Here is a 60,948-nt window from a genome sequence, read left to right on the forward strand (position 1 = left end):
TAACTGTACGAACCGCTACATTCGTTATATATTACAGTTTTGGTGGAGAATGCGGGCACGTTTTAAACTTGGTTTTTGTGTATGAGCAATCCAGAATAATTTTGTGTGATTTTTAATGTGTTTATGCGCGCTTTATTCAGTGAGACGACGCAGACGCACGCGTCCTCACTCTACACACCGTTAACAAGCTGCTGTTTGTGTCTAAAAACACTGCAGGCCTAGTCTTGGTTGACCGTGAAATAAACTGCAGTCCATTAATATTCAGACTTGTATGCGAAAAGGCGACAAATTTTCTGCAATACAGCTAATATTAATTTCCGCTTGAATAAACGAGTTGAGTCGTATTCAGCGTGTTTTGAGATCGTGCGGCAAGATTCCCACTAAATCTCTTGAAAGGCCTTTATATTTACCCGCTATTAAATCTGAATTTCTTGTGTCGTCCAAAAATTCACAATAGCCGGTTTGCTCCTGGGTTACGTCGTTTGGACTAGCTACCCAAACCACGTGATCCCCGTTACAGATCTAATCGGAAAAGCAGTCCGTCTGATTTAACGATTGATGTGTGAGAGTTTGGAGCTATATCAGCATCCTGATCCAATGTTGATTTGTAACCCGCGGCGAAGGAATCCCGCAAAAGCGTTACATATTCGCGTGCATTAAAGTTTGCACCAAAGGGACTGATTCCCAGAGTTGTGTACCCGTGAGTAAAACGGTACACATATATTTATGAAAGAATCCGCTGAGGTTCTATAGTTGTAATCGTGACCGTGCAGTTAAAACAGCGTAAGGGTCAGAACCCCACAAAGCGCTCGTTTTTATATCACGAATTAAAGAAAGGGGATGCAGTAACTCTGACCAGACGCCAGAGGGCAGTCTGCTCAGGTGTGCCACCCCTCCCTACTTATTGGTTGTGTGGACTCATTGACGCCACCGCGTGGACGTTCTGAGTTAAAGCCGCTCCATACTTTGAACTGAAATTATCTCCAAATTATCTTTGCTTCTCTATACTGCGGGGAGTTGTAAAAGTAATTTGCTTTTGGTGGTTATGCTTTCCAATCATTGTTGGAATGTGGTTTACTGATTTAAATTTAATTTAAACACGTTTAAATTTCTAATTTAAATTGTTTCCCTTCCAACAAGGAATTCACTTTCTGAGAGTGCGCCCCCTGGTGGACACTGCCAGATAAGTCAATTCTCTTTTCCTTGCATTCTTTTCCTGTATTCACAGATCTACTCTATTTTATTTTATTTTATTTATTTTATTTTTATTCTACTTTGTTTTATTTCATCTATTCCCTTTTTGTCTTTTCTCTCTCTTTCTCTCAAGTTACTTCTTTAGTTTTACTTTGGAAATTCATTCCCTTTTATTACTTAATGTTTTATTTTATTCACCCTTAGCCCTGTGTCCTGTTTGTTATTGCTTAAGTAATAACATTCACGCACACCCAAGCCTCCCTTATTTCATACACTTATTTTAAATTTAATTAAATAACATTTAATTGAATTTTAAAATTAAGTAGTGTCAATCAGTTGGCATTTTGCTCATAAAAGAAGCAATTCTCTTCAAGGAAACTTACAAATAGGGAAGGCTTTCTCCTTTCTTTTTCCCGTTCTGTTATTCTATGCACTCATTTAAATTTGACTGAAAAAGATTTCATTCAAATTTGAATCAAATGCATCTGAATTATCCTCGTTACTTTCTCTTTTCCCATTCTGCTATTCGGCGCACTCGTTTAATGCAAATTTGAATCAAGTGCATCTGAACTATTTTGTTTTTGTTTTATCCCCTCTGCTCATTTCAGTTCTAGTTTAACTAGTTCATTCTGACTGTCATTGTAGGCTCATTTTCTTTTGTCATACACACTTAATTATTTAAATTTGGTTTAAACAAGAGTTAAACTGAGATTTAAATTTACAATTAAGCTGTGTTTGTGTGACCACTTGTGTATTTGCAGATAAGGCCCTTTGCCGCCTGGTGGTGAGCTGACGGTTGCTCCAGTGAGTTCCAGTGAGTGGAACTGCCTAGCCTAGCGTGTCTTACACTAACCGTGTGTGAATCGTGGACATTCTGACCTCGTATCACGGGCAACACGCAAGGACATCGGCGAGTTGTGTATCAGGTACAGGGAGGCAACGAGACCCAAAGTGACAACAAACGGCAATTTTGTTTAATTTCCCTGCTCAGGCTTCTGCACGACAGAACCGCCCGTTTGGAGTAACTGCCCGTAAAGGGGACAGACTCTGGGTTCAGGGAAAACTCAATTTTGACTGGTCACTCGGGCCGTTGGCGCAAATACCTTGCCGAAGTGCGCAATTGTGCTGATGTTCCCTGTTTGAGAGGTTGCACCGTGTTACAAAGGGGACAGGTGACCACGGACACCGCAGTGGAGTGTTTGAACGTCGAGGAAAGGTTGCCTGCCATTGAGTTCTTGTCTGAGCACCCACAATTCACCCAGGCCTAAATTAGTGACATACAGTCACTTCACCTAATTGAAAGCCACAGAATATTACATATTCTTTGATTATTCAGGTGCGGGCCAACCCTTATACTCTTGAGCCATACCATCCCTCTAGGTTTTATGACACAACAGTGCACTCGCCTGACACTGTCATAAACCCAGCTGGAATAGGAAGTTTAAGTTTCACTTCTCCCCTCTAGCCCTTCTGTTTTAGTTTATTGCTATTCTATTTTTATTCCTATCTATTTGTCTACTGCTCTATTTCTCATTTAATTGCATCCTGTTCTATTCTGTTCTGTTTTGCTTTTCCACTGTGTTTGTTTCTTTCAGTTCATGTAAAAGCAGAGCCTGTGAGAGCCATCACGGAAAACTGAGGAATAGATAGACGACCGAGCAGCGAGAGTCATCAAAGGACTCTTAGGGCCACCGCCTGTCAAATTCTTTGTTTAAATCCGGCACTCACCCACACAAATTGACCCGCGTGGTCCTTTTGGCTATTGACAATTAAGTGTCTAGCCTACATTCCACTAACTGTCTGCACCAGTTAACTGGAACCAAACCAAAGAATTATATAATCATGCATTATTATAAGTCGTTAGTTCTGCGCGTGCTTGCATTGGTTCTGTTTGTGCTGTCTTTCTCTCGCCAACAGCAAGCTAACGTGTTCAGAGCAGCCAGCCCCAGCACCCACGGGGACCGACTCAAGACCTGGTTGGACTCCCTGACCAGCATGTTCCTGCCCAACGCCGCTGTGGATCCCCAGCACCCAAGCAACGAGCAGCTGGACGACAACCTGAAACGACTGATGGCCCACGATCCGACGCCGAGCTACAAAGAATGGGCGAAAGTCATCCGAGCCATCGCCCACAACCTCAAGCTCCAGGCGGAGGATGCCCGGAGGAATCAGGCCCAGATTCATCGTCACCACGATCAGCGACTCGTCGAGACCCAGGACCAGCGTTGGACAGCGGATGAATCCAAACCCGAGCTGCAGGAGGAGCTGCAAAGACTTCAAAAAGCCCTTGCAGAGCTCCACCTGGAGGTGGAGCGTAGAGAACTGACTGAAAAACTACAACACAGCGAAGCTCCCCTAGCCAAAGCAGAGACTAAGCCGAAAGACAGACACACTAAAGCCCTGACCTGTGAAAATCATCTTAAACAGGCCCAGAAAGGGGTTATGGCTCCGAAACAACAAAGAGACTATGTGAATGAACTTGACAATGGTTACAGAGAGCTGAAAAGTGGCATGGGAGGGGAAACACACATCACAGAGTTTCCCCTAACCAGTCAAGAAGCCCTAATTCCAAATGGGGTTAAAAGTCCACTGCCCAAAATGTCCAGCGGCCAGGAAACTGTGCCAGCAGCTGTCACGTCCAACTGCCAGCACCTGCGACAGGCTCTGATCCAAAAGCTTCCTGACCCTGCATCAGATCAAGGGCTCCCTGCTGCCATGGACCTTAAAACGGGGCAGACTGAAAAACCCATACACTTGCTACAGCCAACTGCAAATGGCCTACTTCAGAGCACGTGGTCAGCCAGCAATGGAGGAAGATTTCATCTTCAAAACTCTGTTTCTCCCAGAACTGCACCCTGCGGTGAGTGATCATCTGGCAGCCTTGGCCTGCTCATGCAGTATGTCTACTCAGCAGCTGCAAAACTTGGTCGATGAAGCTCACTCCAAGCAGAACACTGCTCCTGAAAAGACTGTAGAAAATCAAACCAGTTACACAGTCTCTGATCACTGCCCAGAAACCTGTCCTTGCCTTTTTGAAAGACTGAGAAATGAAGCTGAAAGACAAAATCAGACTCTCAAGTCACAAAGATGTGAGCTGAATGTGCAGTCGCACAGTCCAAATGAGGTCCACCCTGAACACACAGCTCCCACGCACCACCCATTGGTCGAGTGAGCCTGGTACCTCCTGTGTGCGTAGCGCAAATGGACACGTTTCTCTGTTTCACCCACAAAGACCCGCTAGACTGTTTTGAGCCCTTATTGAACGCCAGACCGCTGAAAATCTGGGCTCAAGTGTGTGAACTTCTGCCTTCCCAGTCACCCAGACCACCTGAGCCAGACGGTCAGGTCACAGAGGTCGCGGGAAATCTCCCAGCTAACCGCGGGAACCCCGTCTCAGAGCACGGTTCAAGTTCGCTACCCAGTGTACTTCAACTCACCATAGACTGTAACCCCCTCTGCTCCAAGGTCACGACAGACTCACAGCTGAATGATGTAACTACAACAGACATTATTCTCACGCTGTGGGCAGACAACTCAGCCTTCAGCCACCCGCTGTTAAGTGCTCTCAGTGAAGGGACACCGGACCTCCCATCTGTCAACATGCAAACACGCTTCCCATTGGACTCTCGTCTGTCAACCACGATGACCGTCAAGGCCACCTGTGTTGTGAACTTCAAATGGAACAACCGGCATTTAACCCATCACTTCCTGGTCCGTCCAGACCTCCTGATGCACTCTAATGCTCATACGGACAATGCAAATGAGTTGTTGTGGGCCCCAATGACTGTACAGCTTCCTGCTGTTCCTGTCAACACTGCCAACTTCCTGTCAGGCCAGACCACCCAACAGGTCTGCATCCTGATCAACATACAGGAACCTGTAGTACCACCTTACACCAAAGGGGGTGCTATTTGGATCAACATACAGGAAATTGTAGTACCACCTTACACCAAAGGGGGTGCTGTTTGGCTCCACACACAGGAAACTGTAGTACCACTTTACACCAAAGGGGGTGCTGTTTGGCTCAACAGGCAATGTGGTCAAACCCTAAGCCACATGCTGGGCTCCTTCACACTTTCACCTGAAGGCGTGGAACTTGGACTCACTCTAAAAGCCACACTGCTAACTGAAGTGTCACCCTACGTAGTTCACAGTTGGCTCAACGAATGCATGGTCACAGACAGCGGCATTCCCAAAGCCTACCATCTAGACTGGATAGTGGACCACGGCCTCTATGACTTTAAACTCAGGTTAACAGTCATTAACTTAATACCAGCTGCCATGGTCCCAGAAGGAAGCTTAAGCAACACAAGTTTCACAGCATCCTTCAAGAGCATCTCCATCACTTCCATCAAACTGGTACCCACAGAACAGGTGCGCAGAACGGAGCTGATGGAGGACAAACACCTTGCAGTACCCACAGTCTCTAAACCAGCCTGCCTGGGAAACTCAAAAAGGCGCTGCACCTCTGACAGCCAACCTGACAGCTAACACCACAACAACAGAGCCATTCCCAAGGTTTGAGCCTAAAGGCCAACAGATCCAGAAAGATGCAAGTGCCCTAAAGAATGACGCAGACTGTCAAAGACTCAGAAACATCTTGAACAAATTCAAAGTGACATTTGACAAAGACTTTTTAGGCTGTGGTCCCACTAAACTTCACACAGTGCATAGTGCAACACACCCAAATGCTCCTCCCACCTTCATCAGGCAGTACGAAGGTCACATCGCCCCACATGTACCAGTGCAGGAAACTATTCGTTTCATGGAAGGAAAAGGTGTTAGCTGCCCATGCAACAGCACCTATTCAGTCCCCATCTGGTCCATTGTCAAACCAGACAGCAAGTGGCGACCCACCATCGACTTCAGGATGTCAAACCAGCAAGTGCCACTGCCACGACGTGCCAGAAAGCACAAGTCTGCACAGAGCGGAGATTCAGCTGCCTGCCAAAACTGCTATAACAGCACACCAGCGTTGACACTTGTGATACTGGTACCCCAACAACAGCGACCAGCCTGTCACAGATACCTCAAAGAGAATGCGTGCCAAGGAATGCCCACGGCCTACGTCAATGGACGTTTCTACACCCATAAGGGCATCCCACAGGCAAATGCAGGGGTACGATGGTTAAGAAACCAACCCTGCCAACCACAGAACAGCAGGTGGGGTCCCCAGTCATGTCAGTATGGTGAAGCAGCAGCTACCCTCAAAACCCTTCACATCTCCTCAGCTCATAACATCAGGGAACTCATGTGCACAGACTCACACTTTGCCAGACCTTGTTTCACATGCCATCTTCTGGGCTGGAAACAAACTGGTTTCAAGACTGAATGCAACAAGCAGGTGAAACATCAACACATGTTCCAGACACGTGATCACCTCACCCAAGCACACGACATGATCGTTTACTGGGAAAAGGTGAAAAGATGCTTGAAGCAACCAGGGTGTGACAAAGGTGGGAACGACCAAACTAATGCCCTTGCCAAGACTGGCACACTGCATAACAAGCTATGGTCACACCCACCCCATTCACCCACCCTTAGTGTGGCAACAACAACCCGCAGCCAGCGGACTGTTCCTGCAACATTTCCCACCTTACTGCCACTGCCACTGACAACCAAACTTGCCAACACTTCCATGCGAAATGCTTTGTACCACCACTCATACCCCTCCAACCTCCCGTTCACGGCATCTGGTCCCACGACGGCCCCTGGCCACAAACAACTACATGAGACCAACCACATGCTGCGTGTGGGAGTGAACTTTCTAAAATATGTCCCTGATGCCCTCACAGCGCCAAAGCTTGTACTGCCACAGGGCCAAAAGGGGGGTGAACTGATATACACCCACGACACACCATGTGCCAAAAACCATGGTACCAGAACCACGGACGAGACATTAAAACAAGTGGCGCACTGGCCCAACATGCAGCAAGATGTGGCAGAGCGCGCCAGAGGATGTCAAGTTTGCCGTCACGTCCAGACTGCAAACGCAAAGCACCGAGCTCCACTGCAAAACCGAGGAGTCACGTTTCCACGGTCAGTCGACCAGAAAGACTGGACTGTAAAACCTCCTCTGATGCTCATGGCCATCACAGACACCATACAGGAGTCAACTCAGGTGTTCCCCACAGAACTACTGATGGCACGGCAGGTGCCACTGCCGCTGCACCTGTACCAACCAGGAGGCTCGGGTGTCATCCCAGCCTACCCCACTCATCAGCATCGCAACAAGCTCCGCCTACAGCTGAGAGAACCACTCGCAACACAGAGCCAAACCCTGCAAATCACCTGCAAATCCCGGAAAGGTATTGTGATGGTTCTCTGTAATCACAGTTTCCTGCTGATCCAAACGGCGAACTCAAGGAAGCAACTGTTTACAGTCCTCCAGAATGACTTTGCCCAAAATCAGCTGGTTATAGCTCTGTTGACAGACCTGCTGCGAGAAATTAGCTTCTCTATGGACAGAGTGGCTATGAATAGGATCCCTCAGTATCCTACACAAAGTGTGCTGGACTTTGCTACTGGCAGACCCACCAAGACTGTTCCAGCCCACCTCACTGACTCCCTGGGTGCTGCCATCCTACTGCACGTCGACCCTGAGCAGAATGAGTTGGCTGTCCTTCTCAATCTACCCAGCGGTGAACGAGATAACCTCTCCAGACCCAAAGACAAGGTCAATATCAGGTGGTGGCAATGTAACACCCATGCCAAGAAACACACCTCAGATGTGGTAGCCCACCACAACAGCAACCCACGGCTGTGCCTGGCTCCCCACTTTCGCAGGTGTGGTTTCACCAAAGACTTGCAGTACTTCTGCCCAAACCAGCTCTTCCTCAGAAACCACACTGAAGGAATGGGCCGGTTGCAGCTTATGACCAGCAACACACGCTGCCCTGCCGAGGCCAAGCCTCGCACCCCAGTCAGCAGAGCACAAGCCGAGATTGTGGGTGATCGACTGCTCGTCCACACCCCCACTCATGCTGCCATCCTAATCTACAAGCAGCACAACACCGCCACTCGTGTCGGCCTGCCCATTCCAAGTAAGAGGATCCAGGTACCCCTGAGTCCCATCCTTCATCGCAGCCATCTGGCAGTGCACTGTCTCTCAAGCAAAGAGGACCAGTCAGAACTGGAAATCCCAGCTTCCTCCAGGGATCACCATCACACCTTAGATCCAGGAATGGAACTGAGGATTGACAAAGGGGGGTCCCAGCTAAGTGACAGTACTCCTATTGATGCAGCCCTCCAAGCACTCTCACGACTGCCTGTCCTGCCCAGCTCACCTAAAGCCCAAGCTTGGACTGCTGTCAGCACAGTCCGTCGCTTCTCCATGGCAATCAAGTACACACTCGCCCTGGGCTTGGCCTTCATCCTATCCCAAGGGATCAAAGGGATGCAAGAGTCCATGAACAAGTGCTTATCGGCCCTCCCTCAAGGACCAGTAGGAACCACCTGCTGCGTGACCATCCGGATCCATGTGCCGTCGAACTTGGTTACCGTCCAACGAAGTCCGCACGGGGACTTCGTTGGCCGAAGGGGGGTCTGTAGCATATGCACACGTATCAGGATAATCAATAAACTTGGGAATGTTCAGAACGCTTTTAGCATGCTGGACTGGGTTGTAAAACCATCTCGACTCTGAATAGTCTGCCATAAGATGAGCCCACTTGACACTTTTGTGGACAAGCGATGGTAAACAGTAAAGTCCAACTTCCTCTCTTTGGTGACTTCAAAAGGAGCACCCCCCCCAGAGACTGACCAGATCCACATTCCAACACCCCACACGCACAGGGACACACAAAAACACACACACAGACACACACAGAAACACACAATCATACATTTTGAACTGTATTTGTAAACTACCACTATGCTGAAATATATATTTCATATATTTTAGGGCCTATGCATGTTTCCTAGTGTTTAAATGAGTGTATTTGTGCTAGTGTGCATTTTAATAGTGGAATTCTGTCTGTAAACCATAACTTCTTGTCTATGCCTTTATGATCTGTCGAGTTTGGTCTCTCCGTAAAGCTCCGGACACGAGCTATTTACTGAGATATGTCACACCGCTGACAAATGCATTTTTCTATGTGTTTAATGATACTGTGAAGAACACACTCCATTTGGAGATCTGAACTGATAGTCATAAATCATGCAGATTAAGTCGTGAGGCCAAGCAAAGGAAAAGCTTTCCCGCCAACTTTGCACCCATGTTATTGGCTACCCCACCTCAAGGAGGTGTGTCGGCTTATCTGTCATAAAAGCAAAGACGCACAATTCCGGCTCTCTCTCCCGGCTCTCCCCGATTGTCTCACGAGCCTCTCGTGCACGTTTTTCCCGGACATCTCCGGTGACCACGCGCTGCCATCGCGCTCAGCTTCGGGACCGCCATCTTCCAGCGAAACTCACTCTCAAGTCCTCAGTTCGAACCTTCCCGCGGAACGGAGGAAGCCAACGAACTGCACCAGCGCTAACCTGAAATTCGACACACGCAACCAATGCAAGTATACTGCCGTTTCTCAATCTTAGATGATGAAACTGATTTCCGTGCTGGCCTAGGACTGGTTGTGAGTTTGCTACTTGCCTTCTCTCTTTCCTTCTCTACTTCCACTCTTGTACATAGGTGTGTATTCTTGTATATATATTTAGATGTATAACCTCTGTATTCGTAGTTTGCATTTATTAAAACGTTATTCACGCTCGATTGTTCTGTTTGTTCTTTCAGCTGAAAACCAAGTCACTTTAACGTTTTTCGATCGCTTTATGCTTTAGTTATTTTCATGGCCAGAAAATAACTCTGTTTATAATATTCTGTGAGGGACTTAGTTTGCTGGACAAACGAACAGTTTCTCTAAATAATTACTAAACCAGAACTAATCATATACGTAATTGATTATAATTCGTTGTAATTGATTCACAATATATGTTTAATTCCCCGTTGGGTCGATATATGAATCATAATTTATTCATAACCTTATGAATTATTATATTCATATTTCATCCATAAATTGATTAATAACTGTACGAACCGCTACATTCGTTACACCAGAAACATTCGAGTTTGGTCCTATTAAGATCAGCATGGCCAATAAACTAACTTTTGAAGTATATGATGCAGATAGTTACTGGAACAACAATCTCCTTGGTTCATGCTCTTTTGATCTTAGAAGTGGAGTTGTACATGACACTTGTGTTTTTAAATATGGTACCTTCTTTTTTACCTATTAAGTGAAATGTGCTCCCAGTCTACAAGGCCCAGAGTGTAATGAACACAAACCTTCTCCAATGGCTGCTCATCTGGCTGACATTTTCAGCTCAAGAAATGGGGTTCTGGTTAAAGACCTGCCCAGACTTGAATCAGCTCACAATTTCTCAATTAAATTCAAGAGTACTTATGGAAAATGGATAAAGCTGTAAGATTTTAGTAGGATCTTAAAGGTGCCCTAGAACTTTTTTTTTTAAAGATGTAATATAAGTCTAAGGTGTCCCCTGAAAGTGTCTGTGAAGTTTCAGCTCAAAATACCCCATAGATTTTTTTTAATTCATTTTTTAACTGCCTATTTTGGGGCATAATTAGAAATGAGCCGATTCAGGGTGTGTGGCCCTTTAAATCTGGTGCTCCAAGCCCCAAGAGCTCGCGCTTGCCTTAAACAACATAAAAAAACTTCAAACAGCTAATATAATCCTCAAAATGGATCTTTACAAAGTGTTCGTCATGCAGCATGTCTAATCGCGTAAGTACAGTGTTTATTTTGATGTTTACATTGATTCTGAATGAGTTTGAGGCTATGCTCCGTGGCTAACGGCTAATGCTACACTGTTGGAGAGATTTATAAAGAATGACGTTGTGTTTATGCAATATACAGACTGCAATTGTTTAAAAATGAAAATAGCGACGGCTCTTGTCTCCGTGAATACAGTAAGAAACGATGGGAACTTTAACCACATTTAACAGTACGTTAGCAACATGCTAACGAAACATTTAGAAAGACAATTTACAAATATCACTAAAAATATCATGTTATCATGAATCATGTTAGTTATTATTGCTCCATCTGCCGTTTTTTGCTATTGTCCTTGCTTGCTTACCTAGTCTGTTGATTCAGCTGTGCACAGATCCAGACGTTCTGCCCGTGTCTAATGCCCAACAACATAATGTTGGGAACATGGGCTGGCATATGTAAATATTGGGGGCGTACACCCCGACTGTTACGTAACAGTCGGTGTTATGTTGAGATTCGCCTGTTCTTCGGAGGTCTTTTAAACAAATGAGATTTATATAAGAAGGAGGAAACAATGGAGTTTGAGACTCAGTGTATGTCATTTCCATGTACTGAACTCTTGTTATTTAACTATGCCGAGGTAAATTCAATTTTTGAATCTAGGGCACCTTTAAATCAGGCCTTGTGCATTAAAGCCATATTCTTGCAAAGCTTTCTAATAATTTTAAATGCTTAAAATGCTTAAGTATAAACTTTTCTCAATTAATTTTATTTCAGTTACTTGTCTTTGCATTTTGTTTTATTAAAGCATTCACAAAACCTGATCTGTGTGATTTATTTTTTGGTAAGAAATATTCTTAAAACTAAGGCTGCTCGATTATGGCAAACTCATAATAAGATTATTTTGCTCAATATTGAAATCAAAATTATTTAACATTATAGGTGGGTGATATGATCAATGTTTTATTTCATGATATGAGTTATTTTAAATGTCACTGAAATTTCACAATTATCAATACTTAAGAAAAAAATGTAATACTAGGTTAATTAATGTAAGTAACAGTCCTCAAAACAGTTACAGAGGACAAATAAACAGTCAGTAATACAATAAGAACAAAGAAACTAAATTACAAACAAAAGACAAAAAAATACAACAGAACAAAAATAGATATTAAATAATTTTCAGGAAGATGAACTTACAGTGGTATTCAGATAATAGCCTAAAACAGACATTGAATAAAATGTAAAATAACACTGCTGATGCATTAAAATAGACTAATCCTTATTAAAACTAATCCTTATTAAAACTTTATTCATTCAAGAGGAGTGAGTGATTTTATCTTTGTCTTTTGTTGTTAGATTAACATTACTGACTGCAGCAGATTTATTAGTCTGCTGCTTCTTTAAGAGCTAACCCATGGACCCAATATACTGTTACACACGCACTCATTCTCAGCGTTTACATTTACTTAAGACATAACCGTACTGTGTTTAAAGGGTCATGAAACCCCAAAACACTTTTTTTGAGATGTAAACAGATATGTATAGGCTGCACATCATTGAAAACACTAAAGGTACTCATGTTATTCACAAGTGAAAAATAGTTATTTTTGCATTTTTCAGAGCGATTTCTGTCAGAACAACGTCACAAAATCTGACGTCATCGTGTACTTTCGGCCCAAGTATGGGCATGGTCGAACATGCTGACGTAGACCGTTTCGAGCGATTCTCGACATATATTCATGACATAAAGCTCATTTAATCCAATCACTCCGCTGTAGTATGCATAAGATTATAATTGCGGTATTATGCGTGAGGAAGTATCACTTCCCTCGCCTCGGTCTCTTGTCATTCAGAGATATATCGCTGGTGTTCATTTCCTTAGTGCTACAACACAATGCGTTTTCCTGCGACCAGAGCAGAGGTTTGTGTGCATGTGGATTGTTTTGCTGTAATCTACCAGCACAAATGGAAAATATGTTTGCGTGAGATCGCATTACAGCGGAGAATTCAAATGTCACAAAAGTGCGGCTCATTCACCTCTGCCTGCTCTAGCTGCGTTCAAACACGCGAGCCTTAGGCTGTTTCCTTCAGCACAGCAGCACAGTGTTATTTGTATTTTGCTTGCGATGCGGTCAGAACTGGAGTTTGAATACGAACACATGAAAAATACGACTGTTATGCTATACACACGGAGCGCGCATATGATCGGTTTCAGCGCAGAGCTTCGCGATGAGTTTAATAACACTAGCCACGTGGCACATAGCTCATACAGAATAAAGTATCGTGTTTAAAGTTTTTATTTCACACATTCTCCCGCACCAAACATTAACCAGCACGGTGCACACGTTTCATCAAGTCTTCTTCAAATGAATTATATGTGCAAACTGGATACTGATACAGTGGTGTAGCCTATCTGAATGCGACGACACGATTATTCTAATAGACAAAAGATTGATTTTGAGACTGCAGTGCTCTTAAACGTAAGTAGCCTATTAAATATTCTTTCGCATTTCTCCCTTGTGCTTGTGAGTTTGTTGTCATATTCTCCGTGCTCATATATTAATATTCATTATTCTGTATAATGAGTCTGTCTTATGTCTGTGCTTCATTGGTTGTTCTCTCCCCTCTTCTCCCCCTCTATACTCCCACTTTTCCAGAGCTTTACACGCCCATTTTTACTGATTTTTTGCAGCTCAGAGGTGTGAATGACCAGGCTAAAACAGGAGGGGTTCATGACCCTTTAAGAGGTAACTTACCAAAACACCATTTAAACATATTTGTGTGTAAGCTATTTGACCATTTAGGTGCGTATCTGAAGCCCAGAGTATACTTCGCTTATGCGCGTCCTGCCCCATCTCAGAGTGCGTGCACAGGAGGCCACCTAACAATATCTCTTTCATGGCTTATGCTTTTAATAACACTGTTAAATATCAAGCATCCTGAGCAATTCCACCGAATGGGTGACATTTCTGTCCCCAGGACATTGTATGTATAAATACGCATGAAAATTAACTCTAAAATACATTTTATTATTAGGCAAAGAATCCTGAACATTCATCTGACTGCAAATTTAAAATATATAATTTAAAACATTATTAAAAACTACTGAGAACACTAAAAAAATAGCATTTGTTACAAATCCCCGCTATCTAAACTTTAACTTTATCATGAAATATAATCTTTAAAATCTTTCTGAAATCTTTTTTTTTTTTTGACTCCATATACCATCTATGCTAAACAAAAAGAAATTTCATAAGAAATCCATAACATGTTATATAAAATACACATTTTAGTCGTGTCCCCAGGTTTTCACATTGCCCCCTCTAAAAAACTTGGAACATGCCACAAGACACATTTTCAACAGGAAGTTGCATCATCTGGATCTTATGCAGGCCATGAGAAGACCAAAAGTAAGTCCTCTCATTTTAATGTTTGTATATTTGATGAAATTGGAACTATGACTGAGAAGGTCAATCTCAACGTACTTTCCTGTTACCTAAATTATTTCTTAGATGTTATTTATCTATTTTAAAAAATATGAACTTTAGGTAAGTCACTAGAATTTGCTTATCCTCATGCTATTAGCATGTATGTCATGTGGCCCTGTCATGTATTTGATCATTTTTTGCTTAAAAACTCAATCCAGTTACTTGCAGTCCTGTTACTGAAAAATAACAAGAGTGAGTAAAAGTAACAGAAGTGAGTAGAATCATCTGTTTTGTTGATTTAATAGTGTGAATTTTAGTTGATATAATACTATTCACCTGTACCATGAGTTTTACAGTTGAAATTACTTAAATTGTAAATTTTTAGGATTAGTTTTACAATGTGAATACCATATTTACAGGAAGCCAGTCCACCACGAAGTGACTTTTTGTCTTTGTCTGTCTTATCTTTTGTAGAAGATGGAGAGAAACCATCCTATGCAGGTGCCAGAAAGACCCACCCATGGCAAGCTGCAAGGGAAGGAGTGAAACACACCCGCAACCCTCTCTTTTTCCCACTTTTTGTCTTTCCTTCCCTTTCTCTCCCTCCCTCTCTATTTTCCTAGCTCTCCTTCATTCTCTTTCCACTTCCTTCGCTGTGATGTACTACTAGCACATAGTACATCCCTTCAACCCAGAAATCTCACTCACACACATGCATACATGGCCATGTACACTCTCTTTCTCACACACACGCACACACATATGGATTCTCATTCCTGTTACCCAATGTTCATTCCTGTTACAAAGTGCTCATTCCTGTTACTGAATTGTATTTTTTTTTTCTCTAAAAATCTAAAGTTAAACTACTGTTTTTATCAGTTTTGTTTGGTCCATCATTTATACAATTGTTAAATAAATTAAATTATTTAAAAAATGATAAACTTGAGGCTTGCGTCTTCTTTTAAATGAAAAAAAAAGGTTTCGCATTTATTAAAATATACCTTGCCTTAATATAAAGTGATTTTTTTAGTCACAAATATCAATTATTTGAACAAATAACCATTTCTTTAAAATAAACACTTTCTTGAGGTGAATACAAAGGAATTAACTGACATGCTTTTAAACATGCTTTTTAAAGGGCACATGAGTTTTGGTAACAGGACTGAGAAAACGTACATCCATCTTCTGCTTTGAAACCTTGTAAAAATTAAATAAAGTTGCCCGAGATTGACCAATACATATTTTGAATAGTTTAATATGTGTAGTATTAGATTCAGTGTTGAAAAAAGATTTTAAAAATAAAGTTTAATTTCAAAGAGTTACAACAAGCAGATGCCACCCATTCGGTGGAATGGCCCTCCCACAGTTTAGCAACAGTAGACTGCATTTTACAGTACAACACTCACTTATTTGGCTGATTTGGATGTCAAGTTTGGGCTTTTAGGGAGGAATGAAAGTGCACCTCTGTAAAGGAAAGGAAGGTGCACAGGATGGAATGCGGCAGTGGCACATTAATCATTTCACGTCAATTATCCTGTTTTCATAATCACTGGAAGCCAAAATCGAAAATCAATTACGGTTAATCATACAGCCCTGCCTAAAACTGATGGCTGTTCTGTAACTAAAACCTTCTTCTGGAGGCATTCCAAGTGTTTTCTTTTATTCATGTTTTGTCAACTCAAAATAAATCCTGTAACACTGAGTTAGTTCAACTACCATTATGTTACAGGCCCATGATAGCTCTGATTTAACTTGACACAAAGCATGTGACTGAACTTGCTTCAATGACTATTTTGCAAATTGTGTTTTGCTAAGTTTATATGATTGTATATTCAAAATAATCATTCTATACAAATAATCAAACAATGTTATAGAATTTACTATGAAATGTAAGACAAAAATAATGTTTTTGGACATGAAAGCATAGATGTTATCTTTTGTTCTGGTGTAGCCTAAATTACTGAGTTAACACTAAACAGCTGTAAGAGTTAAAAGTTTAGCACATTGTTAAAAGATGAAAGCTGATGTTATATTTAAAATATTTGAATGTTAATTCAGCAGTATCTATTGTGTGTTAAAGTGGATGTTTTTTTTATTAGGACTTTTATTATGATGGGTGATATAGAAAGAGGAGAGCAGAAGGAAAGGAGAGAAAAAAGTTGTCAGTACATAGAAAGACAAACTTGAATTCTAACACTGAAATTAATAATTTGATACAATGCACTTATTGTGTACATACAAGTTTTTACATTGTACTTATATTTTAAAAAACCTGCATGTAATTATAGGTGTAATTAATTTATGTTAATTATGTTAATTAAGTGGTTTGCAATACAATATGAAGACATTTTTGATGTTAGTACATAAACACACCTAATTTAAATGGTGACTGTTGATAATAAATATAGGTAGCCTATAATAAGACTTGCTCACAGTTCACATGTAGTCATTTTAAAGCTTTATTTGTGAATTCCAAATCATATGTATGTTACATATTACATTTAAACTAAATGCTTAATATAACTGTTAAAGTAAAATTGCTCAGGTGTAGTGGTTAAATGGATCGTTGTTGATCCGATCCGTGATCCATACGGACCAAGCCCCACGGTTCGGCACGCATGTGATTCGCGGATCAATTTTAAGTTTAACCGCAATAGAGTGAAAGCTTATCATTTGCACGTGTTTTGCCTTGCTAGTTTACACATTAAATAAATATAAATCCATTCCAGCGCTAGAAGAGGCAAAAGAGGATTTAATTCGGTATCGCACGCAGAGCTGTTATTGGTGCGCACAGACGCACATACATAGAAGTCTTGCATGCACAGAGAGAGAGGCGCGTTTCTACGGAGCCCTTAAAGGGACGTGGTGGTAGAAAAAAAATTGGGAAAGAAGGAAATTTGACGTACTGGTGGAAAAAAAATTTGGGATGGGAAGATTTTTATTTTTTTCCAAATCTTTTGCATTCCCTCGTAAAAAGACACGTCTGAAGGGACCGTCTGAAAAGTGCAAAACCCAAAACACTTTTGCTCATTTTATATTATGAAAAATACTCAACTTCACTGTAACACATTGTACTGACACCAAATTCAATTCATGCATCACTGCTCTGCTGCTGGTTGTACTGGAACACTTAGTTTGATAAAAAAAAAAAAAAAAAAAAAAAAAAAAAAAAAAAAGCATAACTTTTATGATTATTAATTATTAAACAAAATCAATAACTTCACTGTTATTAGTAAAAATATTAAATAAATTGTAATGCCATCAAATTCAGTAAGTAATGTAAGGCTTGATTTTCCTGCTAGATAAAAACAGAGATCAAGCATCCTGCAATACAATAATAAAACTTATCTGGAAAAAAGATCTCAAAGAAGTAGCAAAGGACAACACCTTGCCCTAACCCCAAAAGGACAACGCCTCCCCCACCACACACACACACACACACACACACACACACACACACACACACACACACACACACACACACACACACACCTTCCCTTCCCTCTGACTCAAGTCACTGAAAATTCATTAAGACATATAATGGAACTTGTGTATCTATTGTTTTTCCCTTTTTATGTTTGGTATCATTTTAAATGTCTCAGTGCGATTGATAAAATGGTCTCAATTTCACAGCAGTCACTGGTATTATGAAGAAGATTGAAAACTAAGGAAAATTCTGTCCTCTTTTTGGTTGGTGCCTTTTGTGAAAAGCCACTCCTCTCCCCCCAAAACAGGTGTTGGTGTAGTAAATATTTATAACCCTTTCTGTTCTGTTCTGTATATAAGGTAAATTGCAAAGCAGTCATGGGTTATTTTCTGTAGCCAGAGACCCCCACACAGTGATGGACAAGTGTCTTCGAACACTAGTCCACCACTGTGTGTATGTGCATTTCAACTGATGTTATGCATTTATTATTTCTGAATTGGCTTCTAATTGTCTAACTGTAATGTAATTGGCGTGATATTTTACTTGACAAATAAAATGTTATATTTGGTTCATTCTGCATTATTCTTAATTCATTATTTCTAGTAGATTAAAGCGAAGGTATTACCGCAAATCTGTGTTCAGGATTGATCATACGGAAGGTTTAATAGATGGAGCATGGGGCACATCAATTAAGTCCATTTCGATTTCTGACTATCGCTGCCTTAAATAAGTTGCAGTTTTCGTAAATATATAAAAACTATGCTTTTTGTTATGAGTAAGCAGAGCACGACAGACTTAAATCCCTGTAAAGTCAATTCTGAGAATTCTTTCTAAACGCTTTATAAATGTTACAAATGTATTGATGAAACACATTACAAAGTCTGTGAACTGTCTAATGCTTAATTGTGAAGTTAGAGCGTTAAACAGTTTTTCACCAAGTCTCTGCTCAGGATTTTTTGGGCGGAGCTAAACGGGGGTCTAATGACGCACATCGTCCCCCGAGCATAGCCCCTCCCCTAACACTATATAACTGTCGATGATGCACCAAGCGTAGCGTCGCCTCTAACTCTACAGCGGTTCAGTCGCTCAATCTCGAGTGTCATTACAGTCCACATTTAGCTAGTAATGCCTTCGTCACGCAAATGCATATTACATGGTTGTTATAATATACAATATGCTCGGTCTCCTTATTTAAATTTCCTAAAACGATGATATGAAGGATTCTAAAGTGATCGTTCTATTTTACAAACTTTCATCAGACAGCTGGGATTCACAGATAATCCGCTGTTTTTGGTGAATGTGACTGAACAGACCTCGTCCCCCCTCCTGCCTCGGCCTTCTTACCGTCCCGACGATAACCGATGATATATGGGGCCGGACAGAGTCTCTCCCGTCCCGGCCTTCATCCTCCCGTCTCGCGGCACCGTCATTTGTCGACTCGACAACAGTCCGGCAGTACGTGCCCAATGAGTGTAAGTTGTTGTGTGTGCTTATGTTATAATTAGTATGTAGTCCACAGTAACTCTACTAAAATGTGCAACCCTCTAACGTGATTCTTTTGTTTATATGTGTCACGAATGGGACTCACAGGCAGGGGATCCAAATGCAGTGTCTTTTATTGAAGTAGAGTGGTCGTACAGGCAGTGGTCAATAGGAACAAACACAGTGTCAGAGAGCAGGCAGATTTGTTGTCGTGAAGCAGGCAGTAAGAGGTCAGGGCAACAGGCAGAGTATCAAAGTCCATAAACAAAGCAGTAATCCAACAGGTAACAGGCAAAGCTTCAACCACGATAAACAGACCAAGACGGTAGCAGGCAGACAGACAGGGATAAATGCTCAGAAATGCAAACACGGGATAAGGCAAGACTTCACCCTTGACATGAGGAAACAGACAGCTTAAATACAAATCTAATGAGCTACACCTGTGGGGTAATCAGAGTCCAATCATGAGGCTTGTGGGAAGTGTAGTACGAAAGTGCGTGGATGTGTGTCAGTGATTGAATGATGAGGACCAGCTGGTCTGTAGGTGTACAAACAGAGTCCAGAGACAGGGATTGTGGGAAATGTAGTGAAGCAGTCCGTGTGTGTGTGTGAGTGACTGAATGCTGAATGGCAGGTGCAGGGTGTATGGGAAATGGAGTTCTGGTATGAATGAATAGTCCGGATTGGAGTGCCCTCTGGTGACTGTGACGGGCACTCTCTTCTATGATCATGACAATATGCATCAGTATGTTTGACTCATTAGACTCAAGTCAGTTGAGACGGCAGCTCTCGCGAGTGGGTGTGGTTTCAGCGCCGACAGCGGACACGCCCCCAGCGTTTGAGAGCAGAGAGCGCTGCCTATTTTTTCGAGATTTTGATAACTTATTTCATTTACTTGCAGATTTTTTTAATCATTCAAATTTGGCTTGGTGGTTAATAACACATTTTTCTGTGGTGTGACAAACTCAGAACACATACTTTAAAATGACTTTACAGGGACTTTAAAGGTAGATATTTACCCTGCATCCAATGTTTAAGGTCAGAATTGACGAGTTTGTGTTTGGGAAGAGCATTCAGTTGGCCAAAGGGACTCTTCTAAAGTGATACCGGGACTGCAGTGAACGAAATATTTGAAAATATAAGGTAATCAGAATAATCTAAATTAAGGCATAACTAATGATTAACTTCTAATTGGAAACACAACCTAAGAATAAGAATCATTTGAAATTGATTCTGAAATTGATAAACGAGTGAAATTAAGTGAACTTAACAGAGGCCCTGAAAAGACATACACGCGTTAACCTTCGCCCAGGCCGTCGGATTCCGTTTTTGGGCCGATGGGGGGTTCCTTACAGTAATTATCATGCAAAAGCTGTTGTATGCACGTTGTGTACCAACATCATTTGTGTAAAGAAGGCCTTTATGTGCTACTTGCCAAAGTAAGTGTTGTAGTACCTATAACCAACAGTAGAGCAGTGATGTATGAACTGAATTTGGTGACAGCAAAGTGGGTTACAGTGAAGTTACTGAGTATTTTTCATAATATAAAAAACAAAAGGGTTTTGGGTTTTGCACTTTTCAGACGGTCCCTTCCGCCACCTGCTCATAGAGACCAATTTATATATTATAAAGCACATTTGAGGAAAATTGGGTCATTGTAGCTCGTTGTGTAGGTTACTATGATTGGAAGAAGCTGCATTTGTGTTTTAACAACTTTTAGCTTATGAGTTATTGATCCGGGAAGCTCGAATCTGTGAATATATATTGCCAACTTTACTGAACTTCTTGACATAAGCACTGACTGCATTTCTTTATATTTGTTTCCAACAAGTTCAAACTCTTAAGAGCTGCGCTTTATTTGTGTGCATTAACGTATGGAACTAACTGAAACACTACTGCCAGCCATAGGGACATTAAAGAGGAAGTGTTTGTCCGAACTCACAGTAAGGGAACGCAAATATCTTTGGAGGGAAGGCAAAGTTTCTCGGGGGAACGCAAAAGTTTTGCGAGGGAACACAAAAGAACCATCGCAAGGGCTGTGCCAAGTGTGCGAGCGCATAGGGGCTCGCGCCAAAGTAAAGTGACAGCTGACTTGAAGTAAAGCCAATAAAGTTCATGTTTTTGTCCTTCAAAATACTTTAATACTGTAAAACGTAGCCAAAACAATATTGCTCTGAGCGTGTGTGTGTGACCGTGATTATGTGCATATGTCAGTCAGTGTGGAATCGCACGCCAAGTTCATAAGTTCAATTATAAATTCTGATTTTGGCCACCTCTGGAATGGATCAAACCATAGATATTAGCCTACCTGATAAGTTCAAGTAAATACGCTGGAAATCCGTGCTCATTCAAGGATGCGCATTTATTTCATGTAGCCACAACACAAACAACAAATTGCCTCATCGTCCTCACTGCAGCAACAGTAGACTCTCCGAGTTGGCGTGAGTGTGTGGAGGCGGGGCTAATTTGCATATAATTTGTATATTCATTGATCCATGTATTAAATAAGGTAAGGTTGTAGAGTTACATTCAAGCTATTTTAAGGCCTGAATATTTTTTTTCTCACTTGAATTTTTGTTAAAATATGTCATTTTGTCATCAAAGATGAGTTTTAAGGGAAAAAATTATTGACTACAGGGGGACTTTAACTGAACAAGGTGAGAATGTGTGCATGGGGTCTTACTCTTAAAGTGACAGCAACCTATAAATACCTGCTGTTGTCTGTCATGTAAATCAAACATCATAACACTGCTTTAATAAAGATTAATCGGTAACACTTTATTTTTCAGTGCCATTGTTACGTATGATACATGTAGTTAATATAGTAATAACTATAAATTATGCATAATTACATGCAACTAACCTAAACCAAATCAAACTCTAATCCTAAACCTGTAGTAAGTACATGTAGTTACTTAATATTACTCAGTATTTAAATATATAATTAACAAAGACACCTAAAAAAGAAAGTGTAACCGATTAATCTATATTAAATTTATACAGTGAACAGTCTCATTTTACATTTAATTATTACAGTTCTGTAAACGAAAATTAATACTACAGTTAGACCTTGTATAGACCAGTAGACCAGTTAGACCAGTATTCTTTTTACAGTCTGTTCACTTATCTTTAATAATGTATTAGTTAGGCTAGTAGTTTCTGCTGGTATCGGAGTAGTTAAAGTGGGCTAAGTAATAATTTTTTTGTGTGCTGAGCTGAAAAATTATCCGATCCGTGACTTAATAACTGTCACAGACACGTCAGGTTCCAACATCCACCAATCACAGCGGACACCATCCCCAGAGTACTGATCACCGCCACCTGCACCTCATCACCACACTCATCAACAGCACTATAAAGAGCACACTCACACAGCACTCCATGTCCGGTCTCGTTCGCATATACTTCTGTTAATGCTTACCTCAAGGACTCCTTGTTCCATACCTACCTGTCTCCAGCATGACTCCTTCCCTCTGTGTGCCTCGTCTTCTGTGTGGGTGTGCTCCAGTCAGCTCCAGTTACCTCCAGCGATCTCCAAGCTCCAGCGTGTTCATATCTGAAAGGAAAAGGACAGTAACTATCTCCATTATTATCATCTAATCATCCATTGACTCTACTTTGCTTACCTGTTTCATGCTCTATGCTCTACTGGTGTCAATAAATGCAAGTTACCTGTTTACATCTGTGTCTGCCTCCTGTGTACCGTAACAATAACCTTGATATGATCTGAACCGTGAGTTTTGTGATCTGTTTAACCACTACTCAGGTGTGATGGATTAGTGGTATAATAATTATATAAAAAAACATATAAATCATATAAATTAGTTATAATAAATGATCATTGCTAAAAGCCAGACAATTTTGTCTTAAAAAGAGAAATTGGGGTAGTGACTATATTGCGTCAAAATGTGTCACTTTGCTCACAGCTGATTAGTCGAATTTCGGTTTAGATCTCTAACTTAAAACATAACCTGCCCTGGAGCAGGTTAGCCATTGAGCCCAAGTTACTAAGGTGATGAACCTGCTAAAATCCAATACACTTTCATGGTGCCTAAAAACAAGGGTTGGCACAAACTAAACTGAAACAGCTATCGTCCTAAACCAGCTTCATGGTATTGGCCCCAGGCATGTAGAGTACTTGAGCAACTGTGTGCTTTGTTACTAAACTCCAATATGCTGGACAATTTTTACTTGAATAGGCCTAATACTACTAGCCAAAATCTATTTACATTTCCAAAGCAAAAATCCTTATTACATTAAAGGGTGATTTATACTTCTGCATCGTTGTTCGTTTCAACGTGCATGCAGACCACTAGGAGGCACTGTCCGTGGTCATGTTGAGGATCAAGGCAAAAGCCGAAGAAGAAGCAGCCTGTCATGTACATTGTCAGAGAAGCTTACAAATAGAAGTGGCAGAGAAGCGGCAAATAGGTAACGATTTTTGTTGCAGTTTGACTGAATGTTATAACTGCCGCTCTGTCATGCAAAAGCTTTGAGCCATTGAGCAGGCCGAACCATGCGGGACTAGCGTACCACACTAACCCACTTAGTAGTAGTCACATACCATGAAGCCCCTTTACGATAGACAATATGTGCGATTAGAAAACATTTACAACAAATACACTATACACAAAAAACAAGAAAAAAAAAATTTACTTATACTGGGTGATAAACTTGATCAACAAGAGTGAATTGTGAGTCAAAATCAGGTAGGCCATTCCTACCTCTCCATAGCAGACTGAATCCTTCCCTGACTAAACAGAAATTATTCCTACCTGCATATAACTTACTAGCGCCCCTTCATGGTGAGGAAGAAAAACTACAAGAAAACCATGATAACAGTTTCTCAAACTGTTACAATGTGTCCCCTGGAACAGAGTGTTTTTTCATTCATATGGAAGATGAAAATGCTCGCTCTTCTCCATTTTTTGACCTGAGGGAGGGGTTCTAGTTGACCAATCACAGCGCTTGCGGTCCGCGTAGAATTGACTTCTTGTTCCATTTTTGAAGAGGCTACGTGTGGTACAAACAGCCTATGCCGGAGCTATGGCGTACACTCAACTCAGAAGTATAAATCAGCCTTAAGACCTTTGTCTGAAAATATAAACATTAATTTAATCAATTCTCATTTGCTACTTAAATCAACAATATTTAAAAAAAAATCAAATATTAATAGATCAAACTACCTCAGAATCAACTTTTCGCTGCTGTCTGCGATCCCATCAAGGATCAGACAAATTTGTACGTGCTGCAGCAAGTTCTTGTGCCATCTAGTGGTTTAGAGGAAAATGAAATCAAAGGCGCCTTTTGCCCCCTGGTACCCTACTATAGTAACCGAGACATTCCCTATCTGTTGTTCATCTCAACGGGGTGTTGAGTGATGACACTAGGGGTCGCCACATCGCTGGACTGTTACAAAGTCTTAGTAACGCAGATGTTGGCAAAGTACTGTGTGCCGGGTAACAGGTGCACTTGAGACAACGTAACCTACAGCATCCCTCGTAAGCTTAGAATAATTCATAGCAAACAGTGATCAAGATGAGCTTACAATGGAAGCTGGATTTCCTTTTGACTCTTTCTGTTCTTCCTCAGACCAGATTGCTAAGGAAGTACTCTTCCTTCCAACTGAGGGAAAGAACACTACTCTTTTGGAGGTTAATATATGGAAGCAACTCAGGTGGACTTACCTCTCGGGAAGCAGCACACATGGAAAGAAGTCAGTGCAGTAGGTCCAACCTGAGAGGGGGAGCTATTACAAACGTGGCAACTGGTGGCAGAGACGGAGCTCTGCCTAGCTCTCGCATGCGATTCTCACGCGCATTTCGTCAGTAAAGCCGGTTCCCTGATTACCGCTAAATCGCCATCACCTGCTTTCAAATGGAGCGCCTTTTAATAGGCAAAGCCGTAGTTCACGGAGAAGCCACGCAAAATCACGTTCAGTATCGAAGATGAATCGACTTCGATAATGAACCCGATTTTGCGTGGCTTATCAGTGAACTACGGCTCTGTCTATTAAAAGGCGCTCCATTTTAAAGCAGGTGATGGCGATTTAGAGGTAATCAGGGAACCGGCTTTACTGACGAAATGCGCGTGAGAATCGCATGCGATATATCGCCCAGCCCTATATACTATACTATACTATACTGTCAAAAAACACCATCCTTCGGATGAGACGTTAAACCAAGGTCCTGACTCTCTGTGGTCATTAAAAATCCCAGGACAGGGACTGCCCGAAGGGAGGACCTGGTACTGATATGCCTGACCCTCAAAAGCAAACCGAAGGAAAGGTCTGTGTCCAGGTAGAATCAAGACATGGAAGTATGTGTCCTACAGGTCTATTGCCGCCAGGGGCACCGCTAGCAGTGTTAATTTCGTTGACAAAAAATTTGCCATAATTTTCGTCAACAACATTTTTCACAGACGAAAACGAGACGATGACTAAATAAAAATGCATTTTGAATGACTAAAACTATGACTAAAATCTACTCTAATTTTCGACAATTAATAAAAACGAGACAAAAATGTAAGAGAGGGACGATTTGGGAAGATTTCCAGTCAGGACTGATGTCCTGTGTGGAAGATGCGCACATTTGAAGTGTAACGTGCTGATCTAACCGCGGGAAACGCGGCGCTGTTGTGCGCTCTACAGGCCTGTGCAGCAACACTTCAGAGTACTTCGCAATTAATGAATAGTGCACATTTATACCAAGCGATTGCTTATAAGCTAATGTTGATGAATTATGATGTTTACTACACGATGTTTATATGGCAGTATTTTTTGACGGATGTAAGAATGCATATTCTATCACCCTCATGAGTAGCTACAGTGCAGACTGCAGACATTTCAGAATAAGAGTCACGGTGTATTTCGGGATGGTTTATAATGATTTTTTCAATGATGGCCATTGTTATTTTGTTTACGCAATAAACTGTATTTAATTTAATTTATATTAAATTTATAGTAAACTACTGTATCTTCTGTCACAGGAAGGAAAGACTAAGAATATTATTTGACACATTAATCAATATATTTTACAAGTATAAGGGTTAACTAAACCTAAAACCAGTAAACGTTAACTGAAATAAAAAATAAATATATAAAAAATGCAAAGTCTAAGCTTTAGCTTAACCTGAGGTATTAAAATAACAAACAGAAATAAAAACCTATAGACATTTAAAAACAAATACTAAAAGACATAAACAAAAAATTACTAGAACTTTTAACTAAAATTACAATGAAAACAGAAAAACTAAAAATCAAATCTAATAAAAATTTTAAACTAAAACTATAATAGTACCTCAATGATAAGTGTGTCAATCCCTGAAAAGTACTGAATTTTGCTCTTTCGTGTCTTTTTTCACTTGAACGGTCAAAAAACGTCCGCTTTGGCGAGCAAAGTACAGTTGGGTGAACATAAACAGTTTGGGGAATATGCCTACCTATATCAGTGCATAGGATCTGTGTATTGTTAGAGAAATGCTTAATGCATTACAGTTTAACTAAATTATGATATTTAGTCGACTAAAACTAGACTAAAACTAAAACAATTTCCGATGACTAAAATACAGTACTAAAATACAGATTAGATTTCAGATAAACACTGTTCTTTTGAACTTTCTATTCATCAAATAATCCTGAAAAAAAATATTGTACACAAATATTTTGTACAATTGTACACATTAAATGTTTCTTGAGCAGCAAATCAGCATATTAGAATGATTTCTGAAGGATCATGTGACACTGAAGACTGGAGTAATGATGCTGAAAATTCAGCTTTGCATCACAGGAATAAATTACTTTGTCAAATATATTTAAATAGTACACAGTTATTTTAAATTGTAATAATATTTCACAATATTACTGTTTTTTACTGTATTTTTAATTAAATAAATGTAGCCTTGGTGAGCAGATTAAAACATTAAAAATCTTAGTGGTTCCAAACTTTTGGTCTGTACTGTATGACTAAAACTAAATGGCATTTTAGTCAAAAGACTATGACTAAAACTAAATAAAAATTTGCTGTCAAAATTAACACTGGTCACTAGGCCCTTTTTAGGGGGGCTCCAGCACAAATTTGTGATCACCTCAGTCCCCCAGACAGCGGCAGGCGTTGGCTCCTCCCTGTCTTTTCTGCCTTATTTAGTAGTCCGTAGCAGTGCAGCATCAGAAGCAGAGATATGTGCATTATGTGATGCAGGACCAATACAACATGGTTTCCCATCCACTGTAAAGTGCTGCATTCTCCCCCCTCCATACTACTATGGAAAACTTCTGCCCTTGGAATAAAAAAAAAAAAAAAATTATAATTGCAATTTTTATCTCGCAATTCTGACCTTTTCTCAGAAATGAGTGATATAAACATGTAATTGCAAGAAAAACGTCAGAATTGCAACTTTATATCATGCAATTTTGAGAAAAAAGGCAGAATTGTGAGATGTAAAGTCATAATTACGAGGAAAAGTCAGAATTGTTAGATAAAAAGCCGCAATTACCTTTTTTATTTTTATTTATTACGGAAACAAGCATACAGAACAGTTGTTTTTCTCCAGTCATTTGAAAATGTACATTTTTAATTAAAACTTATTATTGTGAGTGTGGCATTAGATTGACATGAATATGACAATGACATAGATTGAAAGATAGAAATTAACACAAATCACAAAAACACAATCACACTGTAAACATCATTTGTTGGCTGAACTTAAAAAGTAAGTTAATTAAGTAAAGAAACACCATGTGGAGTTATTTCGTTCTACTAAATAATGACCAGGCAGCTGATTGTGACATTTATAGCCCTAGAGTAAAGGTATTTTTTGTGTTTTTTGATGTCACTTTGAATTATAGACATCGCAAATTGATAGATTCATGTGTTGTTATTTTTTAATAGAAAACAAAAAAGGAATGGTTTAATATAGGACAGATTAAACATACTCCCAATCTAGACAATTACTATAAGGTTTGTCTATATTTGTAATGCCATGCCAGCAGAGGGAGTCCTCACCTGAATTCTGACTGTGTGCTGCTCCCTCTACATTTTAAGCATGGCATGACCATACAGGCCTTGCGAAGTATTGCCAGCTCCACTGCCTTACCAAATGTTCTGTATCTTTTGTCTTTTTACCTTGTGTATGACCATTTGCCTGATTACTTTAATTAGTGTTTGACTTGGTTGCCTGTTTGGATTGTTTATTGTGTTTGATCATCTTGCCTACTTGACTTCAGCCCTTGGATTATCCCTTTGCCTGTTTGCCTATTGGACTGTGGTTTTTACTGAGGTTTTGACCTTTTGCCTGGCTTCACAATCCTATTTTGGACTGTTCTAGTTAAACTTTGGCACATGGATTCTTCTAACACGGCTTCAGCATCCTTATTACAATATTCTAAATGAATATTAATGAATATGGTTAGCTAAATTATTTGAAATAAAACAAATATTCAGGGGGTTGACTTGATCCTACTGAATGTATTGTTCCTGCGTATCCTAGTATACAAACAATATATTAAAGTGCCCCTATTATGAATTTTTGAAAATTACCTTTCATGTACTGTTGTGTGTAACATAGCTCTAAGTGAATGAAAACATACTGCAAAGTTTTAAATCTGAAAGTGCACCTTATATAAAGTTATTGTGTCTCAAAAGTAAGAGTCGACTCTGAGTCAATTAAACAAGTTATTTGTAAAACGAATTCCAAGCCATTTCGTTGTGAAGTCAAGATGAAACATTAGCATATTGCCCGCCCACTTATTGTGCACGCAGACACCAGGGAAAATTCATTTTTTCAACAATACCACAGCAGTACAATCTTTTGTTTTACTCCAGTCATTTTACTGACGACTGTATCTCAAACCTTGGGGAGTTTAACGCAGGATTGACAAAACGCTTGGTCTTAAAATATGGATCAATACCCAGTTTATTTGGACCAGCTTGCTCCTTTGAATCTCAACCTGTAAGTATGATTAATAACTGATGTTTATATTTTCTAGTAATCGTTCAAAATTCATAGTTTTGTATGTTATGTTGTGTAACATACACCCTAGTCCAGGGATGGGCAACTCCGGTCCTGGAGGGCCAGTGTCCTGCAGAGTTTATCTCCATCCCTGATAAAAACTCACTTGCCTATAACTTTCTACTAATCCTAAAGACCTTGATTAGCTGGTTCAGGTGTGTTTGATTAGGGTTGGAGCTAAACTCTGCTGGGCAGTGGCCCTCCAGGACTGAAGTTGCCCATCCCTGCCCTAGTCCGTATGTCTCCTGCTAACCAGCTAACTCACGTTTCTGTAGTTCTACTATTCAAATGTGGGTCCAATATTGTCTAAAAATGTGTCGATTAATGCAGCTTGTCTGTCTTATTACTTGGAGTAATGATCAAGGATGGAGCATGACTTTTATATACAAAGTCTAATGCATTATCAGCTATTCACGTTTGTGCTTGGTTAACGTGGGAGATTACAACATAGCTGTGTGCCCGGTTTGCTTACATAACTGTAAAACTAAGAGTTCCCTTTCAGTCGGTCACGTTCGACGTACGTCAGTAGTGACTGACGAATTGGGATATCGCTAGAGAGCCACTATCAGCTTCGAGAAAACTAAAACAAGCCAATGGACATTGGCGTGCGATATTTGCATAATGCACCCCTCCCCTAACCGGGGCATATAAAAGGGGGAGGAGATGCAATCGCACTCTGTCTTTCGCTTCGGAGCCAAGCTTTGGTGTCCTACAAGCTGGAGAAGATCTTCAAACAAGCAGAAATCTCTTACCGTGTTTGGCGCGACGACACTGCAGCGAGTCCGAGAGCTTCCGGGTCCGGGCAGGAACAACGGCTGTGAGACAGTGTTCCGCTGTAATTCCAAGTGGTTTGGTCTGCGATTTGGCCCGGGTCCCTTGTGTGTGTCTTTCACACTCTCGTGACACTCCCTGTGTGTCTCATTCACGAAAGAGCTGTGATTTCCCCTTCTACCAGACTTTACAGACGAACCCTGCATCTGGGGAGATGTCATTTTGTCTGTGCGCTACTGGATGTGGTCGTTCCCTGGTCCCTGCTGATGGGCACAATCGCTGTATCACCTGTTTGGGCGTTCAGCACGCTGAGGCAGCATTTGTAGATGGTTCATGTTCTCATTGTGGGAACATGACTATCGCGGTGCTTAGGTCGAGACTCTCATTCCTTGGTTCTCAGGGAGCGGGGGTCCCCTCCCCTATGCCCTGTGCGGCCGTTTTCTCTGGCTCCGGTCAGAGTGACGGTTCGTCGGCGTGTAGGTAGGGTGACTTGAGGATCACAGTAAGGGCTTCCCCGCCGAGCGTTGCTCCGCGAGCCCCTGCCACCTCTTCAGCACCGCAGCCAGTGGTGTTACCGCCGTGCCGTGCCGGGCCCTCTTCGGAGCATGCGGTGCTGTCCTTCGGTGCACCTGCAGAGGATCAGATGTCGATCACGGCATCGGAAGGCGAGCACGAGTCCTCGGGAGAGGATGACTCGGCTGAGCCCCCGTCTCAAGGGGCGGCGGCTGTGGCTGAGTCAGATCCTGAGTTGACGGCTGTGCTTTTCCGGGCAGCCGAGAAGGTCGGGCTCGTGTGGAACACTCCACCGTGTCCCGGTCCCTCTCAGCTTGATGATTGGTACCTTGGGGCGGGCCGCGCTGGTCCTCAGCGTCCCGCTCCGATGCCTTTCTTCCCGGAGGTGCACGACGAGGTGACCAGGTCTTGGCGGACGCCGTATAGTGTTCGTTCGAGACCAGGGCCCTCGTCCGCCTTCATCACCCTGGATGGCGGAGAGGCTAAAGTTTATACGGGGATCCCTCCAGTCGAGCGGTCTGTAGCGATGAAGTTGTGCCCTACGGCCACCGGATGGTGTGGTGAGCCACGCCTTCCGTCCCGCGCCTGTAAGTTTTCTTCCTCTCTGACGGAGAAGGCTTACAGAGCTTGTGGGCAGGCCGCCTCCGCCCTGCATGCCATGGCCCTTTTGTAAGTGTACCAAGCAAAAGCGTTATCAGAAATGCCACAGGGTGGTCTTGACCAACATCTGCTGGGGGAGTTGCGTGCTGCCACCGACCTCGCTCTCCGGGCGACTAAGGTGACGGCACGCTCCGTTGGTCAAGCGATGGCTACTATGGTAGTCCAGCAGCGGCATCTATGGCTAAACCTGGCAGACATGAGGGAGACCGATAAATATTGGTTCCTGGACTCCCCCGTGTCCCAGGCTGGCCTATTCGGTGATGCAGTGGAGAGCTTCGCCCAACAGTTCTCCGCTGCCCAGAAGCAGGCTGAGGCGATAAAACATGTCCTGCCCCGCCGGCCCGCTGCTGCCTCCACCCCGCCAGCGGCGCAACCTCAGCCTGCTCGTCGCCGAGGGCGCCCGCCCGCATCGTCCTCAGCCCCTACTAAGTTGGCCAAGCAGCAGCCTCCATCAGCCAAACAGCAGGGAGCCGGTGCCGGACGTGGCGCCCAGCCCGCTCAAGCCAAACCATGTGGCAAGACTGAATCCGCCTCGTCCCCCCTCCATACCCTCTTGGGATCTCACCTTAGTTCTTTTATCGCTTCGGCGTCATCCCTTCAAGCCCTTGCAATCAGTCGAGTTAAAAGTACTGTCCCTTAAGACCGTCCTCCTGGTTGCATTGGCCTCGCTCAAGAGGGTAGGGGACCTGCACGCATTTTCGGTCGACGAATCATGCCTGGAATTCGGGCCTGGGGATTCTCACGTCATCCTGAGACCCCGGCCTGGATATGTGCCCAAGGTTCCTACCACTCCCTTCAGAGATCAGGTAGTGAACCTGCAAGCGCTGCCTTCGGAGGAGGCAGACCCAGCCCTGGCTTTGCTCTGTCCAGTTCGCACTCTGCGCGTTTATGTGGATAGAACTCGAAGCTTCAGGACCTCAGATCAGCTCTTTGTCTGTTACGGAGGCCAGCAGAAGGGAAAGGCTGTCTCCAAGCAGAGGATGGCCCACTGGATAGTGGATGCCATCGCCCTGGCTTAGGATTCCCAGGGCATGCCTTGCCCGTTCGGGTTGAGAGCCCACTCCACCAGAGGGGTGGCCTCTTCCTGGGTGTTGGCTCATGGCGCCTCGCTGACAGATATCTGTAGAGCTGCGGGCTGGGCGACACCCAACACGTTTGCTAGGTTTTATAGCTTACGTGTGGAACCGGTTTTTTCCCGTGTACTCGCTTCCACTAGCCGGTAGACGCGTTGAACCTGTTCTATGTGTCGGCTTGCAATGCCATTCCCGCCCTCTGGGCTGGATACGTGCATCTTTGACTCCAGTCGTGTTCCCCGTTCGGTGAACCCTGTCGAGTTCCTCCGCCTCCCCCTTCGGCTCGGACATTGCGGAGTGTCTGATGCCAGATCCATCTTCGATGTTGTCTATTGGTTGGGTTCCATATGTTGCAAACCCTCTAAGTGAGTGATTCCATATGTGTGTTGTCCACGGTTACTCCCTACGATGAGCCCGTGTCTTTCCCTTAGTAGAGTTTTCTGCTATCACCTGTCAGATGAGTCTCCCCCTACTCAGGTGGAGCCATCCCAGGGACTCGTATGCGTTCTGCCCTTCGGGCCAGGCCATATGTTCCACGTAAATTCCTTCCCCACTTGGTTGGTAGTGGTTCTGCAGCGTCCCCTACGGGTTCGCTTCCCCAGTGTAGTCTAGTTTACTTAGTGGGTATATCGGAACAGCAGTAGACTTCCCGGCGTAAGCTCGCCCCCTTCTCCGTCCCTTTGGTGCGACGGGCGGCTAGAGCCTGCGCTGGGCACTGGAAGGGGTTTCGTAACTGTGGCGTTTTATTTGGGATCCCAATTCGTCAGTCACTACTGACGTACGTCGAACGTGACCGACTGAAAGGGAACGTCTCGGTTACGTATGTAACCCTCGTTCCCTGAAGGAGGGAACGGAGACGTAGGTCCCGTCGCCACAGTTTCTGTACCCTTGCTGCAGTGCGGACACCTGTTGTCTCCTCAGCGAAAACCAGAGTGCGATTGCATCTCCTCCCCCTTTTATATGCCCCGGTTAGGGGAGGGGTGCGTTATGCAAATATCACACGCCAATGTCCATTGGCTTGTTTTAGTTTTCTTGAAGCTGATAGGGGCTCTCTAGCGATATCCCAATTCGTCGGTCACTACTGACGTACGTCTCTGTTCCCTCCTTCAGGGCACGAGGGTTACATACGTAACCAAGACATTTTTTTTCCTCTGCATTTTTATTATTACGATAGAGTGGAGCTCTATCTGTATTGTAATAGGATGTTAAGATGCTATTCCACGCTAACTAGTTGAAGTATTCTCTCTGTAAACATTGTAATGTCAAACAATGATATAGCCATTTTGGACCCACTTTATATTAAGTGGCCTTAACTACTATGTACTTACATTTTAATTAACCATTTGATACAATGCACTTATTGTGTACATACATGTTTTTACATTGTACATATTTTAAAACCACCTGCATGTAATTACATCTGTAATTAATTTCTGTAATTACATTCATAATTACACTGTTGACCCATCCCTTAACCCTTACCCCTACCCTTAAACCTACCCATACCACCAAAGCTTTCCCTAACCTTTCCCGTATCCCACCTCAATATCAGCGAAAGTGTTCTGCAATTCAATATGAACCCAATAAGTACATTGTACTTATTTTTTGATGTAAGTACATAGTAGTTAAGGCCACTTAATATAAAGTGGGACCGCCATTTTTTACTTTGTTAATAGTTATAGCGAAAAAGTCTGTACACATCTGGCCTAAATGTTTATCTTTTTAGAGGTTTTCAGCTTCGCTTGGCATTCTGTGCCCCTACATAAAGTATAACAATAACGCTTCTATCAAGTCTTATAAATAACGCAAACTAAGGTGACACTTACCATAGAGAAACGTCCTGCTCCAGTCAGTTTCTGGTTGATCGACTACTTCAGACATTTCATTGTCGAACTCGGGCTCAAATTTATGCAGTAAAATTGATGCCATCTTTTCTGTTCATACACCGTATACAATGTCTTGCAAAGTGATAGCTGTCATTCAGTTATTGCAATGGGCATTTCTTTTCTGGCACGCGGTTGGCGCGGTAGACCAATCACAAAGGATTGGGCCATCTGACCAATCAGAGAAGTGTAGACTCACAGAAAGGAGGGGTTTAGAGAGACTGATACTTCAAACTACTTCTAACGAATCATTTGAGAATCATACATAATATTGTAAAAAAAATTCAGGGTCGGTAATGGTCAGGGATGGGCAGTATTTAAGATACATGTATTTCAAATACAAAATAGTAGTTTGTAATTTGTATTTGATAGGGTTGATGAAAATGGCTTCGTATTTTGTATCAAAATACTTTAGTGTTTTGTATTTTTGTAGTTTTAAAACACTGTAAAATACTTTGTAAGAAGTCTACTGCCACAGTCACCGTCTGTCTCACCTTCCCCGGTCTCCACTTCCCAGCATCCCTTCGGATCCACACCTGCACCCAGTCATCTCATCTCTTCTCATCACATGGGCCATTTCTCAAAACCAAGTTCGCAAACTTCGGACTCACGTCCTTGGTAGTTAGGACTTGGCAAGTTCGACTCAGGAGAACGAACTCCCGTGGACGGGAGAACACAAGTCCGGTGATTCTGCAAATGGAACAGCAGCGTTCTTGATAACGTCACTCAGCTCGCTCTGGCTTCTCCGGTTATCTCTTTATGTATATTTTAGCCAACAATAAAACGAAATTTCTTATAAAACACCACTCTGCCTCTTTTCGTTTTATTTAAAAAACAAACAAAAACATATTAATAGTCTCAGGCAACGAGTGATTGATTATCTGCAATGTGCATATATTTATAACAAAACGAAATATTAAACAACCCTGCCTCTTTTCGTATATATTTCAAAAATATTAAATGTACTATTTGTGCATACTCTGATTAACTTCACTGTAATAAAATGAAATAGGCTATAACATAAAACAAAACCATGTCTTTATTTGTTTTATGTCAGTTTTAATGATCAATAATAGCCATTATAAAAGGTAAGAATATACAATAAGAAATAAAGCAAACAATTCAGTCAAGCGTACAAAATCAGCGCTTTAGTAGGATACAAAAGTTAAATAGCCATATATAAAGTTATGAAAGTCACGTTACCCTCAGCCAAAACGGAGCCAGCGGCAAACATCAGAAGGACTAACCGAGGTAAGGCTGCTCTCGGCTGGGTACATGAGTGCTGAGCATCCGGTGATCGCCTGGATCTCACAACTCTGACAATGTCAGATCAAATTGTCAGAAAGGCGCAATCTTTATCAATAAACCACAAATTTGAGCTTTAAACCAGCACATTCTCGCCTGAAAAACTCTTAAAACTACATATCATGACATATAAACAGTAATATGTTTAAATTATGCGGGGTTTCTCCTTTACTATTGACGCTTGCTGGTTAGTGCTGGTTAGATGCATTCTGGGATACCTGGCTGTCTCAAGTCACCTCTTGATGCATCCTCGATAAAAGGGGCGGCTCAAGAACACATCCGGGAATTTGAACTGAACTTGGCTAGATGCAAACTTTGAATTGGAACAGTACTTGGACAGCGACTGATGACGTTTCACAAGTCCACAAGAACACAAGTACAGACAAGTACGCATATTGAGAAACAGCCATGGATTCCCTGCACCTGCACATCCTCATCAGCACTTCCTTTAAAGACTCACTCCTCCTGCACTCCTTTATCTGTCCTCGTCTTTGGTTATGTTGGTTGTTTCTGTTCCAGTTTGAGTGTGTTGTATTATAGTTATTGGTGAATAAACCTTTGCTGCTACAACTTGATCCTGCTTCCTCTCTACGTTTACAACCAGCCCTGACAGAAGGACAGACCTCAAAGATATGGATCATACCGCAGCAAACGACTCTCTCATGGCTGAGGACCGCTTGTGCGGACTACAGCAGAAGGGCTGGCCGTTGGAGAGGTATGTGGAGGAGTTTCTGGAGGTCTCTTATCAGGTGGGTTGGCCTGATGTTTCTCTCAATGCTTGTTTTCTGATGGGTCTGGATGAAGATACTATTCGCTATCGTGAACCTGCTTGTGAATTCTCCCTAGTCGAATCGATAAATCTTGTTCTTTATTTAAACAGTTCTAATGTTGAAGTTGAAGAAGTTAAAGTATAAACGTATCCTCCTCGTCCAGTCCCATCAGAAACAAACAAGCCCTCAGACAAGATGGTCGCCGCCACGCCTGAGCCCTCAGCCAAGATGACCGCCGCCACGCCTGAGCCCTCAGACAAGATGGCCGCTGTCAAAAATGACAGAACCAGACTCCGATCCAGTTCCTGAGTCAGCTCCAGACTCCGCTCCAGTTCCCGCATCCGCTCCAGCCTACAAGCCCGCTTCAGCCCACGAGCCCGCTCCAGCCCACGAGCCCACTCCAGCCCATGAGCCCGCTCCAGGCTCCATGCCAGCCCATAGGCCCTTTTAAGAGTCTATGCTAGCCAAAACACCCAGAGTCTCGCCCAAGTATTTTTTTTTTTGGGGGGGGGCTATCTGTCCCCGAACTTGGTGGCCGAGCCTGGGGTTAGGGCCAAGGCCATAGGAACCTACCCCGCCATGGCATCCCAGGTGGCTAGCACCGCCAGAGTGTCTCAAGGGGTCTGCACCTCCGTGGCCTCCTGAGTGCCCAGCACCTCCATGGTGCCCCGGTCAGCCAGTACTGTCCTGGAGATGACCTACCCTGCACCACCTGTCATGTCTCCTACCTTACATGGTCATCATCCCAGGGCCCAACCACAAAACCAGAGGGGCCTGCTGAAAATCCAGCATAAACCAGCACAAATGCCTTGTTGGTCGAAGTTAGTGTTGGTATAGTGCTGTTCTAGCCTGGACCAGCAAAGTCTGTTCTCAAATACCATGGTTTACAAGCACGGTCTTTCTTATGAAGGTAGTTATCCAAGATGGGTGGAGTGTGAATAGGCCAGTTTTTTGTATGCAAGCATTATTGTGGGGATAGCGTTACGTAAAAAAATAAATAAAATGTACATTGTGTTCATGTTGTATTGTAAAACACTTTTGCTGCTACTGAGGTGGGATACGGGTAAGGTTAGGAATAGGTTTGGTGGTATGGGTAGGTTTAAGGGTGGATTAAGAGTAAGGGGAATGAATGGTCAACAGTGTAATTACAGATATAGTTACATGCAGTTTTTTTTTATTTTTAAATAAGTACAATGTAAAAACATGTATGTACCAGAGGTTGCGTTAACCGAAATTTTTCCGTCATTGATGGAATTTTTTTGCAATGACGGAAAAGGCCGTCCGTCATTTTGACAGATTACACTGAGGTTGATGTAACTTGTAACTGTAATTCCCACCCCTGTCCAGTTGGTGGTGCATGCGCTCCAGTGTGGCAGCAGAGCGCGAGTTCAGTCTCCAGGATAAAAATGATGTGTTTGATTACACACAGGCGAGCACCCAATTTAAGTCCATTTTATAATAATAAAGTTATAATACTTATACTTACATAATTTTCTAATCCAGTTTGTTTTGTTTTAAATGGTTTGTTTTGTGGCTGACTATCAAGTTTATGGTCAACGAATGGCTTTTCTGAGGTATAATGTTATGTGACATTGTTTCCAACTCTGACATATTTTCTGATGTTCGTTCATATTTATTTGTTTCGTAGTAAAGAGGAAGGGATGAATGTGTTCAGTCACGATCTGCGACAACTATTCAGAAAACTGAAAAGTGACACAGTCTTTGTAGAACTTTCTTTTCATGATATAAATAAATGTATAGGCTAGGCCCATTTGCTTGTCCTATAAGCTCGTGAAGTTTTTGATTGACACCTTTTGTAATTTTATAATTCCCTGTTGGTTATTTTGCACGTAAGGCAGTCCTATACTGTCTCAGATAAATTTATGTTGATCTCTTTTAGTTAAGTTTGTCACTTAACACGTAACGTCACAATAATATATTTCATATTTTCCAAGCTTTATCAAAGACACTGACAGGTTATGATGTATTGGTTTATGTCAAGTTGTCATAACTCGGACATCTCAAACAATGTCATATTTGCATTAAAAATGACATAACTGAGCGAATGACACTTAATGACAGTTGTCATAAACATTCATAAAACCTCCTTCATATTCATGACATGTGTTATGTCATGATTATGAAGGTGTCATGTCAGTCTTATGCACACCCCTTCAAGTAAAGTGTTACCGTTTAGTCTAGTTAATAAAGTCTCGTTCCTGTTACATGTAAAGTTGTCTGTGTTTTGCGCTCATATACTGGAGTCCCTATTCATGTCGAACCTAACTTACAGGCTCTTAGTAGTACTGTACAATAAGATTGTTATTTCCCATAACCTGGAAATGACCATTTCTTAGAATTAATAAACAATTAACACTGTGTGTTCATTGGACAACGGGTTAATTGATTGTAATATTAATTTTATTACATTAAGTTAATTTTATCAACTGATCCAAATATTAATAATTAATTATAACTAGTTATGATTAATTATTCATATTTATTTTGAGCTAATTTGATACAGTTTATTTTGTCCAGAAACAGTATAAATGATGTCTAAATGAGACCTTATAAGATGTTGAAAATACGTCCACAAAGACCACATTTAAACTAGGTTTTAACCTAATACAGAGGTTCCATGAACGTCTATCGGACGTTCAGAAGACGTCATAAAAAGATGTCATAACTTTCATTCTTTTGGATGTTCAATATGTATGTCAATGCTGAACGGTGAAAAGACGTCTAGAAAGGACGACGCAAAAACTTTCATTCTGGCTCCTCAGTGGATGTCTTTTGGATGTTCAATATGTATGTCAATGCTGAACGGTGAAAAGACGTCTAGAAAGGACGACGCAAAAACTTTCATTCTGGCTCCTCAGTGGATGTCTTTTGGATGTTCAATATGTATGTCACTTGGATGTCAAAACAGAACAGTGAAAAGATGTCTAGAAAGGATGACACAAAAACTTTCATTCTGGTTCCTCAGTGGACGTCTTTTGGATGTTCAATATGTATGTCACTTGGATGTCAATACTGAACGGTGAAAAGACATCTAAAAAAGACGTTTCAAAAACATTCGACAAATACGTTAAATTGACATCTTTTGGACGTGTCTTTGTTTAGTGGGATGGGTCAAGGCAAGAATATCATTGACTAGGGACTTTTATTTTATTAGCCTCTCTGTCACTGTCAGCAGTTTCTTTTATTGTTTTCAAACAATCTTAGACAGTGTCATACCTGTTTGTTCATGAATTAGCATTAAATTAATAATTAAAATTACAATATACAAGAATAATAGATATACAGATAATTTGTATCTTCTCTTATTCATTGGGACTTCTCAGAATGAAACCAGAGCATCTTTTAAATTTCAACTCTTAAGCATAGATGTTCGTCTTCTTTGTAACACTGCCATCCATTTGCAGAGGTTATTGACATATCTGATAACTTAAAATGTTAAAATGTTCTTCTATGTTCACCAGAACATATTTATAGCATTTCTCATCTTAGGCCCATGCAATGTGTTAAACTAATATTAGAAGATTTGTCATAGCCACGTGACTGCATATCATTCGCACTTAAAACCTTTCACACCCACAGCGACGCAGCCAGCGTATAAAATACAGGTTAGAGAGACAACTTTTGTCTCTCTTTTCAACCATGACTCATTTTTGACGAGCTCAGCTGTACATTTAATAGTAGGTAAATGAAAAAAATCATTCAATTAATCATATAATGATTTTAAAGAGATTTTTTTTTTTTTTTTTTTTTTTTAAATGTTATTTGTTTTAAAAAATAGCAAATTTTATGAGGGTGTTATTGTTACAAATCTAGGCTATCATTCTTGTACAGTGATGTTAATTTTCACACCAATAATGATTTGACAGATATATGGATAATTTCTTATCTCCTTACAGATCATGGGGCAGTTCCAGATTTATCTTGTTTTCTGGGCATTGCTTCTTATGACCATTTCTGGAGAGGATGACACAGGTGCATCAAAAGAGTGTGAGGATGCTCCCTTTGTTCCAGGGTACAATCTTGCTGGAGAGGGATTTGATGTTGTGACCATGGAGCGAAAAGGATCTTACGTGATTAACATGGAGAAATGGGATTTAGGAAACAGCACTTGTAAATTGCGCAAAAACAATTACATGAATGGAATAAAACAAAAGCTACCAGCTGCAGTTGTGTTCTGGAGGACTTTGCCAAAGTGTTCAATGAAAGTCTCCAGTCAGATCTTTGAATCAAGTGAAGCACTGGTCAATGATTCCTCATCAGCACTCTCGGTCGGCTGGAAAGTTGGTTTAGATGTGAAGGTTGCTGGAGCTGCAGTCGGAAGCACTCATTCCAGGGAAGCAAAATTTGCAATGACAAAATCCAAAGAAGACAAATACAGTTTCACCAAACATGAAGTTGCATGCAGCTTTTACAGGTGAGAAAGCTGGGTAGTTTTTCCTCATATAATGACAATGAAAAGAAATTTGACCTCTTTGACCTCACTGAATTCAAAGGTATTAACTGTTTCTTTACAGATATCTCGTAGCTGGAAAGCCTCCCCTTCATGCAGAGTTTCTTGAAGCAATCAAATCACTCCCTGCATCCTATGATCCAGACGCCTACCACAACCTGATCACCACATATGGCACTCACTATATCAAAGGTGTCAAGTTAGGGGGGCAAATGAAAGCCATAACAGCCATCAAAACCTGTCAGGCAACAGTGAGTGGACTTACAGACACTGCAGTAAAAGACTGTTTGGATGTAGAAGCCTCTGGTTCATACAACGTAGCAACTGTGAAGGTAGAGTCACATTTTTGTAAAGAAAAAAAGAAGAAAATGGGCACAAATCAAAAGTTCAGCACCATGTTCAATGAGCGCCAGACAGAGATTATCGGAGGAAACATAAATGGTGAAGATCTTCTTTTTTCTGGTTCATCACACCCAAATTCTCTTAAAAACTGGCTTGAGTCTTTGAAGAGCCTCCCTGACATTGTGCGTTACTCTCTGAAACCCCTCCATTTCTTACTGAGTGCTAAACACCCTGCCAGGAAAGGACTGAAGAGAGCTGTTGAAAAATATATAATTGAAAATGCCCTCATGAAGGTTTGTTCTGAGCCTTGTAACATTGGCAGGAAGTGCAGTGCAAGAGACCGATGTGCTTGTGTTTGTAAAAGCAGTCAAATTATAAAGTCTAACTGTTGTCCAGTTGAAAAAGGACTTGCCACCCTGAAAATTTACAGTCTCAGAGCCAAAGGTCTGTATGGAGATGTACGTACTGAAACAGATGGTTTTGTATTGGTTGAATATGGCACACAAAAGAAGCGCACTGAGACTATTAATGATAATGACAATCCACGTTGGCCAGAAACATTCGAGTTTGGTCCTAATAAGATCAGCATGGCAAATAAACTAACTTTTAAAGTATATGATGCAGATAGTTACTGGAACAACGATCTCCTTGGTAAATGCTCTTTTGCTCTTAGAAGTGGAATTGTGCATGACACTTGTGTTTTTAAATATGGTACCTTCTTTTTTACCTATGAAGTGAAATGTGCTCCTAGTCTAAATGGCCCACAGTGTAATGAACACAAAGCTTCTCCAATGGCTGCTCATCTGGCTGACATTTTCAGCTCAAGAAATGGGGTTCTGGTTAAAGACATGCCCAAACTTGAATCATTTCACAATTTCTCAAATAAATTCAACAGCGCTAATGGAAAATGGATAAAGCTGTAGTATTTTAATAGGATCTCAAATCAGGCCTTGTGCATTAAAGCCATAATCTTGCAAAGCTTGCTAATAATCACATGCTTCAAATGCTTAAGTATAAACTTTTTTCAATTATTTGCATTACAATTACTTGTCTTTGTATGCTGTTTTATTAAAGCATTCACAAAACCTGATCTGTGTAATTGATTTGTTGACTTTTTGGGAAGAAAAATTCATAAAACTGACAGCTGCTCTCAAACGATATGTAACTAAAACCTTCTTCTGGAGGCATACTATATCATTGTTTGTAATTATTTGATCAGAATGATTAATTTGAATATAAAATCATATAAACTTAATGAGACACCTTTTGGAAAATATCAATTGAATCAGGTTCAGTCAAATGCTTTGTGTCAAGTTAAATCAGAGCTATCAGGGGCCTGTACCATGATAGTGGTTAAGCAAACCCAGGGTTAAGAGATTAGTTTTGAGTTGATAAAACCAAATCAATCCAATCCAGTTTTGTTGGTACCATGACGCTAATCATCAACTTGCTCTGTCAACTGAGGCTTTGATCCAGTATTCATGGAGTGCACACACATGTAAATGTGACATCAGTAGCAAACAGTGAATCACATGCTTCGAAACTTAGAGAAACTGCGATTCACTTCTCATGAGAGTCTGCATGATTCAGTTCTGTCTTCTGCCGAAGATTAAGAGATTGGAGAATATGAAATGCATTTTCAGAAGAAAATATCTTGCTCTATCAGAGCAAGAGAAAATTGTTGTTAGTACTGTATACTATATAGTTGATATTCCCACTTTATATTAGATGTCTTTAATTCAGTGTTAATTTGGAAATCGTGTTTAAAGGGGACCTATTATGCAAAATTCACTTTTGCATGGTGTTTGGACATAAATGAACCATAAAAAAATCCACCCACTTCTTTTTTTTTAATCCCCATAAATCATAAGCAGTGTCTCAGAACAAGCCGTTTCCAGATCCCTGGCAGTGTGACATCACAAAAGCCACAGGCCCCGTCCATGAATGTTGACAGACACTGTCGTCTTAACATAGAACCGCTCTGAGAGAGTTTACACAGTCCGACACTGCTGCACTGACAAGAATGTCTCCCAAGCGCTTTAGGTGTTCTGTAGCTGGATGGATTAATCCACATAGCTCTCTCCAACAGCTCTATTCAGCCTGAAGTACCCAGAGGTGCCGTCACCATGCGTTCGTTTGTAAACAATAACTTCATCTATTCTGTTTCTTAAGTACAATAAAACATTACCCAATAGATCCTAACTAAAATACTAAACAGATAATAAAATACGATTAGAGTTAGCGCTTAATATTTCTGTATACACAAAATCATTTATAAAATCGTACATAAAGGAATGCGCATGCTGAGGCTCGTTTGAAGTGTCTACCAATAAGATTTGCTGTATTACAAACCAATGAAATTTTGGGGGCGGGGCAACACATATCACTCCGCCCCAATGTGTCGCCCCGCCCCATCTTCCAGGCTGCACTCTGGGGTACTTGAAATTAGTAGGACTCGGTTGCAGCTGGATCTCAACCACACGTTTTCTAAGATCCGCCCCATTCAACTTCTGATTGGCTAGTAATGTTAGTTTAGTTGATAGTGAAAGCTGTGTTCCTCTCGTACCATTGGCAGGCAAACTCATGAACTCAAACTGATATCAACAAATTTTTTTTTTTTTTTAAATGTAGGACTCTCTTTTTTTCCACAGCCAAATGCCGCACACCAGAGAGCCCTGGGTCCATGAGGTCACCCGCCTATGACGTTCTGTCACACCATTGGACTGATTACACATGCTTCATGATGCATTCACGCCGAGGCGTTCCCACAGCATCTCGATGCAGCTCGAGGTCCCATGAAGGGGAAACGGATGCTGCTTAATTACGTTAAATATTTGATGTGTTAATGTGTTCATTTTGCAGCATTAAAATAAAGGTGACATCACTTGACTTGACAACATGTGACACAAAACCTAAAGAACAAAACAATCAATAAATAATGAGAAGGAACAGAGCACAATAAATAAGAAGGAGTGTAGCAAAGGCAATCAAGAGGCTGGACCATAGACTGTAAAAAAATATGGACGTAGTGTCCATGACGTCACCCATAGAGTTCTGAACAGCAGTTCTGAAGCGAAAATGAGGCCGCTGCCATCTTACTGCGAGTCACCACAAGTCACTCCCGGACAACTGAAAATGGGCAAAAAGGCGGGAGGTGGTTTGAGCTGATGTGACTGGTTGCTGAAACCACGCCCGCCTAGCTCGACGTGACCATGTTAGCAGTCAAAGGAGCTATCTATCTATCTTAGACACGATCTAAAATATTAATGAAGATAAGTTTTATCATTAGAAAGTTCTAAAGGTTTACTGTCAATCTACGGCGTTTTTTTTTTTTAAAGATATAGATGCTCCAACACCAGTGTTGGGTGTGCAAATAACAACATGGAAAATCAAATAGGACTTCATACCTTTATAATGAAATAGAGATCGCGAGATGAATCCAATCTGTGGCACTTGGGTAAAAAATATCCAAGCAGTGCTGTAGGATTTTTATATCCTTTTGCCATTGTCATTGTAGTAAATCTCACAACCAAAACTTTCAGCCAATGCCACGATCCAACAACGTGTGTTCTTCTTCCGCAGGCATGCACATCTACACAGACACACATCAGTCTCGAATATTATGCAGCAAGCCATATTTTATAATTGTATAAAATAATCGAGAAAAAGCACAAATACGGCAGAGATGCCAAATTCAGCGGCTGGAATTAGCTGAGGTAAAGTGACGGCTCAGTCACAGACAGCAGCACAATCTACCTGTCACTCAAGTGACCACGCCCTTAATTATGCAGAACTTTAAGGCTTTATATAATTTAAACGGATGAGTTATAAAAAAATTCACTCCCCTCAGAGTTGTCATGAAGGGCAAAATTAGCAGTATAGACCAAAACCACAATGTGAACCAACTTGTAAACATGTTTTTTTCTGCTATAAACTTGAACAATTTAACATGGGACTCAATGAGATTCTGCTCTCTTTTGGAGCCTGTCCCTAGCGGCCAGTCGATGAATCGCAGTTTAAGTCACTTCCGTATTGGCTTCACGAGAGACTGGGGAAGGTTGCCGCTTGGGCTGGACAAGGGGAGCACATATGGTCAACAGTGAAAAACCTTCCAGGGCGGAACCCTGACACATACATCACTGCATATTATTTGTACTACAAAACTTTGACACCCACAACTACACAAGCATCATATGAAATAAGCAGTTAGAGAGACAACATATTTCAGATTCAGTTGATCAGCTAACCTGTGAATTTAATGGTAAAGGAAAATGATTTTGAAGAAACCATTATTAGTACGCACTTGTAATTTCTTTATAATGTTAAAAAGAAAGCAATATTGTTGATATGACATTATTATGTAAAATTTGAAACCAATAATGATTTGACAGAAAAATTTTCTCATCTCATTACAGATGGAGCAGTTCCATGTTTACCTTGTTGTTTTCTGGGCATTGCTTCTCATGAACATTTCTGGAGAGGATGACACAGGTGCATCAAACAAGTGTGAAGATGCTCCATTTGTTCCAGGGTACAATCTTGCTGGAGAGGGATTTGATGTTGTGACCATGGAGCGAAAAGGATCTTACGTGATCAACATGGAGAAATGGGATTTAGGAAACGGCACTTGTAAATTGCGCAAGAACAGTTACATGAATGGAATAAAACAGAAGCTACCAGCAGCAGTTAAAGACTGGAGGGCTTTGCCAAAGTGTTCAATGAAAGTCGCCAGTCAGATCTTTGAATCAAGTGAAGCACTGGTCAATGATTCCTCATCAGCACTTTCGGTCGACTGGAAAGTTGGTTTAGATGTGAAGGCTCCTGGAGCTTCGTTCGGAAGCACTCATTCCAGGGAAGCGAAATTTGCAATGACAAAATCAAAACAAGACAAATACAGTTTCACCAAACATAAAGTTGCATGCAGCTTTTACAGGTGAGATAGCTGGGTTGTTTTCCTCATAAAATGTCAATAAAAAGAAATTAAAACTTTAAATTGCTCCCTCTATGGTCCCACTGAATTCAAGCAGGTTTACTGTTTCTTTACAGATATCGTGTAGCTGAAAAGCCTCCTCTTAATGCAGAGTTTCTTGAAGCAATCACATCGCTCCCTGCATCCTACAATCCAGATGCCTTCCGCAACCTGATCACCACATATGGCACTCACTATATCAAAGATGTCAAGTTAGGGGGGCAAATAAAAGCCATAACAGCCTTCAAAACCTGTCAGGCAACATTGAGTGGGCTTACAGACACTGCAGTAAAAGACTGTTTGGATGTAGAAGCCTCTGGTTCATACAATGCAGCAACTGTGAAGACAGAAAGCCATTTTTGTAAAGAACAGAAAAAGAAGATGGGCACAAATCAAAAGTTCAGCACCATGTTCAATGAGCGCCAGACAGAGATTATCGGAGGAAACATAAATGGAGAAGATCTGCTTTTTTCTGGTTCATCACACCCAAATTCCCTTAAGAACTGGCTTGAGTCTTTGAAGAGCCTCCCTGACATTGTGCACTACTCTCTGAAACCCCTCCATTTCTTACTGAGTACTAAACATCCTGCCAGAAGAGGACTGAAGAGAGCTGTTGAAAAATACATAATTGAAAATGCCCTCATGAAAGTTTGCTCTGAGTCTTGCAAGATTGGCAGGAAGTGCAGTGCAAGAGACCGATGTGCTTGTGTTTGTGAAGGTAGTCAAATTATAAAGTCTAACTGTTGTCCTGCTGAAAAAGGACTTGCCACCCTGAAAGTTTACAACCTTAGAGCCAATGGTCTGTATGGAGATGTACATACTCAAACAGATGGTGTTGTATTAGTTAAATATGGCACACAAGAGAAGCGCACTGAGATTATTAATAATAATGACAATCCACGTTGGCCAGAAACATTTGATTTTGGTCCTATTAAGTTCAGCATGGCTAATTTACTAACTTTTGAAGTATATGATGCAGACAGTTACTGGAACAGCGATCCCCTCGGTAAATGCTCTTTTTCTCTTAGAAGTGGAACTGTGCGTGACACTTGTATTTTTAAATATGGTACCTTCTTTTTTACCTATGAAGTGAAATGTGCTCCTAGTCTAAATGGCCCACAGTGTAATGAACACAAAGCTTCTCCAATGGCTGCCCCTCTGGCTGACATTTTCAGCTCGAGAAATGGTGTGCTGGTTAAAGACATGCCCAGACTTGAATCAGCTCACAATTTATCAAATAAATTCAAAAGCGCTTCTGGAAAACAGATAAAGCTGTAGGATTTTAGTAGGATCTCATATCAGGTGTTATGCATTAAAGCCATAATCTTGCAAAGCTTGCTAATAATCACATGCTTAAAATGCTTAAGTATAAACATTGCTCAATAATTTTCATTCCAATTACTTGTCTTTGTATTTTGTTTTATTAAAGCATTCACAAAACCTGATCTGTGTGATTTATTTAATTTTTAGAAAGAAAAAATCCTAAAACTGCTAAAACTGACAGCTGCTCTGCAAAAGATATGTAACTAAAACCTTCTTCTGGGGAGGCACATTATATCATTGTTTGTGATTATTTGAATAGAATGATACATTTGATTATAAATTCATATAAACTTAATGAGAAAACCTTTGCAAAATAGTAATTGAAGCAAATTCAGTCACATGCTTTGTGTCAAGTTAAATCAGAGCTATCAGGGGGCTGTACAATGATGGTAGTTGAACAAACTCAGGGTTAAGTGTTAAGAATTTTGAGTTGACAATTCAAATCAATCCAGTCGAGTTTTGTTGGTACCATGACACTGATCATCAACTTAAGTGTGACATCAGTAGCAAACAGTCAATCACATACCTTAAAACTAGAGAAACTACAATTCACTTCCCACAAGAAAGTCTGCACGATTAAATTCTCTCTTCTGCCGAACATTAAGATATTGAAGAACATGAAATATATAAATGCATTTACTAAAGAGAAAATATCCTGCAATATCAGAGCAAGTGAAAATTGTGAAGTTAGTTTATGTAGTTGATAAAGTCCCACTTTATATTAGATGTCTTTAAAGCTGCAGTAGGGAGTTTTCAGAAAACGTTGACTTAGCCTGAAAATTCGAACAAGCACAACTCACAGGTCACTCCCCCTTGCTCTCTGCTGCGCTACAGCCCTCCCTCCACAGCTCCTCCCCCATCACAACGAAGCCTGCCGTGAACGCGCAGGCTAGTAAGCAAGCAGGGCCACCGATGACGGCTGATAAACAGTTATGGCACATTCACTGGTACAGACGAAACATCAACAATATGATTTACATTGACTATGGCCTGCCCATACTTTGACTACAAACTTGGTCCTCAAAACATTACGTATTTTGCAATAGCCTACATGTAATGTAACTATATGACGTTGCACTATTTCTATAATAAATAGCTAGTAAGATAATATAATGGTAACTAACGTTACAGTATGCAAGTAATTATTCTATCGATATGTAATGCTAAATAAGGTTTACTAGTACATTATTTCAGCAACATGACAAGCCACTGAATTAGTAGGTTTCAATAGTTGCTTTCCACAGTGCGTGACATTTTATCTGTATGTTATGTGGCTAGAGTTTTGACACTAGGCGTTTCTCAAAACCAAGTTCACTAAGTTCGGACTCGGGAGACACGTTCTCAGGAGAACGAACTCCCGTGGACGGGAGAACACAAGTCCGGTGATTCTGCAAATGGAACAGCAGCGTACTTGATAACGTCACTCAGCTCGCGCTGGCTTCTCCGGTTATCTCTGTATGTATATTTTAGCCAAGAATAAAACAAAATTTGTTATTAAACACCACTCTGCCTCGTTTCATTTTATTTAAAGAAACAAACAAAAACATAATAGCCTCAGGTAACGAGTGATTAATTATCTGCAATGTCTGCTTATATTTATAACAAAATATTAAACAACCCGCCTCTTTTCGTTTACATTTCAAAAATATTTAATGTAATACTATTTGTGCATACTCTGATTATCTTCACTGTAATGAAATGAAATAGGCTTTAACATAAAACACAACCTTCTCTTTTTGTTAAATGTCAGTTTTAATGTTCAATAATAGCCATTATAAAAGGTATAAAAATATACAATAAGAAATAAAGCAAACAAGTCAGTCAAGCGTACAAAATCAGCGCTTTAGTATGATACAAAAGTTAAATAGCCACATAATAAATTTATGAAACGTCACGTTGCTTTCAGCCAAAATGGTGCCAGCGGCAAACGTCAGAAGGATTAGCCGAGGTAAGGCTGCTCTCGGCTGGGTACATGAGTGCTGAGCGTCCGGTGATCTCCTGGATCTCACAACTCCGACAACGTCAGATCAAATTTTCAGAAAGGCGCTATCTTTATCAATAAACCACAAATTTGAGCTTTAAACCAGCACATTCTCGCCTAAAAAAAATCTTAAAACTGCATATCATCATGACATAATAGAGCCCGATCACACGAAAATGCGTATCAATAGTATGAGTTTGTAATCTTGAATTTGAACGCCTGTACGCGCTGTGCACTATGGCTGTGCATGACAGGAGAGTGATCAGCGCGCACACGAGCTTGATTGACACTGCTTAGACACTCCTCCTGGCTCTGATTGGTTGTTTCTTACCGGGAGCGGTGTATTTCTGCAAATGGCAATAGGACCACTGGGAGGAGCCAGATGAGCTTGATTTTTTCACAGATTATCTGTCTCATATTCTACTGTCAGGACATAATGACAGGTTTAACAAATATGTAAAAAATTAATTTTTACAAAAGTTACCTACTGCAGCTTTAAGTGTTAATTTCACTTGACAAATAATGTTCGGCATTATTTCCATCAATGACATTTTTTCACAAATGATAACGAGATAATAACTAAATAACTAACAATTTGGAATGACAAAAACTATGATGAAAATCTATTGACATTTTCATCAACAAATAAAAACGAGACGAAAATGTTAGGGAGGGACGATTTAGGAAGAGATCCAGTCTTAACTGATCATTTTTAGTTCAACCAAAAATGAAAATTATATCATTAATGACTCACTCTCATGTCGTTCCAAACCTGTAAGACCTCCGTTCATCTTTGAAACACAGTTTAAGCTATTTTAGATTTAGTCCGAGAGCTTTCTGTCCCTTCATTGAAAATGTTTGTACGGTAGACTGTCCATGTCCAGAAAGGTAATAAAAACATCATCAAAGTAGTCCATGTGATATCAGTGGGTTAGTTAGAATTTGTTGAAGCATCGAAAATACATTTTGGTCCAAAAATAACAAAAACTACGACTTTATTCAGCATTGTCTTCTCTTCCGGAATCCTTTCCATTGAATTGATTCCATTGAATTGATTCCATTGAATCCTTTCATCTGTCGGCGTTGGTAATGCACTTTTACGTCACCATGGTTGTTTTTGGCGATTAGGACATCCGCGACATTTTGAAGCATCGAAAATACATTTTGGTCCAAAAATAACAAAAACTACAACTTTATTCAGCATTGTATTCTCTTCCGGGTCTGTTGTCAATTCGCGTTCACGACTCCGCTTCTTCTTCTTCTTCTTTCCTGTTTTACGGCGGTTGGCATCCAGCTTATTGGTGCGTTACTGCCCCCTTCTGCTCCGGAGTGTGGTTCACGACTCCACAGTGACGCTGCTGATGTAAGACGCTGCTGACGTGTTATCTAGTGCGCCAGAGCTTTGTTTACAGTCTGAGGGAGACGCACGCTGTATTCAAGCTATTCTACATTGTTTGTATTTTGGTCTTGCTATATTTTTTAAAATGGTGCGTAAGTGTGCATGTCGCGGATGTCCTAATCGCCAAAAACAACCACGGCGACGTAAAAGTGCATTACCAACGCCGACAGATGAAAGGATTCAATAGAATCAATTCAATGGAATCAATTCAATGGAAAGGATTCCAGAAGAGAAGACAATGCTGAATAAAGTCATAGTTGTTGTTATTTTTGGACCAAAATGTATTTTCGATGCTTTAACAAAATTCTAACTACCACACTGATGTCACATGGACTACTTTGATGATGTTTTTATTACCTTTCAGGTCATGGACAGTATACCGTACATACATTTTCAATGGAGGGACAGAAAGCTTTCGGACTAAATCTAAAATATCTTAAACTGTGTTCCGAAGATGAACGGAGGTCTTACGGGGTTTGGAACGACATGAGGGTGAGTCATTAATGACATAATTTTCATTTTTGGGTGAACTAACCCTTTAACACTGCAAAAGCTTTAAGATCTGCCGCACGTGACGCGGCTCTGCATCCTACTTTCTCACAATGCTTTGTATTCATTTAAGACTTTATTTAACTCATTTAAGACTGTGCTTATGAGGATACTTGACAAAACGGGTATTTTGGCATAATTTTGTGTGTTTTCGTCCATTCAAGCTCAAAAGAGAACTGCTTCCGGAGCTTCTCCGTGAGAGACTCAAGGCCAGTGCGCCTCACAGGTGGAGCTCATTATCTCTCGCGTCACCGGCCTCACGCCGTTCCCTCACGGCTCTCACCCGCCCTGCTCGGCACAGTAATAGGTAGTATTATTTAGGGCTGCAAGATTATGACAAAAATCATAATTGTCGATTATTCCCTTGAAATTGTAATTGCAATTATTAATTACGATTATCACAATTTACATTGAATGATGTTTTGAATAGCTTTATACCATTGTTTGAAGCAATAATATTTTTTTATTTGGTCTGTTTGATTTCAAATGGTAAACTGAATTAAAAAAAAACAAGTAAACTGTAATAAAATAAGAAAAAATAACAAATTACTAACAATAGCAGAAATAAATACATTAGAATAAAGATAGAAATTAAATAGACTGCTTTCTTTTTTTCAGGTAGTCTAACAGTAGTGATCAGGTTATTAACTGAATAAAGAAACAAAGTAATGAAATGTTAAACAACATTGGATAATCTTCATTGTAAAAATTAAATACAGATTAATAAATTAAAGTTACAGAAGTTAATCAGTCAAGAGCAGTAAGTGATGTTACAATGTTTCTTTGTCTTTTGTTGTTTGATTAACATTAACAACATAGAGAGCGGCATGTTTATTCGGCCACTGTCCCTTTAAGATTTGACAGACACATTTTTGCTGAACTGTTCACCATGATGGGCATAGAGTGCCTCAGGGATGACGCATTTTTGTAGGCAAAGCCCGGAAGCGAGTTAGCATTTTAGGACTTCCGGTTCCAACGCCGTCAAGTCTATGGATTTTTTGAATGGGTTTTTGCTAAATCGCCTGAAATAAGGTCTGTGGTTAACAAAGCCTCTAAATACTTTCACGTTTTGATCTATGACATAAAACACACCAGTTATAACCCACTTGTGATTTTTTAAACTTTTACTGTGTCTTAAAATCGGCGGTTGCTAACAAATTGCTAAAAGGGACTACTTCCTTTGGCGGGGACTTTAGACGTCATCATTAAAAACGGGACATTTAGACAGCATTTCTCATGAAAAAGTGGATAAGTATTAATAACAGCGCAGATCATAATCAGCGATCATGTTTGTAAATAAAGTATGTAAATAAAGTCGTGTCGCACTTGAATGTGCAGTATGGAGCCCGGGAAGTCACCTCGAGGAGAGAAAAAAACAAGACTCACAAATCTGTCACCACAGTTTTGCAATTCGTCACCTCAGTTTATAAACCATACTCACAGATTCTTTAATTGTTCCCTCAGTTTAATAAATTGCACCCACTGATTAATAAACCGTACCCACGAATTTCCAGTCCGTACACTCAGATTTGTAAACTGTACCTTCGGTTTTAAAATCCGTGCCCACAAATCCATGCCCAGGTTTTCACAATCCGTTCCCCCAGTTTTGCAAACTGTACTCATGGATTTGTGATCATATAGGTGCCAAATTATGTTTTTGCTGGTGGATGCCCACATTCCATACAATTAATTATACTTGATGCTCATATTTCAAGAGTATTGTCTTTTCTTCATGCGATGATGTGCTTATGAATTCATTACACATTTATTCATGTCTCGTAAAGAGAAATACATGGACAGCAAATACATTACCAACCAAACAAAAGCACATATTATTTCCATGTTGTAGCAAGTCGCACTCTTGCTGATATACCTTAAGATTTTGCAGTTAATTTCTTAAAATGCAATTTGTCACTGTGCAAAATACAGAAAGCAAACTTTTGTATCAGGTTATGTTGTAATGTAAACATAATGGTAAAATTGTGTGTATTATAAATCCAGCAATCAGAGAGGTTCCTGAATCTCAATCATTTTTTGAGATAAGCACCCCCCCTCATATAAACAGTTATTAATGATATTTTATATTGTTGTTGTTGTTGTTGTTGTTATTGATATTATCATTCATTGATTTGTATATATTTTCTATCTTGTTTTATTTAGTTTTTTGTAAAATGTAAAATTCAAATAAAAATAAGAGTGTAACCATATAGGCTACCCGCTAATGTAATGCTAGCTAAAGGATGGTGAAAAAACAGAGGCTGCATTAATTGCATAATAAACTGAAAAAAATAATTGCATGTGTTAATGTGTTAATTTTGACAGCACTAAAATAAAGGTGACATCATAAGGAGTGTAGCAAAGGGAATCAAGAGGCGGGACAACAGGGGCACATATGGCCAACACAGAAATCTGACACTCATATCACTGCATATTATTTGTACTACAAAACTTTGACACCTACGACTACACAAGCATCATATAAAATGAGAAGTTAGAGAGACAACATATTTCAGATTCAACTGATCAGCTCACCTGTGAATTTAATGGTAAAGAAAACTGAAAAATCATCACATAAATCACATTATGATTTTGAAGAAATTATTACCGTTTTACATACACATTTGTAATTTGTTTATAATGTTAAAATATAGCAATATTGTTGATATGATCAATTTTATGAGAACATTATTGTTATGTAAAATTTGAAACCAATAATGATTTGACAGAAACATTTTCTCATCTCATTACAGATGGGGCAGTTCCAAGTTTACCTTGTTGTTTTCTGGGCATTGCTTCTCATAACCATTTCTGCAGAAGATGACACAGGTGCATCAAAAGAGTGTGAGAATGCTCCCTTTGTTCCAGGATACAATCTTGCTGGAGAGGGATTTGATGTTGTGACCATGGAGCGAAAAGGATCTTACGTGATCAACATGGAGAAATGGGATTTAGGAAACGGCACTTGTAAATTGCGCAAAAACAGTTACATGAATGGAATAAAACAGAAGCTACCAGCAGCAGTTAAAGACTGGAGGACTTTGCCAAAGTGTTCAATGAAAGTCACCAGTCAGATCTTTGAATCAAGTGAAGCACTGGTCAATGATTCCTCATCAGCACTTTCGGTCGACTGGAAAGTTGGTTTAGATGTGAAGGCTCCTGGAGCTTCGTTCGGAAGCACTCATTCCAGGGAAGCGAAATTTGCAATGACAAAATCAAAACAAGACAAATACAGTTTCACCAAACATAAAGTTGCATGCAGCTTTTACAGGTGAGAAAGTTGGGTTGTTTTCCTCATAAAATGACAATGAAAACTTTAAATTGCTCCCTCTATGGTCCCACTGAATTCAAGCAGGTTTACTGTTTCTTTACAGATATTGTGTAGCTGAAAAGCCTCCTCTTAATGAAGAGTTTATTGAAGCAATCACATCACTCCCTGCATCCTACGATCCAGACGCCTACCGCAACCTGATCACCACATATGGCACTCACTATATCAAAGATGTCAAGTTAGGGGGGCAAATGAAAGCCATAACAGCCTTCAAAACCTGTCAGGCAACAGTGAGTGGGCTTACAGATACTGCGGTAAAAGACTGTTTGGATGTAGAAGCCTCTGGTTCATACAATGCAGCAACTGTGAAGACAGAAAGCCATTTTTGTAAAGAACAGAAAAGGAAGATGGGCACAAATCAAAAGTTCAGCACCATGTTCAGTGAGCGTCAGACAGAAATTATCGGAGGAAACATAAATGGAGAAGATCTGCTTTTTTCTGGTTCATCACACCCAAATTCCCTTAAGAACTGGCTTGAGTCTTTGAAGAGCCTACCTGACATTGTGCGTTACTCTCTGAAACCCCTCCATTTCTTACTGAGTGCTAAACATCCTGCCAGGAAAGGACTGAAGAGAGCTGTTGAAAAATACATAATTGAAAATGCCCTCATGAAAGTTTGCTCTGAGTCTTGCAAGATTGGCAAGAAGTGCAGTGCAAGAGACAGATGTGCTTGTGTTTGTGAAGGTAGTCAGATTATAAAGTCTAACTGCTGTCCAGCTGAAAAAGGACTTGCCACCCTGAAAGTTTACAAGCTTAGAGCCAATGGTTTGTATGGAGATACATTTACACAAACAGATGGCTCTGTATTAGTTAAATATGGCACACAAAGCAAGCACACTGAGATTATTAATAATAATGACAATCCACGTTGGCCAGAAACATTTGAGTTTGGTCCTATTAAGATCAGCATGGCCAATACCAAACTAACTTTTAAAGTATATCACTCTCAGAAATAAAGGTACAGTGAGGGTACAATTAAGTACTTTAAGGTACAAATTTCACAAATGTGCCAGCAAAGAAACAAACATGTATCCAGCTGAGTACCAAAAAGTACCTTTCCAAAGAAAAGGGGTACACAATGAAATATGCATGGTGAAAGGTACATATATGTACCCTTTGAAAAGGTACATTGTCATATAAAGTAATAGTTAAGGTACAACATTCACAAATGTACCATTAAAGGTCCTATCGTGTTCCCATGGGGTACTTAGAAGTACCTTTTGGGTACACATCCTGTAGGGTACAAAAAAGTACCTTATTCAAGTCAAAGGGTACACTTCCTGTGGGGTACTAAGAAGTACTTTTCAAGTTACAGGGTACACAATCCTCTGGGGTAGCAGCTACTTATGCGTGCCTTTTCTAAGACTGATAGAGCCTTTGTCATAATTTGTAAATGTGGTATGCCTTGGACAGATTGACACAATAAATGTGTTATCTCCTGGGCGGGCAGTTTGTGTTTATGAAAATAAAAACAATACATATATTTCATATGGTAGCACATAAAAAGCTCTATAAATAATGAATAATCATTTATAAAAATAAATATACATTATATATATTTCAATTTATTACAATGTTAACGGCTGTTTTTTGTCGGCCAATCACGTCACGCCTCTCGTCTTTTCAAACTGCGGCGGATCGCGCTCTTTTCACTCCGGCCTGGTTTGAGGGGAATCGCGATGCTTTGGACCGTTCCGTAAGTTACGGTAGATAATACTTGTTAAAATGCGTAGTGCTGAAAAAAACGATCATAGAAATAGTTAGCTAACAAATATGTTGTTAATTAACGTTAGTTGGAGAGTGGCGACGTACGTCGAGCAGTGTAGCGTTAGTGAAGTGTTAGCCAGGCAGAGCGCACGACAAGCTGCCCAGCACACCAGATCATTATAAACAACTAAAAGAGTGCATTATAAGTGAAGGATTTAACGTGGAGCGTTTGCTTTGCTGCATCAGGTACGTTCAAAGTGCTCCTGTGATGTGTTTTGCGGTTGACCGAGTAAAATGTTGTCTGTTCTCATCGCATTACTTTCTACGGTATGAATTTTCTTCAAGGACGTTGTCAAGAATTTGATTCGATGTTGACGGAGATGAAGGTTTGACCGATTTCACGTCAAGCACAGGAGCCCTACCACAAATGCTGGAGAGTGCCGTCAAATCCAGGTAACGTATTTTGTTTTTTGTATAGTAAATGTATTTTTAATGTGAGGATATTTTAGATGACTTGTTTAGGCAATATAATTTGCAATCTATGTTCTGTCTGTCAATCTATCTTATGCCTTGGTTGTTGTCAGCTGGCCTCTAAATTTCTCATGATATAACTTATTAACATGCAGCTTACAACATCATCTGACTGTTTGATAGATATTAGAAATGAATGTATTTTGTTGAGATCAATACTTTGTTCTTAAATTTTTTGTTCTTTGATTTAATCAGCAGTGAAGATGAACATCTAAGGGGACTCCCACAATGGCTTGCTGCTCGGATATGCTGTGTGTGTAGGTCTCATTGCATTTCAGTCTTTACTTATTTTCTTCTTTTACATAAAGTTATAAAAAAAATAATTCTACTCACCCTCATACTGTTACAAACCTGTCTGAGTTTCTTCTGTTGAACACACAAGAAGACGTTCTGAAGAATGTTGGTAACAGGACACTTGATGCTATCCATTGACTTATAGTATTTTTATATATTTTTTCCCAACTATGTAAGTCACAGGCTACCGTCAACTGTCTGGTTACCAGCATTCTTTAAAAATATCTTTTATGTTCAGCAGAAGAAAGAAACTCATGCAGGTTTGGAACATGAGGAGGAGTAACAATAACATTTTCATTTTTTGGTGTAATATCCCTTTAAGATATTTTAATAGACAATGCAAAAGTTGATATATTTGCTGATACTGATATATTTTGAAAATGTTTCCTCTTTTGGATAAATAACAGATGGAAAGACTGAGGAGTTGAAAGCTGATTCTACCCTGGAAAGGAGTAATTTTCTCTTTTAGAGGGGGTGGAAGACCAAGCAGATACTATGTAAGTGTGAGGTCTTTACTTACACGCACATCTCTTGTTTAATTTATCATAACAAATATTCATTAATATGACTTGACGTGAAGGAGGACAGATGCAGGTAATTGCACATGTTGATCTCTGACTGTTTAGGTTTCTTTAGTGCAAATCTATGGAGCTGCTGTAAATACATAATAATGGTAATGGTACACATTCAAGTCTTAATGAAAAAAAAAAAAAAAACTCTTCACCCTTACTAACTTATTTAACCTTAAAAACACATGCACTGAGTGTAAAATGTGGACAGTTTAGTCTTAAAAAAATAAATAAAATAAACTTTATGGTTGCCATCCTCTGTGGCTGGCTTGTCAGTATTGTAATATTGTGGTTATCACAACAACCCTAGGCCCATAGGCTGCTCTTAATTAGGGCTGCACGATTAATTGCATGCGATTGTCACGCGCATTTCGTCAGTAAAACCGGTTCCCTGATTACCGCTAAATCGCCATCACCTGCTTTCAAATGAAGCGGCATTTAATAGACAGAACCGTAGATCACTGACAAGCCACGCAATATCGCGTTCATATCGCAGATGAATCGCCTTCGATAATGAACGCGATATTGTGTGGCTTGTCAGTGAACTACGGCTCTGTCTATTAAATGCCGCTCCATTTGAAAGCAGGTGATGCCGATTTAGCGGTAATCAGGGAACCGGCTTTACTGACGAAATGCGCGTGACAATCGCATGCGATTAATCGTGCAGCCCTACTCTTAATCCTACACTTAAACATTTGTTGCATCTCTAATCTGTTTTCATTCATTTTCAGATTAAAAAGTGCTACACAATGATGGTTGTTCTTGCATATCTTCTGCCACCGTTGCCTGGAAGTCGATGCAATGTTAAATCTGAAATTTCATTTCTTTCAATTTAATTTTGTACCGGTAAGTTTTACATGGACCGTTATTTTTGTAATGATGTCTTGATGCATTATAAACTCCTAAAATGTATTTATTTTTTCCCTTAACTCTTAGCGTGGAGCCACTATTGCATCCCTCTGCAGCAGTTTTGAGACCGCATCAAAGACCAGACCACAGCAGATCTACATTGGAAGTTTGAAGAGCACAGCATGACAGTACATCATTACGAGGATTGACAGAGTAACCATTCCTGTGGATGAGGGCCTGATGTGCTGTGGACAATATATTCTAGGTGTGAAACTTGTCCTGTCCACCACAGATTAGTTTGGTCTTTTCTTTCTAAGACTGGAGCATCTAATATTGAAACACCACATTCTCTTCTTTTTAAAACTGACATCGTTTCGCTAGAAAACAACCTCTTCTTCAGCTGTGATTGCGTACAGCCCGTTTAAACACTTCAAAGACTTTTAAAACTGCATTGATTTGGACTTAAAAACGATGGTAACCAATGAACTCCATTGTTAGAAGAAAAATCCAGAAATGTTTTCCTCAAAAAACAAAATTTCTCTCCCACTGAGGAAAGAAAGACATGGATATCTTGGATGGCATTGGGTGAGTAAATTATTAGGAAATTTTCTTTTTGGGGTGAACTAATCCTTTAAGCATACAATGAACACTCACAGTAGCTTTTAGTCAATATAAAGCGTTATGTTATCTTATGTTATGTTCTTACACTGCAGTAAGTAATGCATTCATAAAGTGATTCTCTATTAAAGTTGTTTAAATGTGAAAAACTTTGTTTATTAAAGTTTATTGCAAACGAAGATTGTGGTGTGCGGTCGTTATTCTCTTTCCAGTATTTTAATTTGTACAGTTTAACTTCTTTTAAATCATTGATTGTGGGAAAACAAAATATTGCTTTCTTTTGCTCTCATTCTTTTCTATTTATCAAGGACATTTTTGCCACTTTATAGGTACAATGGCATCGTCGCTGGGGTGGTACCCCTAACGAGAACAAATTGGTACCATCTAATGGGGTACATTTTTGTACCAGTGGATTAAGGTACAAATGTATTGCTAAGGTACCAAATTGTCTCTCAAAAGGTACAATATAAAAGGGTACCATTGCTGTACCTCGGGGGTACCACCCCAGCGATGAGCCATTTGTACCCTCAAAGGTACATATTTGTACCTAAAAGGCACAAACTGTAGGGGTACTTCTTTGTACCCATTAATATGGTACAAGTTTGTTCCCCTTGGGGGTACTGCCCCAGCGACGAGCATTTGTACCTTTTTTTGGTCTTTTCTGTACCTTTATTTCTGAGAGTGGACGAAGACAGTTACTGGAACAGCGATTTCCTTGGTTCATGCTCTTTTGATCTTAGAAGTGGAGTTGTGTATGACACTTGTATTTTTAAATATGGCACCTTCTATTTTACCTATGAAGTGAAGTGTGCTCCCAGTCTACAAGGCCCACAGTGTAATGAACACAAACCTTCTCCAATGGCTGCCCCTCTGGCTGACATTTTCAGCTCAAGAAATGGTGTTCTGGTTAAAGACATGCCCAGGCTTGAATCAGCTTACAATAACTCAAATAAGTTCAACTTCAAGAGTACTTATGAAAAACTAGTTATGCTGTGACCTGCATCTTGAATCCATCCTTTATGCATGAACAATAGACCTAACAGCTCTTTCATCTGCTATAGAAAATAAGTGTATAAGTATCCTTTGCTTAGTTCTTCCATTGCTTTTCTGATTTATTTTCTGATTTTGCATTAAAAAGCATTCTTAAAGACAGATCTGTGTGTTTTTGTTCTTTTTGGGTTTTTATTATTTTGGACTTGCAAAAAGTAATAAATAGTATACACACTGTACACTGTCACTTATACAGTGCACTAACTACAGGCAGTGCTGGTACTTCCCCATTTTTTTTTTTTTTTTTTTTTTGTATATTTTACTACACAGTCATATTTAATTTTCTCGGTTCACATTTGAAGGCATAGAGAAAATAAGTTGAATTTGGAATTGCATACTTCTATTTAATTACTATTTGTGCCATATAAAAAGATGGCAACTTCTAGCTTGCGTATGTCTATTGCAAACTATTATTGATATGAAATTGGAATTCTAACAGATAGCTCTCTCCATATATGTTATGTAGGCAGCTGAGCTAAACTACAAAATCATAACTTTATTTATAATTTTTAATTATTTGCAGAATATTATATTTAAATCAATCAAGGACAGTTATGTGGTAGGGCTTTTTATATATGCCTTACCTTCAAGCACATAATCTTTTGGATGCATGTGCTTTATAATATTCATTTTGGTTAACAATAATCATAGAAATCATTAAATTAATAGAAGTGTAATTAATAAATGATGCTAGGTAATGAAGCTTAGGTCTCATTAGTTACT

General features: G+C 40.4%; 3 protein-coding genes across 7 annotated transcripts; all 3 read left to right on the forward strand.

The window, feature by feature from the left end:
• The first annotated feature begins 38,777 nt into the window (after positions 1–38,777).
• On the forward strand, positions 38,778–42,764 carry LOC125275152 (perforin-1-like). Of its 2 annotated transcripts, none has more exons than XM_048201851.1 (3): positions 38,778–39,943; positions 40,163–40,680; positions 40,781–42,764. In XM_048201851.1, exons 2-3 carry the CDS (start codon positions 40,166–40,168, stop codon positions 41,979–41,981), a joined length of 1,716 nt encoding a protein of 571 aa, XP_048057808.1. In that variant the 5' UTR covers positions 38,778–39,943; positions 40,163–40,165; the 3' UTR covers positions 41,982–42,764. The 2 variants fall into 2 exon arrangements, with proteins under 2 accessions (XP_048057808.1, XP_048057807.1); XM_048201850.1 differs by having other exon boundaries at positions 38,778–39,947; positions 40,781–42,763.
• A 2,226-nt stretch (positions 42,765–44,990) lies between these two features.
• LOC125275154 (perforin-1-like) lies at positions 44,991–47,470 on the forward strand. Of its 2 annotated transcripts, none has more exons than XM_048201852.1 (3): positions 44,991–45,353; positions 45,474–45,991; positions 46,105–47,470. In XM_048201852.1, the coding sequence occupies exons 1-3, from the start codon at positions 45,330–45,332 to the stop codon at positions 47,303–47,305; spliced, it is 1,743 nt and encodes a 580-aa protein (XP_048057809.1). In that variant the 5' UTR covers positions 44,991–45,329; the 3' UTR covers positions 47,306–47,470. The 2 variants fall into 2 exon arrangements, with proteins under 2 accessions (XP_048057809.1, XP_048057810.1); XM_048201853.1 differs by having other exon boundaries at positions 44,992–45,319.
• Positions 47,471–52,251: 4,781 nt separating this feature from the next.
• Positions 52,252–59,354, forward strand: LOC125275156 (perforin-1-like). Of its 3 annotated transcripts, none has more exons than XM_048201857.1 (9): positions 52,257–52,311; positions 53,602–53,825; positions 54,030–54,547; positions 54,651–56,560; positions 56,660–56,767; positions 57,041–57,106; positions 57,547–57,636; positions 58,440–58,554; positions 58,645–59,354. In XM_048201857.1, exons 2-4 carry the CDS (start codon positions 53,823–53,825, stop codon positions 55,561–55,563), a joined length of 1,434 nt encoding a protein of 477 aa, XP_048057814.1. In that variant the 5' UTR covers positions 52,257–52,311; positions 53,602–53,822; the 3' UTR covers positions 55,564–56,560; positions 56,660–56,767; positions 57,041–57,106; positions 57,547–57,636; positions 58,440–58,554; positions 58,645–59,354. The 3 variants fall into 3 exon arrangements, with proteins under 3 accessions (XP_048057815.1, XP_048057814.1, XP_048057812.1); XM_048201855.1 differs by having other exon boundaries at positions 57,041–57,102; XM_048201858.1 differs by lacking the exon at positions 53,602–53,825 and having other exon boundaries at positions 52,252–52,311; positions 57,041–57,102.
• Positions 59,355–60,948: the final 1,594 nt, after the last annotated feature.

This window comes from Megalobrama amblycephala, linkage group LG9, assembly GCF_018812025.1.
Source record: "Megalobrama amblycephala isolate DHTTF-2021 linkage group LG9, ASM1881202v1, whole genome shotgun sequence".
NCBI lineage: Eukaryota > Metazoa > Chordata > Actinopteri > Cypriniformes > Xenocyprididae > Megalobrama > Megalobrama amblycephala.

Bases quoted from the DNA above. Each gene is read 5' to 3' on its own strand.
- LOC125275152 (XM_048201851.1), top strand. From the start codon at position 40,166: ATGGGGCAGTTCCAGATTTATCTTGTTTTCTGGGCATTGCTTCTTATG. The intron at 40,681-40,780 runs GTGAGAAAGCTG...GTTTCTTTACAG, and splicing joins GTTGCATGCAGCTTTTACAG to ATATCTCGTAGCTGGAAAGC.
- LOC125275154 (XM_048201852.1), top strand. From the start codon at position 45,330: ATGATTTTGAAGAAACCATTATTA. The intron at 45,354-45,473 runs GTACGCACTTGT...ATCTCATTACAG, and splicing joins TTTTGAAGAAACCATTATTA to ATGGAGCAGTTCCATGTTTA. The intron at 45,992-46,104 runs GTGAGATAGCTG...GTTTCTTTACAG, and splicing joins GTTGCATGCAGCTTTTACAG to ATATCGTGTAGCTGAAAAGC.
- LOC125275156 (XM_048201857.1), top strand. The intron at 54,548-54,650 runs GTGAGAAAGTTG...GTTTCTTTACAG, and splicing joins GTTGCATGCAGCTTTTACAG to ATATTGTGTAGCTGAAAAGC.